The sequence below is a fragment of the Mus pahari genome, chromosome 16 (genome assembly GCF_900095145.1).
Source record: "Mus pahari chromosome 16, PAHARI_EIJ_v1.1, whole genome shotgun sequence".
Taxonomy (NCBI): domain Eukaryota; kingdom Metazoa; phylum Chordata; class Mammalia; order Rodentia; family Muridae; genus Mus; species Mus pahari.
This window is the reverse complement of record NC_034605.1, coordinates 46,041,356-46,112,555: the sequence shown is the minus strand read 5'-3', so window position 1 is coordinate 46,112,555 and position 71,200 is coordinate 46,041,356. Positions and strand designations below refer to the sequence as shown.

Sequence of the window (71,200 nt, the reverse complement as noted above, 5' to 3'; positions counted from 1 at the left end):
ACAACCACAGTATGTTAATGCATGAAATATCATAATTAAAGGTATAAGTTTATAATGTACAATTTTTATAAGGATGTACAAATAACAATGTACACATGAAAGTATTTAAAATGAGGAAGAGGAGGATGGTGAGGAGAAGTGTATACCTTCTCTGTTAGGAATAGCAGAGTAATACTAGAAACTGGGAACAAGGGGAACTTTAGCAACTACAGTTTCCTACCACCCCATTCATAATAAAAGGCCTCCAAAGGGCCAGCGAAATGGCTTGGGAGTTAGGGGCACTGGCTGCTCTTCTAGAGACTTGGGTTCAATTCTCAGCACTGACATGGTGGCTCCAGTCCCGGGGATCTAATGCCCTCTTCTGGTCCCTCTGAGCACTGCATGCATATGGTGCACAGACATACATACAGCCAAAATACTCATATACATAAAAATTTTAAAAAGATTTAAAATGGCTTCAAGAAACTAGAAATAAAAAGAACAAATCTTAACATAATAAAGATCACATATGACAAAGCGATGGCCAACACTAATGGTAAACAGAGCAGGTCTTTTAACGTGGGGGGGGGAACGAGGGGGGTCAGTCTTGCCATTCTTTAAATATAGCACTCAAAGCCTTAGAGTGATGCAAGTGGGAAAACAAGTCAAATTATCCCTATTTGCAGAGCACATGATTCTTTTATTTCAAATATCCTTAACAGATTCTAAAATCAAACTCATGAATATGATAAATGCTTTCAGCCAGATGGTAAGATACAAAAGCAACAGGAGACGAAAGTAGTTTTTCTACCAAAAAAAAAAAGTTGCTGAGAAAGGAATCAGGAAAAAAAAAATCCACTCACAATTGCTAAACTAACAAACGATGACAACAACAACAAATAGAGAAAAGCACAAACCAACCAAACCCACCCAATCCTCTAGAACTAACCTAACCAGAGACATAAGAATCTTTTAAACATGTTTTAAAAAATATTGTGTGTATGGGTGTTTTCTCTGCGTGTGTGTCTGGACACCCTGTGCCTGATGCCTGCAGAGGTCAGAAGAGGGTGTGAGGTGCCTTAGAAGTAGAGTGTCAGATGGCTGTCAGCCACCATGTAGGGCCGGGAATTAAACCCCAGTCCTCTGGAAGTGCTCCCAACTGCTGAGCCAACTCCCAGCCCGGGAGGAGAAAGACTTCTGTATTGAGAACTTACAGACGCTGAAAAAAAAAAAATATCGGAGAAGAGACTAAAAGATGCGAGAAAACCTCACACGCTCATGGATTTGGCAGAAATAATATTGTGAAAATTATTGTATGTCCACAGGTAATCTCCATGAAAATCCTAATGACATTCTTCTCATAAGTAGGAAAAACAAATCCTAAAGTTCACGCGATCCCTGCTGGCCCAAGAAATCCTACGTAGAAAGAACAGTGCTGGAAGCATCGCAATGACTGACCTCAAAATACAGCAGAGTCATAGTGACAAAGCACGGCACTGCCGTAAACACAGACGTGCAGATCAGTGGAACCGAACAGAGTACCCACAAATAAGCTCACAGCACGCCAGCCCATCACATTCTTAGCAAAGCTGTCAACACTGGAGGACCACCAAGCCGGACAACCTGAATTTGATCCCTGCGATCCACGTGGTTGAAGCAGAGAACCAACTAGCTCTCTCCTTCATGTTGTCCTCTGACCTCTGCATGCATGCTGTGGCGTACACACCCGCACACATGCACTCAGAAAATAACTTAATAAAAGTAAACATTCTTACACAACAAAAGGCGTCTCGGAAACAAATGGTGCTAGGAAAATGGGTAGGTCCACGGTCGAAGAATGAAACCAGACGTGTGGTTCATGGGTTTGAACGCTTGGTCATAGGGAGTGGCACTATTAGGAGATGTGGTTTTATTGGAAGAGGTGTGGCTTTGTTGGAGGAAGTGCGTCACTTGGAAGGGGGGCTTTGAGGTCATATTTGCTCAATCTATGTCCAGTGAGACAGTCACCTGCTAGGTGCAGATCAAAATGTGGAACTCTCGGCTTCTCCAGCACTCTGCCTGCCTGGACATTGTTATGCTTCCCACCATGACGGTAATGGACTGAACCTCTGAACCTGTAAGCCAGCCCCAATTAAATGTTCTCCTTTATACGAGTTGCCGTGGTCACGGTGTCTGTTCACAGCAATGAAACCCTAACTAAGACACATGGATCTCTCACCTTGCACACAAGTCCATTCACAACTGATCAAAGGCCTTAATGTAAGACCCAGGAAGTTGAAAATAGCTAGAGGAATAAGAATGGGAAATACTTAAATGGGAAATACTTAAATGGGAAATACTTAAATGGGAAATACTTAAAGACAGAGGCGATGGCCGGGATGGCCTGAAAGGGACTCTATAGGAAAGGAAGCAGGGCCAACAGTTAACAGACGGTATTTATGAGACTACAAGGATTTTGCATAGTAAAGGAAACTTCCAGGAGAGAGAGCCCGCAGAATGGGAGAAAACCTATTCCAACTACGCATTGGACAAGGAATTAATATCTGGGGTACGTAAAAAAGCTGTAAAAATGAAACAGAACCATCTGGTCAATAAATGAACCAGTGAGCTAAGGAGACAGCTCTCAAGAGAAGAATGAGCAATGGGCAATAGATACTTTTTAAAGTGTCCAGCGCCCTCAGCCATCAGGGAAATGAAAACTGAGCCCGCTCTCAGACTCCATCCCACCCTGGTCAGAATGACTGAAGTATCAAACGGCAACACGTACCGAGGAGGACATGGGGAGGTGGGGCCCTGATTGCCTGCTGGGGGCACGTAAGCTTGCACAGGCATGTGGAGATGGAGATTCCTCCAAAAGCCAAAAACAGAAGGACCATAGGACACATCTGTGCCTGGAGGACTCTAAGTTGGCACAGCTCGGAGATATTTGAACACCCATGTTACCTGCTGGACTGCTCACAATAGTAAGGAAGTGGAACCATCTAGATGCCAGTAAAGAGATGATTGGATAAAGATCGCAGTTCTAATCATAGCATCTAATGGAAAAATGGATGGAAATGAGCATCACTATTTTCAGAAAAGCAAGTCAGCCTCAGGATAGATGGCATTTTCTTTTCTGCATAGACTCTAGATTTACAGTTATGCGTGTTGGTGTTGGTATGTGTGTACGTGTGCATGTTGTACATGGGTGTGAGAGTAAGCATGTGTGTGTATAGAAAGAGGATTACAAAATGAGAGGAAGAGATCTTTTAAAGAGTTGGGGAGTGATGTGAGCTATGTTATATTTTTATGTGCTCGAGTGTTTTGCCTGTGTGTATGTCTCTGCACCACAAGCATGCAGTACTCACGGAGGCCCCATGAAGTGTTGGGTCTCCTTGAGACTGGAGTTCTAGAAGGTTGTGAGTTACCATGTGTGTGCTGGAGATCCAACCCGGGGTCCTCTCAGAGAGCAGTCAGTACTCTTAACTGCTTAAGCTACCTTTCCAGGAAGAGAACTTCAGGGAGGTAAGGACAAGGGATGGCGAGGAAACATGAAATACCTGTGAGAAGAAAGCAGAAAGAGGGGATGGAGAGATGCCTCAGTGGTTAAGACGCTGGCTACTCTTCTAGAGGTCCTGAGTTCAATTCCCAGCAACCACATAGTGGCTCATGACCATCTATAATGGGATCTGATGCCCTCTTCTGGTGTGTCTGAGGACAGCAACAGTGTACTCACAGACATAAAATTAATAAATAAATTTTTTTTTAAAAAAATTAAAGAAAGGAATGAAAGCAGAAGGAGAAACTAATGGGGTAAGAAAGGAAGTCAGCTGTAGTGTGGAGAGGGACACGGGAGTAGGGAACAAAGAACTAAATATAGTGACTCAGACATATGAAGATATTATGATGAAAAGCCATGGTACCATATGCTAACCTAAAAAAATCAGTAAAAAACAAGATGTCCTTGCACTGATGGACTCTAGGCAACTGCTACCAAAATACCACAGAAACAGAAAAAACATTCTTAGAATTTATGTGGAATGACAGAAGATTCAGACCAATCAAAGCAATTCTCAGCAAAGGGAAGAAACCTGGAGGCATCACAGTGTCCATCTTCAAAACAAGCTACAAGTCACACTTCAGCCAAAGGGTCAGGGTAGAGACAGCTCCACACGTCTTCAGCTGAGTTCTGAGCAAATCTGAAGGGACATACATTAGAGGAAGGGAAATCTCTTCAATGAATTGTGCTGGGGAAACGAGTTACCCACACGTAGAAGAAAATAGATGTGCACCTCATTAGAAAACCGATTCAAGCTGAGCGGTGGTGGAACACGCCTTTAATCCCAGAAAAAACAGCAAAAACAAAAGAGCTGAGCAATCCGATTTTAAAAATGGACCAATGACCTGAATAGACATTTATCAACAGATGATGTGTTTATGAAAAGAAAAGGAGACAGGGGATATGTTTTGGCGCATGCAGAGGCATCCCTTCCCCCTGGAGGGACCAGCCACAGGGACTGTATAGTATAGAATAGAGTTTATTCAGGGCATGGGGAGGGGAGTCAAGAGGGTAGTAGAGACAGAGAAGGGGGTGGGAGAGGGAGGAGTAGAGGTCGGCCATGAGCACGAGGAGAGTGGGGGGAGGGGCAGGAGGACAGAGCAGGAGCAAGAAGGCAAGAACAAGAGAGAGTGGAGGGGGCCAGCAGCCCCTTTTATTGTGAGTCAGGCACACCTGGCTGTTGCCAGGTAACTGTGGGGCGGAGCTTAGACAAAATACTAACAGACAATATTTTAAAAGGCCAACAGGTATGTATGTGACAAAATGCTATGTACTGTTCATATCCAGGACAACAAAAACCAAAAAAAAAAAAAAAAACCCACCCTAAGTTATCTCTCTCCACTTAGGATGATCAGAGGTGGTGGTGAGGAAGGTGGTGCGGTGAGGCGAAGGCTTACAGGGTGTGTGTGTGTGTGTGTGTGTGTGTGTGTGTGTGTGTGTAAACTAGTACAGCGACCACAAAGAATGAGCAGGAAAGCAGAGCAGAGTCGCCTGCCTGTTGATCTCTTTGCAGACATCTCAGGCTATGAAATCAGTGCCCTGACTTTCTACAGTTGTGACAAATGCCTGAGGTGGCAAGCTTATAGAGGTGAGCAGTCCCTGGGGAGATGTGGCAGATCCAGACTCTTTCAACGAGGATGTGGAAGAAATAGCTCCACTTATACCCATGGCAGCAGCATTGGCAATAGATGAGACCAGATGAACCTAGGAATGCATCATGGTTGTGTTCTACGGATAAAGATACTGTGTAGCGTTCATACATAACAGTATTCTTCAGCCATAAAAAGGAACAGGATTCTATCATTTAATTCAACATGGGTAGATCTAGAAGGCATTACATGAAACAAGCCAGGCACCAAAGGAGTAGTGGGGCAGAGACAGATAGGTCATGGGTAGAGCAGATGGATAAGAGGGTAGGGTAACCTCTGATGTCAAATGGCACTGTGTGTGTGTGCATGTAATTTGAATATTTCAAAACAGTATTTTTAAAGTTCCAAATACAACAAAATATTAAATATCTGAGATAGTGGCTTTAACTTTACACACTTGTACAATTATGTGTTCATTAAAAATAAAAATACTGGGGCTGGAGAGATGGCTCAGCAGTTAAGAGCACTGATAGCTCTTTCAGAGGTCCTGAGTTCAATTCCCAGTATCCACATTATGGCTCTGTCTTAGTGTTCTATTGCTGTGAAGAGACCCCATGATCCCATAACGCTTACGAGAAGAAAGCATTTAACTGGGGGCTTGCTTACAGTTTCAGAGGTTTAGTCCATTATCTTCATGTGGGGAGCATGGTGGCATGCAGGCAAACAGGAGAGCCGAGAGTTCAACATCAAGGTCTGCAGGCAGCAGGAAGAGAGAGCCATTGGGCCTGGCTTGGGCTTTTGAAACATGGGAACCCTCTCCCAGTGGCACACTTCCTCCAACAAAGCCACACGTTCTAATCCTTCCAAACAGCACCATTTCCTGGTGACTAAGCATTCAAACAGATGAACCTACAAGGGCGGCTCTCATTCAAACCACCACAGGCTCCTAATTGTCTGAACTCCCAGTCCCGTGGGATCCACTGTCCTCTTCTGTCCCCTGAGGAGAGTGCTCTCTTGTGGTGCTTAGACATCTGTGCAGGCAAAACACTCATACACACAAAATAAAAACAATAATAAAATACCGCTGTCCCATGGCAGTCTTAAGTGGGAGCCACCTGCAGGCTTGGATGCACGTTGAAAATTCAGCTTTATGGACTGGAGAGAAGGCTCAGCGGTTAAGAGCACCGGCTGCTCTTCTGGAGGTCATGAGTGTAAATCCCAGCAACCACGTGGTGGCTCACAACCGTCTGTAATGAGAAGCAAGTAAAAAAACCTATGGGCCAGAGCGAGGGGACCCGATCAAACAGGGCCCAGATCGAGCGGGAGAAAGGGAAAGGGGAGGAGGGGAAAGAAAATTCAGTTTTACCTATAACCTAACAGCATAGCCAAGAAAGGCACTGCTGCAACAGATTTGCTAACACTATTTTATGGGAGGATTGGGAGACGGACCTCAGGCATGACGGTTCCTCCAATGTGGAATTCTCAAAGCTGCCAAGCCCACCTCTGTGGGATGAGCCTGTGTATGTCAGTGTGGCCGGTGGGGCTGAGTACTACATCAACCTGCTTAAGGTAGTGACATCAAGAAACTAGGAGGATCCCGACCGCTGCAAAACTGATCTGCAGGTGTAGTAGTTAAGGACCAAGGCAAAGACTCTCAGGTCCAAGTTATTACCAAAGTGCACTTCAAATGCAAAAAAAATTAGCAACAAGAACAGGAAAACAAAACAAACAAAAGAAACCAAAAAACCGCCTCATTCAAAAACAAAGTTTTGAACCTGGCAGCGGTAACCACATGCCTTTAATGCCAGCACTCAGGAGGCAGAGGCAGGTGGATCTCTGGTGAGCTGAGTTCCAGGACAGCCAGGGCTATATACGAGAAACCCTGTCTCAACCAACCAACCAACCCACACACACTCACACACAACCTCATAAAGTTCTGGAGATATTTGAGCCGTGGCTGCACAGTCATACGAATTAGTAAACGTCGCTGAACAATAAACTTAAAAATAATTAAAACTTTTGTTAGGCATATTTTACGGCGCTAAAACAAACACAAACTTGAAAGCATCGCAAGGAGTTGAACCACAGCGCCACCTTCTGGCCTTGGCCAGGAACGCCAGCCTAATACTTGGGAATGGATATTCTCAGTTTGTCTCTTCTGCCACCTTTATGAACCCCTCTTACCCCGGAGAGTCTCAAAGCAAAAGGGGCATTTGTAATTTTTTAGGGCAACAAATCCTCCTTATATGGTGGCTGCTAACACAGGTGGAGTACATGAAAGGCTCCCTCTGAGCCTGGCAGAGGTCTGCAGACGGCTCATTAGCACTGACAGCTAGCGACTCCAGGACAGGACTCTTTCCAGCTCTGAACTGCCTTTCATCCCCCACACTGAAAGCTGCAGAATGAGGCCAGGGCTTGTGGAGCCATTCAAGCCTGGCCGCAGACGCGGGAGTCTGCAGCAGCCCGAGTCTTGTTCCCCTATCTGTGAAGAGCCTCCTTGTGCTTTCTTTAACAGTGATTCAGCATCCTTGACCCAGATAAAGGGGCTTACAAAAAGCCCTTTCACAAGTGATGTGTTCAGATAAGTTAAATCCCCTGTGATGCACTGCTCACAGCTCTGTGCAGTTCAGTGGCGCTCTACTGACCCACAGACTCGGGAGCAGGTCGGGATGGAGGGGAGAGAAGGCTGGTTTACAGCACACCACTGAAACCCACTCCCAGGCAGGTCTTCTCAGCCCAGACCCAGAGAGAAGTGCTGCAGGTATTACCCAGGTTACACAGGCCACTGAGTCACACATTTATTTGCCAAGAGGGCTTTAGTGGCCTGGACAAGTCACGGCAACACCAGATTTCTACCTGTCTGTCAAGGAGCCACTCAGGCTGCACAGGGTCAGTAGGGTCTTGCTGGTGAGATGACTAGCAATCTGCAATCTCCTTCATTGTTTCTGTTCCTCAGAGTGTTGGCTATGCCTCCACACACCCAGCATCTCAGCATTTCAGGGAAGTATTTTGAGGTTTGTTGACAAGGGGCTCTAAGCCATTTAGACTTCACGTTCTCTTTCCTGTGTTTTAGCGTCTACACTAACAGCCACTTCTGTGGACAGTCTCAGCTTATACCAGCGTTATCTGTCCACATATTCATGAGCTATATAGTCCATCATCCCCATTAGAACTTCTTTTCCTTTCCATCCCTCCCTTCTTCTTCCTCTTCCTCCCAAAAGATTCATAGCGCACAGGCTGGCCTCAGATTCACTATGTAACAAAAGATGACCTTAACCTTCCAATCCTCCTGCCTCTACCTCCTGAGTTGCTGGGATTACAGGCACAGGCCAGCACACTCAGTTTGTGTGGTGCCCGGAATTGAACCTACAGCTTTGTGCATACCAGGCAGACGACTGAGCTACACCTCTAGCCCTTCTCTAATTTGCCTATCCATCCATCATTCCTCTGGGCCACTTGGCAGTTCCTGGTCTAGGCAAAGTCCATCTTGGAGAAATGGAAGGCAGTATGGCCAGACCTGGTTGTGATAATCAGAGACCGTGGGCCACCCCATGGCCTACTCTTCCCTTCCGCTGTTCCCTTTGCTCTGAGAGTGGGTTGCTATCCGACCCCATCCTGCGTCTGCAGTCCCAGCATCTGCCCTGCCAGGTAAGAGACAGCATCCGGGCCAACCTCTGCAGAGGTAGAAACAGCTCTGAGCCTCCTGCACATGTGTCTTGGAGAGAAAGGTCTTCCAGCTGCCGCCTGCCAAGCGGCTGATCACAGACCATTTACAGCTGTCTCAGAACTGTTTTCCGTAAGATGGGTCAGTGGGTGCAGGCGCATGCTGCCATGCTTGAGGACCTGATTTTGATCCCCCAGGATCCACATGGTGGAACAGAACTGACTCATGTGCATTGTCCTCTGACTTCTAGTTTCGGATTGTACTTCTCATCCGTCCCACCACCACTCTGCATAGCCACACCCACACTCAGTGATTGATCTGTATATGTACATAAAGAACCTTTTACTTTCAGTGGTGGACATACACATAATCCACGTTTAGGAGCCGGATGGTAGTGGTGCACAACCACCACCACCATTACAAAATTGCCTCATTAAAAAACAAAGCTCTGAAGGCCGGCAGTGGTGGCGCATGTCTTTAATCTTTGCGTTCTGGAGCTCTGAGTTTGAGGCCAGCATGGTCTATGGAGTGAGTTCCAGGAGAGCTAGTCCTATACAGAAAGACCTTATCTTGAAACCAAACCAAAGCAAACCAAACAATCCATGCTCGGTTCTGGCTTTTTCCGTCCTGAGTAACAGGTCAGCCACATACGTGGCCCTGCCTCAGGCAATTAGGACGCAGCACACTCTACCAATATGAGCCGTGTGCTCTGCAAACATTCTACTCAGATGCTTAACCAAAAATACCCTCTTCCCCCACACCCAAGTGTACCTTGTGGCACCAAAGGTCTTTTGGGACCCAGTCAAGTGTAATTTGAGTTTACCTTTAGGCTGACAGTTGTTCCTGTGGCTCCAGGGGCCGCAGAGGCAAACAGCACAGAGTTTGATGGATGTTCAAGCCGAAACCCCTCCGAGCTTCAACAAAGAGAGGCTGAGATAGTGGGTGGGGCCTCAGGCGGCCTCCAGGTGTGTCCAGGGTATTCTTGCTTGCTGCCTGCTCAGCTCCAAGTGAATCTTTGCCCCATCTGTCGCTCATGAAGACTGTTTGCCTTCTAACCTGATCCTGATTAAGAATCCCTATCCTAGAGAAAGGCTGCAACTTAGAATCACCCGCAGAAGATCTCACTCACTAGGCTCCACCCACATTCAGATGGCTTTAATGCCCAGACAGGAGCTTAAGGACGACTCAGAATGAACTCTTCACAGAGTCTAACAGCCCTGATGCCCTGACGCCATCAAGCCGTATTTGACATCAACGGTCACTCCCACCATGTAAGGGAGTGACCTCCAGAAATACCTTTCTTTCTTTCTTTCTTTCTTTCTTTCTTTCTTTCTTCTTTCTTTCTTTCTTTCTTTCTTTCTTTCTTTCTTTCTTTCTTTCTTTCTTTTTTGGTTTTTCGAGACAGGGTTTCTCTGTATAGCCTTGGCTGTCCTGGAACTCACTCTGTAGACCAGGCTGGCCTCGAACTCAGAAATCTGCCTGCCTCTGCCTCCCCAGTGCTGGGATTAAAGGCGTGCACCACCACGCCCGGCCAGGAACACCTTTCTGTGCTACCTTGCTGTGACTCCTTTCTTGACTTCTGTGCCAACTTTCCCATTTCTCCTTGATCTTTTAACACTGTGGTCTCTGGGCCCACTGCCATGGTGACCGTGTGGCCCTAAGTAGGCCTTTTCTGCCGGCAGCCCTCAATTGTCTACATACTTCCTGAATCTCTCGCATCAGTCAGGATCTAACTAGGAGACAGATGCCTCACAGTAATTTGGACAGGGACATTGTCTTATTATTATGGGGGACTGGAATGGTAGAGAGTGGTGGATCAAGACTGATGAATACAGGAATGGCAGCTTGAGGGAGCAGCCATCACCCTAGAGTGGAGATGAACAACCATGGAAGATACACAGCAGGAAGCAGCTTCCTCTCCTTGCACCCCACAGCCGAGCTCCAGGCTGGAATCCATAGGATGCTGGGGCAGTGCCTTGATTGGACTCAGGAAGAACGGTCCCTTTGAGCAATGGCGAAAACCATCTGTTGGTTGATGCTTCACTTAAGAACTTGTACAAAATCACACAAGAGGATTTGATAAAGCTACCCCCAAGAGAGTGCCTTGTGCTGTCATCCTCTGGAGGCACTGGGCACTGCAGACACTATACTACAGGGGTCTACCATGAAACATTGATGGCACATATCCCCCTTTGCTGTGTCTGTCCCTCCAGTGCATTTTGCTAATAAACTAGGAGAGCAGGCCTGAAGGTGAATGAAAGCCTTTCCGGGAGCCAGCTCTGTTACTGTAGGCAGACAATGAAGGCGAGCTCACAGCTGGAAGCGACTGATAAGTTGTATTCTCATGACAAACCAAATCCATAGACCAAGGTAATATTCCAAAACACTCCTCTTCTGCAACATATCTTATTTCTTTCCAGTTGCTCCAGCCCAACTCTAGACAGTGCTGTTGGTTCAAATATTTCACATTTCACAACAGAATGGAAATCCAGCTGATTTGATCTGAAAGTATATCTATGGGCTGGGGACGTGAGGGCCCGAGTTTCATGGCCAGCCCTCAGGCAAAAGCAAGGCAGAGGGGCACAGGCCTGTTCTCCCAGTGTGAGGGAGAGGGAGACAGGAAACCTGTGGTACTTGCTGGCAACTGAGTCTAGCTAAATCAGTGACCTTCAGGATGACTGAGTGGCACTGTCTCAAAGCCTCCAATGGAGTGATTGAGGAAGACACCAGACACCAACCTCTGGCCTCTGCATGCGCATACAAGCACATGAACACGTGCAGACGTACGCATATCCGTGTATGTATACACATGGAGAGAAGTATATCTGTGACTTTACCTCCTGTCCCCCTCTCCGTTGCAATTTCCTTGGTCCAAGTCATTACCATTATCATCCTTTGCCCAACTGTCTAGTCTGCCCCATGTGCTTGTATCCAAGTCCCCTTGAGGTCTGTTCTGCAGTACAGCAACCAATGCCATCTCTCGTACACGAAAGTCAGCTGAAAAGAGTTCCCATTTCACTCAAGGAATGGCCACGCTCTCACAGGGACTTCCCACAAACTTCTGACAACTCCGACAGCTCTGCAGTCTCTATCCCAAGCACGCTAGCCTCCCTGCCCTTTTTCTTTTCTTTTCTTTTTTTTATGATTTATTTTATGTGTATGAGTGTTTTGCCTGTTTGTATGTATGTGCACTTCATGCATGTCTGGTGCACACAAAGATCAGAAAAGGGTGTTTGATCCCATAGAACTAGACTTGTGGGTTTTTTTTTTAAAACCACCATGTGGATGATGGGAATCAAATCAGGGTCTTGTACAAGAATAAGTGCTCTGACTGCTGAGCCATCTCTCTGACCCCGCTGTCCTTCTTTAAGTAAGTAGATATGCAATGCTCAATCAAAATTCTCCTTACCTATCTTTTCTTTCTGAAAAAAATAAATGTACTCATTCATTGTGTCTTATTTATTATCTGCTTGCTACAATGCACTGCCAGCTTGCCTGAAGATCTACCCTGAACACAGATGGCACCATTCCATGGAAGCCCAGGAGGAATAAAATGTAAAGGGAGAAAGGAAGAAGCCAGCTGAACGCCAGTATCCATCAACTGCACTTCCTGACTGCCTAAGCAATGTCACTAGCTGCCTCCCACTGCCATGACTTCACCGTGAGCCAGACGAAACACTTCCTCCCGTACGTAAGCCGTTTTGTGTCAGGTACCTAGTCTTAGCAATGAGGGAAAGTCCCTAGAAGAGAGTGGGAGCTAAGGAAACGTTCTTCAATGAGTTGTGAGCCCTCAATAGAAGGTGTTGCCTTGTGCCTATTTCCTGCCAGTTCCCCACACCAACATCAAAAAGAAACTCTTCCATCTTGTCAAAAGCTTGTGTTCGAAGGTTGAGAAGTAGCTCTGTTAGTAGTTGGGAGCACTCCTCAGCACACCGCACATACCATGCACACACTCTCTCTGTCTCTGGTGGTTTAAAGTGGGCATGGCCCTCACTGGCTCAGATACTTGCACATTCATCCCAGCTGGTGAACTGTTTAGGAAGGATTAGGGGGTGTGGCCTTGTTGGAGGAAGAGTGTCACTGGAGGTGGGGTTTGAGGTTTCACAGCCCATGCCTGGTGGCCCAGTCTCTGCTCTCTCTGCCTGATGCCTGCAGATCAGGATGCAAAGCTCTCAGTTACTGCTCCAGCACCATGCCTTATCTGCTCCCTGCCATGATGACAATGGACTAATCCTATAGAACTGTAAGCAACCTAAAGTTAAATGCTCTCTTTCATAAGAGTTGCTTTAGTCTTGGCATCTCTTCACGGCAATGGCACAGTGACTATCCTCATCTCTCTCTCTCATGAGGCGCAACCCTGTGATGTGACTCCCACTTCTTTCTGTGTACTATGCAGGTGCACAGATGCAGATGCCTAACCTCCCCCTGCTAAACCCTCAAGCTCCTCTGCATTGATGACAAAGAGGGCCCTCCCCCTGTGGCCCAGCAAACTCCTGGTGTAGCTGCTGGTGTTCTGTCTGGACTCCACCCCCACAGTTACCTGGCAGCGGACAGGTGGGCCTGGCCCACTATAAAGGGGGCTGCTTGCTCCCTCCCCTTTCTCTTGCCTCTCTTTCCCCCTCGTTCACCCTCTCTCCCCATTCCCTCCCCCCCATGTGGTCATAGCCAGCCTCTACTTCTCTACTCTCTCCTCTCTGCCTTTCTCTGCCTCTACTACCCTCTGAACTCCACTCCCCATGCCCTTAATAAACTCTATCTACACCATCGTGTGCCTGGTCCCTCGGGGGAAGGGATGCCTTGGCATGGGCCCGCTGAGGCACCCCCTTCCCCCACACCTCACCACACCCCCATAGAACATATTCTTATATTACTTTATCTTTTTATGATGACAACAGTAGCTGTTGTGCTTTAGGTATAGAAATAACCGTAAGAGCTTCGTGGGCTTCTTCTCTTCAGTCCCCACGATGAACCAATGTGTCATACAGTTCCCCATCATCTGTTTTATGGGGAAGCCAAATGAGAAGTTCTTTGCCTAACTAGCAGCTTGAGAAGACTCACTGTCTGTGCCCTGCTGTCAGAGAGTTTCATATCGTGAAAATGACAACCAATGATTTGGAGACAGCTAAACCTGACTTGAACTTAAATTTAAAATTGAGTTTGAGCTAAATCACAGAGAGGTGGAAGTCAAAAATGTAATCTCTCTAAAGCAAATGCCCCTTAATTGGGCTTAATAGACTCACAGGGGAACCAAATTGGAATGGCAAGACACCATCCAGGGATACTTGTGCACCACCCTGAGACCCATGCACAGCACTCACATGTCTAGACCAGCAGGAAAATGACATTTTCCCTCAGTGGCTTCACATTGCCCTTAAAACATACTCCTCATGTACACAGGAGTAAATTAACTCCTTCATTTCCTGGGACCCCACCAGAAAGTATTCTCTGACCTGGCAGTCCCACCTGTTACATTTGGTGTTAGTCCATTCCCTGTGGGGGTAGCTGACTACCATGGAGGGAGAAATCCACAAGGAAAGGCTGACAAACTCAAGGTTCTGAAGCCTTGGAAGCTCAAACTTGGATGGTGGCTTGGCGGCTGGGGGGGGGGGTTATTTCCTTGTTTCTGGGGGCTCCTTGCTGCAGGGCTCTGAGGTGCTTTGGGGTCTCACGTGGTGAAAGGATTGAGTGTTCTTGCTTGAGACTTCCCTTTTATAAAGCCACGGTCCCATTAGGTCGGTGTGCCCACCTCCACCCCCACCTTTACAGCCTCATTTAACCCTAATTTTTCCCCCAAAGGTCCCACCTGTAAAAAATACTTTACTTGATCCATCCCCACCCTCAGAGAAGTGATGAAACTTGAAAATGAATTTTCTGAGGGCATCCAAACCATAGCAAATGGGGTTTCTGTGAGCATGCTCTAAGCTCTCAAAGGTAAGGGTGTGCATCTCCGTCTGGTACTTGACACATAACACGAGCTCATTTTGTTGAAGAGGGAATGGATATTTGCAGCCCCCTCCAGCCAAACCTACTCTTCCCATCAGGTCATGTTATCTGAGGGGGATCTGATGAACCCCTATAGATGGTCAAAATGGCTGAACGCACTGATCTTTCCAGGTCCTCTTGCTTTTCATTGCAGAGTCTTGTGTTAAGGAAATGGCACTGCATACAGCTGAGCAGCAGAGAAGGGGAGGAGCTGGGACTGAGGAACATCTCCCGGTGAAGGGTATTATGTGGCTGGATACCTAGGCTCTCGTGAAAACCACAACGGCTGCTTACTTTCCAGCTCATTTCCCGCCAAGAAAATCAAGAGCACTGTATCTTTCCTCCTCTGTTCTGTGTCTCCCTTGAAAAAAATTCAGCCCATGTCCTCTTCATAAATGCAATTTTATAAATCTCCATTCCATATCCCTAAATAACATCTATAAAAAAACCAAAAACAGTCTTACCTGAACTCCCTATGTGACATAGACTGCCCTTAACCTTTGACGACTCTGTTGCTTGCCTCCTGAGTGCTAATATCTGATTGCCTTTTAATTTTGATGATCCTGAGAGTCAACTGAGCTGCTCTTCCATGTTCACGAGACTGTGCCGGGTTGCAGGTGGTCTCTGTGGTAGAGCGCTTGGCTAGCATGCACCAGGCCTTGGATTCCAGAACTGAAAACCAGCGTTGTTTTTTGAGACAGGTTTTTTTTGCATAGCCTTTACTGTCTTGGAACTTGCATATATTATATACATGTATACTGTACATGCATGTTATATATTATATATTTGCAAGCAGTGAAATATATATGTAATATAATTATATATTATATTTATGTATACATATTATATATGTCTGTATATGTGCCTGTATGTATCCCCTATGAATTTTTACTTCTCTATACACTCGCAGCAACAGAGCTTTTTGTCTGTTTCTGTGATCACTGGATGAGCCATCACCTATTAGAAAACTGAAATAATAAAGAGACACACAAAACATAAACTCCCAATTTTGGTTACTGTGTGTCAATAGACATCAAATAATTGTCAAACTGCTATAAAGGGCCTCCACGCCTACTCTAAAAGGCCGTACTTGCTCCACAGACTGGTTCATGGACCACTCTTTAAATACCACTGAACTGGGTTGTCAACAGTAATGCATACATGCTAGGTCCACATGGAGAGCACACAGGACCACAGTCCTGTAAGATTATATGTGTGGTCTGCATGCTCATAATCCTGGTGTTTGGAAGGCTGAGATAGGACAATCTCAAGTTTGAGGCCAGCCTGGTCTACAGAGTAAGGTACGTAGAAAAACAGACTATGTGGCCCAGTTACATCTTACCTTGTTTTGTTCAGTATGCTCTATATTTTCCCAGCTTCAAAATGTCTACTGAGGCATTCCTCAGAATGTATTTCAGCTAGTCATCACGAACTGTATCTTACAGTATTTCAGTTGAAAAGATCTAACACCCGTCTCTACCCTATCTCCAATCTCAAAAATCCCCTCTGCGCCAAAGGCTCCACCTTTCCAGGTCTGAAACCTCCCCTAGACCGTATCTCCAACTGTGGGGTAAACATCCACATACATGAGCCTCTCTGTGTGTGTCCTTTCTGCTTGGTGAACAGAGGTCCTTTCTGCTTTGTTCAGGAATTTATACCTGCAAGGTGAGGACCGACCTGTGGCCTACTGGGCACATGTCTGGTCTCTCCCTCAGCACCTGGAATCGTCCCATCCACTGCGGGCTGGTGGAGACAAAATCCCCAGCCTGCCTTGGCAGTTTGGTTTTCCCTTTACAGGACAACGTGCTGCCTATCTGAACTCACGGCTGTTGCTGCCCTCTGCTGTTTCTATTGAGAAGTACAAGGAGCTGAATTCCTGGGGCTGCCAGGCTGACAAAATCCCAGTTTGTGGCAGGGATCCCTGATGTGCACTCTGCTTAAGATTTGATTAAGCATCCCAGGATTCAGTTTTGAGGCACCCTCACACCTTCTCCCTTCGCTTTGACGTGGACATACAATCCGAAGCAGCTTCTGCATGCTGCTTGCAACGCTATCACGTAGAGCCGGCCTTCCCACAGCTGAACTTAACGTCAATTCTCAAACCATTTTACTTGGTTCTTTTGTTTTTGCCCCATGAAATGCCTAGACTGGAGTGGAGTCTCAAATATGCTATGTCTTCCATTTCATACACACATGTCCAGGTTGTCATTTCCTGCCTTTATGATTTAGTGAGTACTTTAAAAAGTGGCACTTGGCTTGAACCCAGGCCGTTTTGTATGCTATCTGAGGGTTTCTATTGCTGGGAGGAAACAGCCTGACCAAAAGGCAAGTTGGGGAGGAAAGGGTTCATTTGGCTTGCACTTCAACAGACCTGTTCATCACTGGAGGAAGTCAGGACAGGAACTCAGATAGGGCAGGAACCCAGAGGCAGGAACTGGTGCAGAGGCCATGGAGGGGTGCTGCTCACTGCCTTGCTCCCCATGATGTGCTCAGCCTGCTTTCTTATGGAGCCCAGGGCCACCAGTGCAGGCATAACACTCCCCACAGTGTGCTGCCCCCCCCAATCAATCACTAATTAAGAAAATGTGAGACGGCTGGATCTCATGGAGATCTTCTCATTGAGGATCCTCCTTTCAGTCACTCTAGCTTGTGTCAGGTTGACATAAGATTAGCCAGCACAGCATGTGACTTCACCACTAGCTGCACTCACTCACGGCCTTAGAAATTCCTTACTCCCCAGCCCAGTTACTGCTTTCTCTGCAGTACTTTCCCAACACTCAGGGAGACAGCGTCTCACTGCGGCTGTGTTAGCTCCCTGGCTTGTTACTGTGATAAAAATACCTGACTTTGGGAGGAAGGGCTTACTCTGAGCTTACAATGTGAGTGAAGACAGAGCCCATCATGTTAGGACAGCATGGTGGCAGGAGAGGCTGCTGGTCACATAGATCCATTAGTTGGGGACCAAGTATTCAAATACAGGAAGTGGGGAGGGGCATTTCCCGTTTAAACCACTGTGTCAGTCTGGAACACTGGTCCACGGGATGGGCTTTACGTTTGGATAAGTCTTCCTGCCTCAAACGTAGACACTCTTACAGACAGGGCAGGGGCTAGTCTCCTAGATGATCTAGATCCTGTCGAGGTGACAATATTAGCCATCACGATGAAGTGTAAAATCTATAGGTTGAGCCAGGCACACAGGATCTGCAAGCACTCTGAGTAACGGTCCTGTGGAAGAACACTGGCTCCGTGCCCACAAGAATTTCCGTATTTGTGGAGACAGGCTGGCTCTGCCTATTTGGCTGAGTTAAGCCAGATCCACAGATCCAACTTTCTGGCAAACGACATAAATGAAGGGTGAAAATGAGCCTTTGTGACCATCCAGGACCAAGTGTCTTCAGATGGTGGAGATGGAGCTTGACTTACAAATGATCTGAATTTACACAGTCACCGAGTGTGTATTGGTAGCTTTCTGTTAGTGCAAAGAGGACACGAGATAAGTGAACTTTTTGAAAGAGGAAAGGCTTATTTTAGCCAAGTTTGGTTCAGTTACTTTTGGGGCACAGTTACCATGGAGGAGATACCTTCAGTAACCTAAAACCTCCTGCTAGGTCCAGCCTTTAAAAGTTTCCAGCACCTTCCAATAGCATCAAGAGGAGAACCAAGACTTTACCACACCCATCTCCAGAGAACAGCCTTTATTTAAACTATAATAGCAACCCTCATATTTTGATAATATTTTATTAATTTTAGTTGCTACTCAGAAACACATTTTTTTTAATTCCAGTTAAGTTCTACAAAATGTCTGTCTGCTTGGTCACAACATTAAAGGTAGCCTGTCCCTTTTGTGATGCTCACCACTCTACGGCTTTCCTAATGTCATCTAAATCATAAACTTGGGTTTCGATGAGTAAAGAGAGCTAAAGTGAGCAGTCTCTAAAGGACTGCTTAAGCCTGTGTTGTAATAGGAGTAAGACTGCAATTACTTCTAACAGCTTATGGCCCAAATATACGACTTTAATAAAGAGTGACCTCCCATTCATTGTGTGGGATCCCTTTCCGTCACTGAGCATCCACAGTAAACACTTACAGTGTGCCAGGCCCTGTTCGCAGGATGCCTTGTTAGGCAAGCACACATTCCTGACCGTGTGGGGCTGTTACTGGGGTGGGAGGAGACAGACTAATAAATTACACAGTGTTAGAAGATGATGAGAGCTGTGGGAGAAAAAATCAGACCTGGGTACAAGAGGACTCGGATGAAGGTAGCAGGTTTAGGGAGCACATCAGGGCGGGGACATCCAAACAAGACTGAGTAATGAGACAGTGACACACCTACTCCAACAAGGCCACACCGTCTAATAGTGCTCCTCTCTGGGTCAAGCATATACAAACCCTCACAACCAGCTCATCACAAATGACAGTGATAGGCGCTTCCTTTGCTGCCACCACACATGTCCCCTTGGACTACGTCTCCCACCAATCCTTCCAACACTTTTTATGGTGACTGCATCGCTAAGAGCTCTGTGTCAGAGGTAAGAAGGAGACTGCCTAAGTTACAGCTTGCCCTAGGTTTGGATGAAGTTAATACAGCTTGAGAAGCCACCTACAGGACTGCTTAAGCAAGACTGCGAACCCCAGTACGGAGGAAGTGAGGGTGGTGGTGGCGGTGGGCAAGGTTGGGAGTGACATGCCTGTGTGATCCAATCACCGCATGTTCCTCTATTTAAAAATTCTACACCCATCTTACCCACAATGCACCTCACTCGTCTCGCTGATAGTGATTTCTAACTCTTCTGTAACCTTTAATGTCATGACAAGTAAAGCAGACAGGGAATAATACATTTTGTGGAGTTCAACTGGAATAAAAAGTACTTTTTTTGAGGAGCAACTAAAGTTAATATAATAAAATGTCATCAAAGCAGGAGTCTGATAGCCTGTTAAGTTTTGGGCTCTTACGGAGTCAGAGCACATTCCTGAACCACCTCTTCTCAGATTGCTTTTTAAACCACAGTGGCTTAAACCTCCTCAGGCACTGTTACACTCTTGAGACCATACACCTGTGAAATAAAGAGAGTATTAATTTTAATGTTTAAAGAGTAGTCTATCTGTTAAGTCCACCGATGAGCTCATTTGTAGTCAATGTATTACCTCATTTTCCTCTTATATACATATATATTCACATTAAGATGTATTTTATTTGTACGGGCGTTTTGCTTGCACATGCGTTTGTGGACCACACATGTGCCTGGTGTCTAAGGAAGCTAAAGGGCATCCCATCCTCTGTCACTAGGTTCTTAGAATTGAGCCCAAGGACTCTGGAAGAGCAACCAGTGCTCTTAACCACCTAGTCATTTCTTCAGCTCTTATTTTTATATTTTAACTGAGAAGCTGACTACACAAAGACAATGGCCTGGCCATACATATGATAGAATGTGACTCACCACTTGTACAGAAAAATAACTCCTTAAAAAAAACAAATTTCCAGGAAGCCAGATTGGGACTAACAATCCAAGAAGCGAATCAGCAGTCTGTCCTAGACAGCTACATCTTCCTAATTTAGTCCTTGCTTCCAACTCAGTGCCACCTGGGGATGGACAAAGAACATGCTCTCCATGACAAATCACACAGGATGCCCCAGTTCTGTCCAGCGGCTCGCGGCTTCCCCAAGCAAGCAGCCTTAACTCACCGCGCGCTTGGCATTCTAGGTCTGACTGAGTAGCTGCCGAAAGTCAAATGGCAGCAACTGCCCCCTTGCATAGTAAACGATGAACAAACGGTTTTGCTTCTCTTTCCTTGATCATTGAGGGACCACTAAGTTTTTGTTTTTAAGTATTAAATATTGGTGTATAAAGGTTTTGTCGGCGTGCACGAGCACCATGCGCGTGCTCCTTACTGGCAGAAACCAGAAGGGGGATTTTGGATTTCCTGTAACTGGAGTTATTGATGGTTGTGAGCCACCACGTGAGTGCTGGGATTTGAACCCGAGTTCTGTACAAAAGCCGCAAGTGCTCTTAACTGCCGAGCCACCTCTCCTGGCCATCACTCAATTTTTAACAGCTGAGGACTTAACTGATTTGCTTTCTCATGGTCACTTTGGACGTTTGGGAGAAGCGGTGCAGCCCAATCGATTAGCAAAGGCTCGTTCCCGATTTTCCACCCAGCGAGGTGGAAGAAACACCGCCGGAGGGATCCCGGTTTCCACGGGGCAGAAGAGTGCCCTAAGCAGGGACGCCTGAACGAAGCGGGGACGATCACCAGGGTCTCCGGATCGAGGAGAGAGGGGCAGACGTTGATACTCGAGGACGCCCTGACCCTCAGCTCGCAACCACCGCCCGAGGCTTCAGTTTCGCCGCGTCGCCATCCGCGTGTGGGTGTGGCTTCCGGCAGCTCTCCTCTGCGCACGCGCACCCAGGGCGACGTCACGTCCGGCGGCGGAAGTTAGAGGCGGAGAGGGCCTGGCCGAGTGTCCCGCGGCATCGCTCCCCTCGCTCGCTCGGCCCTGACGCTTCTGGTTCCGCCGGCCCGCCGGTAGCACAGCGTTCCCGGGCCGGTTCTCCGCCGCCTCCCGGATCTCTGAGTGTGAGCCGGGTGTGTTTGCTCTACTCGAGGTGAAGCGTGCATACCGGGAGAGCGGGGCCTGGGCCTTCACCGGGTTGTGGGCGCCTTTCCCGCTAGGTGGAGTCACCTGGGCAGGATTTTGACAGCGCATCTTCCAGGGCGACGCCTGTGCCATCACAGTGCAGTCCCAGGAATGCTGTGGATAGACAGCAGGGGCAGCGAATGCTTAAAAATTCAAAAACCAAAAGAGCCCTCAAACTACAGATTGCATTTTAATCTTTGGGATTTTTTTTAGTAGCTATGAAGAGGCCGTGGAACTCTTTAAAGGCGTTTCTAGATTCTAAATCGCTTATTTCAAAAATGAATAACAATCTCTCCCATAACAGAAACTGTTCAGATATCTAACTCCCAACAAGAAGTCCAAACTCCCCTGGTTATTTGGGGACGTCTCAGGGTCTTTTAGTAGCTGAGGGCTTTATTCTTTGGATGAATGTTTGCATCTCTAGTGCCTAGTCACTAAACCTAATTTGATCTTTTCTTTTGGTTTACCATTAACATCACAAAGACTGTTCTGAAAGAACTATGTATTGGGTCTCTGAGATGATTTGAGTGCTCTTGCCAGATTTTAGCTGTCTTCTGGTTATACTTTAATGCTGTTTCTCTGTTGGAGTTTTGTATTTTGATAATTACATTTGGTAGAATTGTGTTTACAGGAAGAAAAATAAGGGCAGAACTTAGGGCTCCCCCCCACCCCACGCCCCTTCTAACTTCTCCAAATGCCCATTTTCGAGAGGACAGCTAAGCAAAACAAAGGGAATTAAGGTCATCTAGAATTTTACTAATTGAATAACTTGTTAATATTTCGGATGTCTCCTCTTATTTAAAAAATCAAAAAACAAACAAACAAACAAACAAACAAACAAAAATACCTATCTTGGACCAGGCACCATAGTCCACACCTTTTATCCCAGCACCTAGGAGGCAGAGGTGAAGATCTCTGAGTTTGAGGCTAGCCTGGGCTACTTAGTGAGACCTTAGTTATAAAACTAGAAGCAGAATTAGTATACACCACTGGTTAGCCCTATTTATATAACATAACCTGCCAGCTTTTCTAATCCATCTTATTTGTTCATTTGTATTTTGTTCATTCATGAGTACAAGGTATTTCACTGTGCGAGGGGTTCTTATAAGTAAAGAATGAACCCCAGAGGCTCCCTTCTGTGCCACCTATTTTAGTAGCTTGGAGGGCAGCTGACCTATATCTTCATATCTATATCTTTGGCCAAGTTGCATTAGGAAGGTGGCATAGGGTTGTGTGGATTCAAAGATTTAATCCTCCTTGCTTAGGGACAGGCAACTTATCATATCTGACTTATTGAAAAGGCCAAGAAAAATCACTTAATGTCTTCGCAATTCTTTGGTTTTAGGCTCACCTAAAAAAAAAAAAAAAAAATCCCTCCAAGGATGAAACATGACTGACGACTCTCAGAGGAACTTTCGATCAGTCTACTATGAGAAAGTCGGGTTTCGTGGAGTTGAAGAAAAGAAATCACTGGAAATCCTTCTGAAAGATGACCGTTTGGGTGAGTCTCATCTGCTTAAGCTCATTAGTTCAAAGTTACCAGGTAAATATTTCTGCAAAGGACTCAAAGTAGTACTTATTGTGTGTGTGTGTGTGTGTGTGTGTGTGTGTATGTATGTGTGTAATCAGAGTGGTGTAGTTTAAGAGAAGCTGAAGATTTTTTCAGATTCATTGAGAGGCAGAAGGTTTTTATAAAACTTCTTAAAAACTGGACACTGCTTAGTGTAGCGGTGGAAAACATTGACCCTGGCAGTCTGGAGGCAGAGGCAGGGGGATCTTTGAGTCCAAGGACAGCCTGGTCTACATGGAGAGTTCTAGGAAAGCCAGGGGATAAATAATAAGACACCTTCACCTTTAAAAAGAAATCGATTCTATTTTTTTCATTAAGCTTATATATTTCATCTCAATTTCTAGACATGGCACTGTGGTTTCTAGGTAAACTGTGCAAGACCCCAGGTTATGATTTTCTTTTGTGGAAGATAATCCTTCAGTACAGATTTATATTTATCTTAAGCCAACAATAATAAAGTCCATTTTTTTTTTTGCAGTAAACCAGAACCATAGTATAAAAACAAACTTCAGGGCTTCTTGTTGTTGGAAGAGCTGGGACTAGAACCCAGGGTCTAGCCCATGCTGAGGCATGCTCTACCACTGAGCCGCACTGTGTCCCCACCCAATTCTGTAAGTAATGCCCATGTTAGAGGGGATGTAGTCGTAGATGCAGAATCCATCCCTGTGCTGCAACAGTGCTGCAGAGATAGCTTGGTTGGTAGGAGAGGTGGATTAGAAGTGAGGCCACTATGGCTTTTCCGACATTGGCTGCCGATCACACGGTGGATTTCTCCTGCAGGCACGTGTGAGCTAGGCAGTTTTAAGAAGTGAAATTGCACAGTTCAGGTGCTGGGATGCCACGGGACATTTCTAACTGTTCTTTTCCTTCCTCTAGACATCGAGAAGCTTTGCACATTCAGCCAGAGGTTCCCTCTCCCATCCATGTACCGCGCGTTGGTATGGAAGGCGCTTCTAGGTATGAGACCCAGGAGGCGGGGCCGGGGGGAGTGTCGGGATTTGATTTCAGATGTATTGGATGGGATCCTTTGTCATCTTACAGACACCAAAGAGCATTTGCTTAGGACGATTGGGTCTGCCCCAGGAGGCCCAGTTACTGCTCACTGTAAAAGCCTTTTGGATGGTGACTTCAGCAGAGATACATTAACCATTCCTCTTGGACTGTCCGCTTATTCATGGCAGTAGAGAAGATAGCATTTGCTCCTGAAGTAAAGCCCTTGTACACTCAGGTCTCTGTGCTCACCATCTACGAAAGCCGTGACCGCTTTTTGACTTTTTCCCCTGTAACATTTTTCTGTCTTAAATCTTATAGGAAGATTTTTGTAGCCATTGAAATCAGTTCCACCCAGGCGTGCGCTTTAGGTGGCCCCCTCGGCAGGCATGGAACACTGGGGTGGGAGAAAGGAGAACTGGCCGTCATTGCTGTCAGCTGGGAGGCCAGGAGGAAGGCCATGCTGGCCTCCAGTTTTGCATCTGTCCAGAGACATCTTGAGCTAAATTACTTGTCGGTTTCAGTCTTTAGTGCATCGTGTTCTGCGACTCTCGGTGGTAGAGGATATGTTCTGATGCTAAGGGAGGGACATTAAGTGTCCCTTTATCCTTTGAAGTAAAAATGACAGGACAGATTTCAAAACCAAAACAAATGAACAGAAAGTGGAATCAGAGTTTTTGTTTTTTTTTTTTTTTTCTGCCTACAAGTGCGAGTAAATTTCAGAGCTGGGTGGTCAAGTAAGAAGGAAAGCTGGCTTGGCGTCTGCCACAGGCAGCTGGCAGCATCCCTTTGAGCCCTGGATTTTCCCTGTCACTGCTGAGCCTGCTGGAGCATCTAATCCCCGTTCATTATCATCCTCCATTTCTCTCTTAAACAGCTGGGGTTTACTCACCGTGAATCGGGGTGAGGATGGAGCTTTATGAGGAATATGGACTACCTCTGTGTACTGGGCATCGGTGGGTCCCATTGCCATCTTAAGTAGTTTACTTAAATTATGTACAGTAGTTCTAGAATGGTCCTGAGGGAAGTCTTCCTATCCTAGATGGACACAGACTCTGGGGGGCCTAATACACTTTTCTAAGTCCTGTGACAGGCAAAGAATTAAAGCTCATATTTGTAGAACTCACTTGAAGGGCTCCGATGAGGGGTGGGGCCAGGTAATAGACCTCATGCTCTGTGTGTAGTGTATTTCAGAACCTGAGAAATCTGCAGCCCTCAGGGTGGTCATGCAGTATGGTGGCCACAGGGGAGTGCAAGCCATTCAAGAAAGCACGTCATGAGGGCTTTTTTTGGTTGTTGTTGAGCATCTTGGTGCACTCATCAAAATAAATTCCTTCTGAGGGTACATTTTAGGCAGTTAGCACCAGTGTCCATTCCTTATAGTACCCTGTGTGTCTTACTAATGGGAGATTATGCTGTGCCTCTGACACCTCCTGAGCGCAAAGGCCCAACTATTGGATTTTTGTTTTGTTTTTATCTCGGTTTTTCTTACCTTCTTTATTATCTAAGCCACTGTTGTCTTCCTGCCACAGTTGGAGGCACTGGAAATACAGAGATCTCCCAGGATAAAGTGCCCTTTGTGGTCCGGGTTTGGTTGCTCTGGGCTCTGCAGGTACTGCCTCTCTGGTACCATTTTAGGTAAATGTCAGAGAGAGCTTTCGGGATGAGCTCTTAGACACGGGTTTAATACTTGACATTCTGCTGCCTGTGGTTGGCTCAACTATAGCTCTTCAGTCTGTACCAGCCCCGATGTGGAGGACATGTAAGTGTGCTCCCTCGACTTCCCTGAGAACATGGTGCAGAACCCCTCAGCTACACTGAGTTTATGTCAGGAAAGGTCGCTTAAGCATGTTTATGCGTGGAAAGTGTTGAACTTAACTAACTGCTATTTACCAGAATGTTCTTTAGAATAATTGGTCTGTGGGGTTTTACAACAAAGGGGAAATCACAGTCTGAACTGCCTGACACACATGTGCTGGACACACATGTGCCAGAACACTCTATTGAGTGTTTTATGGATTTGCCTCTTCATCACAACAGCTTGTAGATTTGGACATCATTACCTCTGACTTTCAGATGGGGAGAAGTCAGGGCACAGGGAACAGAACGAACAGCTGAGGATGTTCAAGTTAGTGAACTGAAGTTAGGTCTCACACCCCAGAGTCTCTGACTCTGCACAGCCTCATTACATTAATGGGGCTGGGATAAAGGGAAAAATTTGTGTATATCAAAACTGAGCCTTTACAATGCACTGTTACCGTTCTACAATCCATTTCCTATGCCAGTACCCGGGGCTCTGATTCTTTGGGGGAACATTTGGTGTTGGGCTCGTCTGCCCCATTTCCTGCCTCTGCTGTGTGAGGGCACAGATGCCCACATTTGCAATAGACACACTGGTGGGGCCCTGGTCTTAGCTGACCTGGGATGGAGCCAGTCTTCTGCCCATTGTTTTCATGATACCACTTACTTATAAACAACCTAGAGGGTGGCTGTGAGATGAGGCCCTGAGTGGAAGTGTGTGCTGCACAAGTGTGGCAACCTGAGTTCACAGCCCAGACCCGACATGAAGGTGGAAGGAGAGAACCAACTCCACAGAGTCGTCCTCTTCACACTTGCATGTGTGCACGCGTATGCACACAGACACACACACACAGACACACACACAGAGTTTTATGCTAAAGCCTAATGAGCAGACAGCATAGTTAAGTAACAACCACAAAGGGTCATGGAAGTACAATGTGCGCTGGCCTTATTGATGAGGGCCGCGGACTTTCGACCCAGTGACAGGCCGTTCTGTAGATAAGCTTTGACTACTGAGGATAAACTGAGGAAAGGATTCAACATAGTGTCCTGAGATACAGAAGGCCAAGGGCCCCAGGAGCTAAAGGAGCCCTCAGCACTAGCCAGGAACCCAGTTAAACCGTCATTACAGCTCATGTGCTTATTGCCTTGAGACTGCGTCACACATTTGTTCAAAGGCTTTTGCGGTGCTAACCCATTTCTAACCGCGATCCACCATCTTGCATGTCTTCACATTTAAGATTGCTGGAGTGAGAATGTCTAAGAGGAATCTATGTGGCCATTGTTTGTGTGACTCTAAACTGTGTGGGCTGTTTCTCACAGAATGGGCGTCTCAGCGTTTGCCCTTTCCTGTCTCTTCTCTCTGTAGGCATCTTACCTCCGCACCATGACACTCACGCCCAGGTGATGGCCTACCGAAAAGACCAGTACCATGACATCCTCCATGCCCTGACGGTCGTCCGCTTCATCAGTGATGCCACGCCGCAGGCTGAAGTGTATCTTCGCATGTATCAGCTTGAGTTGGGGAAGCTACCTCGAAGGCCTTCTTTTCCTCTGGTGAGTGACCATTCTCACTTGACATTCAACTCCATCCCTTTCCTAAGAATTACTCTTTATTTTGTCTATTAATGTGTTTGCAGAGGCGTGTGTGGCTCAACCCTAGGTCTTCATGATTGCTAGGCAAGTGTTCTACCACTGAGCCACACCACTAACACTTCATTTTTTTCTGACTACTACTACTACTACTACTACTACTTCTTCTTCTTCTTCTTCTTCTTCTTCTTCTTCTTCTTCTTCTTCTTCTTCTTCTTCTTCTTCTTCTTCTTCTTCTTCTTCTTCTTCTTTTCTTCTTCTACTACTACTACTGCTACTACTATTATTATTACTTTAGTTGTTTACAGTCCAATCATTGCCCTTATCCCACAGTTTCTTATCCCATTTCTCCTCCCCCAAATCTTAGTAAATTGTTATTTATGAGTGAATTATTGCTAACTTTTAAAAAAAAGATGTATTTATATAATAAGTAAATATATGTTGAGTACACTGTCACTGTTTTCAGACATACCAGAAGAGGGCATCTGATCTCATTACAGATGGTTGTCAACCACCATGTGGTTGTTGGGAATTGAACTCAGGACCTCTGGAAGAGCAGTCAGTGCTCTTAACCTCTGAGCCATCTCTAGCCCCTGGCTTGCATTTGGTAATGTTTTGCCTTAGAAACTTTCAGTGGTTTCCCATTGCTGGAAGGATGAAAAGTGAAAGCAGCAACTTTACGTGGGATTCATGGTCACGTGTGGTCAGTGTTAGTTATTTTAAAGCACGCTTAGCTTTTGGCACAGTCATTCTTAGTGATGTCTATGTGTTCTGAGAAACGTGTCATTAGACATTTGTTTATCTGTAAACATCAGGTTTTTATGTTTGCTCAAATGCAGATGACTGCGACATTACTAGATACTTTTCATCATAGAGATTCACTAGCTTCTATTAGGTCACCGGCTGACTACCGCTTTATTATGTGATGCACGGCTGTAATCTCAAGTGCGAAGAAAGGGCACAGACATACTAACCCAGAATGTCTGCATCTTTTTACTGGAATTTCCCGCTGTTAACATTTAATGACGTCTGTCTTGCTGTTCTCGCCTATGTATGCACCTTTCCTCTCTCCCTCCCTCTCTTTGTTTAAAATTTTTAAAAAATTGTAGGTGTATGTGGGTGTTTTGCCTACACGTTTGTCTGTGCAGCACTTAACACGCCCTCTGCTTTCCTGGAACTGGAGTTACACAGGGTTGTGAGCTACCATGTGTCTGCGGGAACCAAACCGAACCCTCTTCTCCTGAAAGAGCAGCCAGAGCTGTCTGTCCATCCCCAGTTCTTCTTCCTTTTGAGATGAAGCCTCCCTATGTATGTAGTACAGGCCAGCTTCCAACTCAATATCCTCCTGCCTCTGTCTCCTGAGTGCTGGGATCATAAGCGTGCAGCCCCATTTCAGGCTGTGCACACATACTTCTTTGTATAAGCCATAGGAGAGCAAGATTCAGTCGTGATGCTGTTCCTCTGCCTCCTTGTGTGCTCCTGTGGAGACAAGGCACCTCTGTAGGTGAGCGCAACACAGTTCTGAAGTCAGCACAGTGACACTCCTCAGTCTCACCTACAGCCTCCTTCCTTATGTGCCCAGGCGTTGTAGGGGTGCCCTTCATCACAAGTAAACAAACAGGCTGGCTGAAGACTCAATTTTGGGCTGTGGATTACCCTGCGTTCCTGTGTTGCTGTGGACACCTGTGATTTGGGCTGCGTTCTTTGTCTTTCGCTTCCGTGCCTTGGACACTTTTGACAGATGTTGGTCAGTAACTTTACAGACGGCCCCTTAGTTCATGCCCGCTGTCTCTTTGGCAAGGATACCCGTGGGTGCTGTGCCCTCAGTGTACTGTCAGGAGGCCCAGTGTGGCTTCGTCTCAGGAGACATCCATTAACTTTGATCCTTTGGTAAAGTGCTGCCTGCCGGGTTTGCACTGGGAAGTTATTCTTTCTCCCCTTGGAATCACTATTTTTAAATGGGGGAGACACTTAAAACTACTTTGTAATTATCCTCTTCCTTATTAAAGCTCATCTCATACATCTGAACAATCATTGACTTAAATTTTTTATAAGTATTAGTCTTTCATCTTTAAGTAATTTTGGACATAGAAGGAAGTTATAAAGTTGTACACCACCCCATACACCCCCGTTATCCTCATGTGCTGGGTCTCTCATAACCACAGTGTGATGATCAGAGCTTACACATCAGTGTTGACACAGGGCTGGGAGCTAAGCTAAGCTTTTTTTGAGATCTGGTTACTTGTCCCGGATGCTCCTCTGACCCCAGGTCCAGTCCTGTTACCAACATTGTCCTTAGTTGCCATCCTTGGTCCTGAAGCGCTGAACTTCAGGCTCCCTGGCTCTGTGACCGTGACAGTTCTGAGTGTCTTAGGGATTTCTCCATTTGTCTGGTATTTACTGGTAACTAGAACCTGGTTATGCACTGTTGGCAAGGATAGTGAAGAAGTACTGGTAATGGATCACTCGGTACAGGGACTGTCAGCCGGGTTTTTCCCCTGTAAGTGTATGCTTTGTCATTAATGAGTAACTCATGGAAAAGAGCTCTGAGGCTTCTCATATATATTTAACAATACATCTGAAGAAATAAAATGATATATTATATATACTATTTACATATAATATTCATTTATACTTATTTTATACATATAAAATATAAATATATAATATATACACTTAAGTATAAATATTTATACAATTAAGTATAAATATCACCATAATATATAAATATAAAACATAAATATATAAAATATGTATTTATATACTTATATATTTATTACTTATATATAAGGTATTTATTATATGTAATATATAAATTATATATTAAATATATATCATATAATTTAATTATTTAATTCTTTTTGAGACAAGATCTCAATATGTAACCCTGGCTGGCCCAGAACTTGTGACAGAGAGCAGGTTGGTCTGGTGTTGAACTCACATAGCTCCATCTGCCTCTGCCTCCTGAGTGCTGAGATTAAAGGTATGTGCTACCTGCATGGAATTTGGGGGCTTATAATTCTTCATCTTTCCTAAAATGTTGCCACTGCCCTGATTGCCAGTGGTGCTTCTCTCATTTCTGAAGTCTCCCTGCGTCTGTTGTTTGGCTTCATCTGTGTTTCCTTTGCATTTACTTGTTGATGTCAGTGTGGATGTACTGAGCCCTTTTTAAGTTAACGGCCTATAATCTTTTACTGCCATTTTTTTCTTTTGATGTTCAAAATGCTCCAGCTGCAGCCAGCAGGAGTCCCTTACATCTGATACGTTCACTGTTTTGGGAATTTCCTGACACTTGGGCACAAAAAGATGCCCAGGATCAGCTTCTGCTTCCTGGGCTGCAGCTCTGGTGTAAGCCTTTATTTCTGCTCTCCTGGGCTCCTCCCTTTTAGGCTCTCTTAGTAGACAGATGTAAGAGATATAGATGAGTGTGTGTGTGTGTGTGTGTGTGTATCCATCTATTCATCCATCTATATTCATACATGCCAATTTCTCTCTCTCTCTCCCCCCCCCCCCACACACACGTATAAAATATAGAAGTTGTGCTGCTGGGCCTTGAACCCAGAGCATACCTGCCAGACAAGTGCTCAGCTGCTGAGCTATACCCCAGCCTTTATATATTAGTGTATATCTCTGTATATTATAATAAATTTAATTCCAATCCAATGATGTTGCAAGTTCATTTTAGCCTTCCCTGTGACAGTTGCAGATATTAAAAAGCTCCCATTTGTGTAAAGGCATTTGCTTCTGGCTTGTTTTCCTGTATGTTATAATGTTGCCAGCTACTCCTGGCTACTTTATTGCTGTTGTTTAGATATTTTAATGAAGCTTTTATTTATCTGGCGAAAACAGAATGAATTTTTCAAGCAAGGGTTTGCATGCCATCTTTGATTATCTACAAAATTTGTTTTTACCGAAGCCTGGGCTTTGAGCCAGACATGGCCTTACCCACTTCTAATCTCAGGACTCGGGCAGGGCTGAGAAAGGGGATCTTGAGTTTGAGAGCGGCTACATAGTGACATCTTGCCTCAAAAATTGACTTATTTTACATATGACTTATTATAACCAATTACAGATGTAGGGAGTTAGTGATAGAGTGACAAATTAGCAGGGATAAAGGCTATCACTTGTATCATTACATTTATGAAGAGGGATAAGAGCCCCAAATGTTAAGTGGCACTTAGGACAGTCTTGTTTTCCTGTCACTCAGAGACAGCACTGGGGACACTGGTAGTACCACATGAACTCTGTGGTTCAGGGACTGAGTCTGTGGCTTCTCGGTGCTAGGCATGTGCTCTACCACTGAGCTACATCTCTGGCTCCTTCTCAGGTCCTAGGCAAGTTCTCTACCACTGAGCCACATCTCCACCCCTTGTATCCTTTATTTTACCTTTTGCTGAGTGGCCCAGTAGCTGTCCTCCTACCTTAGCTTCCTGAGCAGCTGAGACTATAGGCCCAAGCTCCTAGAAGGGCTCCGAGTTCTTGAATTACATATTGAATAAGGCCAACTATTCTGTTAGTGGAAGAGATCTAAATCTAAACTATAGGCATGGCTTCCACCTCATCCCTACTCACTGGTCCGTGCGAGTCCAAACACTTTCCCTGCGGCCTCCAGCGTGCTTGCTGACTGAACATGGGAACAGGGTTCTGTCTCCCTACCGTTCCCTACATGCACAGCCCCACCTGTGCTCTTATAAGGTAGGAAGAACTTGTGAGGGCTCAGCTGGGGCACAGCTGGGAGAAGCATGCTAGTCTTCCTCACCTGGCCAGAGTGACCAGGAGCAGCAGTGACATGCCACCTGCAGGATCACCCAGACCAGGCCGTGGCCTGTGTAGAATCCCTAGAGAGTAAGATTTCCTCTGCTTCTTGCTCCTTTTGTGTCCTCCAATACTGTAATAAAATGTTTAGAAAACTACATTTCTTATGATTCTTACATTCTCTGGATAGTAACAAGCTGAAAGAAAGCCTAAGAGTGAAGTGCTTGTTATTAAAACAGGAATTGTCATTTAAATTTGAGCTTCTCAGAGGAATAGAAAGGTATTTCTTAATGTCCTTTTACATATATTTATATGAGTTCACTGTTGCTGTCTTCAGACACACCAGAAGAGGGCATCAGATCCCAGTACAGATGGTTGTGAGCCACCATTGTTGGGAATTGATCTCAGGACCTCTGGAAGAGCAGTTAGTGCTCTTAACCACTGAGCCATCTCTCCAGTCCTCTTAATGTCCTTTTAATCTTAAAACTTTCAAACTATGAAAGCCTAGATGAAAATGTAAGTTGTTTGTGATTTGTTTGTTTTTAGGGTTAGGGTTAGGGTTAACCCTAACCCCCAAAACAAACAACATAACTTTCCTAATAGGATTTCGGTTTTATAAGATTTCTTGAGGATTTATTTCATTTCTGAATATCTGAGAAATGTCATTTTTTTGGCTTCCTAAAATTCTGGTTTTAGGGTGTTTAAACCTTTAAGTAGAACAGCATTCTAAAGGAGTGTATGGAAGTGTTGATATAAATCAGGTGTTTTGCGAGCTCATTTGGGGTCCCTCGGTATTCATCATAAGTTATGTCCTGACACATTCCTAAGTGGCTTGTGTCATCACATCCCTCTGAAGGAACCCTGGTCTGGCCTGGGGACTGGCTGGGTGGAGAGAGACCCTGCCTGGCCTGCGCCTGGAGCCAACTCCACACAAAAGCCAGCTATCGCTGAGCTCTGCTGACTCCCACGCATCTCTGGGGCTGCCCATCATTCCTTTCCCCTGTTCCTCCCTACTGACACACTGTGCCTTCTGATCCCTCTTTGATTTATTAATGTGGCCTCTTCAAGATGCAGAGGCCAGGGTTAGGTTTTCAGAAAAGAAATATATCTTCCCTTCTGCCGCTTCCCTCTTGAGATTTATTATTAATCTTTCAGGAGCCGGAGGATGAAGCCTTTCTTGCCATTGCCAGAGCCATGGAAGAGATGGTGGAAGACAGCGTGGACTGTTATTGGATCACCCGATGCTTCATGAAGCAGTTAAATAACAAGTACCGGGACGCTTTACCTCAGCTGGTGAGGAAATTGTTGTTGTTGTTGTTTTGTTTTGATGGGAGTGTTATTGGGAAATAAGCAGTGTCAGAGAAAACTCTTTCCGCCTGGTTGCCGCTGCTGTGATGAGTGGACCCTCTACAGTGGTCCTGGGAGATATTCTCTGCAAAAGGCGAGAAGTATTTCCCGTGGAATGGGTCCTATGTCTCCATTGCAGCCACTCAGGTCGGCTGTTGGAGGACAGAGGAAGCCCGGGACTGCGGGGTCTCCATAGGGTGAACTCACCTGCAGGCCCCTCCATGGGATGGACTCACCTGCAGGCCCCCCTGCTCTGGAGGATTCCTGATGCTGGTCCAGACCCACTGGCTTATCTAGAATGTTCCCTCTGTGTTAGGGGTTCTGTCTGCCCACCTGTATGGAAGGCCTGGTGACAGGAACTTGTCTCTCTCTCTCTCTCTCTCTCACACACACAGCCTCCAGGCCAGAGTCGGGGAGGGGACTTGACTCCTGTCATCTTGTTCCAGCATGCACATATGAACACACATGCACATATGAATACATGAAGAACATTACTCTACACATGGGCCCTACCATTGTTGTATGTTTGTCTGCAGCTCCGCACTTGGAGACTTCCTAGTTCATTCAGATAATCCATTGCTTCCAGTTCTGACTTCCTGTTAGTACTCAGAGGGTTGAAAATTTCTCATTACCTTTCCTCAATTAAATCTCACGGTGTGGGGCCTAGAATCGGAATGTTTGAAAGCCTTAGGCAGTTGTGATTGTAGCTGAGACTGACAGCCTCTCATTTAGAATCACTTTTCCTACCTGATTTACTCAGTGTTTCTTCCTAGATTGGCTGTAATTAAGTCTAATAGCCCCACACCGGCAATAAACAGGCCTTGCTCTTTCTACAGGCGCATGCGTGAGCAGCTTCCCGCTGGAGGTACTGGAAGAAAATGCTTGAGCAGGATCTGGGGTGTTGTACTTGAAGTCTACTTACTTAGTTTGGGCAGATTTACATTTTTTTTTTCTTTATTTACATTTCAAATGCTATCCCGAAAGTTTCCCATACCCCTCCCCCCACCTCTGTTCCCCTACCCACCCACTCCCACTACTTGGCCCAGGCCTTGCCTTGTGCTAGGTCATATAGAGTTTGGAAGACCAAGGAGCCTCTATTCCCACTGATGGCCGATTAGGTCAAGATTTACATTTTAACCTGGCAAGCAGGTCCAGAGTTTGCCTGCTTCCAGCCCTGCTGCTTAGGTGTCAGGCTCCCAGCCTTGTCCCGCAGGCAGTGGCCACGCCCTCTCATTCCTCTGACAACTCTGAGGGCCAGAGAAGCTGGTCAGCTTCGCAGATCTCTATTGTTCTCTCTCTCTCTCTCTCTCTCTCTCTCTCTCTCTCTCTCTCTCTCTCTCTCTCTCTGTGTGTATGTGTGTGGTTTGAAGCAGGGTTACATGTAGCCCAGGCTAGCCTTGAACTTGTTCTGCAGCTGAGGAGGACCCTCCCAGCATGCACTGCCATATCTGACCTTTTTCTTTGTAATAGTCATCAATATACCTTGCATATTGTCCTTAGTGTGTTAATATGCTGAACACGCTTTCCCCCTGTTGTTGTTTAAAGGTTGTAAGCTTCATACGCGGGGTCTGTCAGTGTTTTCTTTTCTCATGCTTATGTTTTCTGTATCCCTTACGACTCCACAATTGATAAAACATATTTCTCTATTTGGATGTGGTGACATTTACCCACAATCCCAGCAGCCAGGAAACTGAGGCAGAAGGTCAGGAATACAAGGCCAGCCTGGGCCATATGCAACCCTTTCTGAAAGAAAAAACAAAACAAACAAAACAAAACAAAACAAAAAAACAAAAAAAAAAACCTCTCCACCATGTTTTTTTTCCCTTGACTTTTAAAAATGCTCTAGCTATTTAAGCTTAGCTCTGACCTGTCTGCCTTGCTCTTTGACTGGTGCCAGACACGGTGGGTTTCCTACCTGGGTGGCATGTGTCTGTAACAGCGTGGCTCCTCCTAGCAGCCAGCTCTCCTCTGCATCTAGCTGAGTGCATCAGGACCGTTGTGCATTCCACACAGTCTGACTTGTAGTGAGTTTAAGCACATTACCTCCATGTTTGCAGAGGAGGGCACTGCACCTCAGAGAAGTCCCTTGCTGAAGGTGACACAATGGCTGCTCTAACTCCCTTTCCTGTCATTCACTATCAGTAAGATTAAGAGTTTATTTGCTGGTTCACCTCCCCCACCCCACCCCCACGCCCTCCCCCACCTGGAATCTTGGGCTTCACGCATCTTAGGCAAGAGCTCTACTACTGAGCTGTGTTCTAGCCCTTTGTTTTTGTTCGTTGAGAGCAGGAATGGTAAGCATGGGAGAGAGAGGCGTTGGGAATCAAGTCCAGGGCTTGGCTATGACCTTAGCTCCTTTTCTTTACTTTTTATTTTGAGACAAAGTCCTGCTAAGTTGCCCAGACTGGCTTTGAACTTGCCATCTTCTTTGCCTCAGCCTCTATCACAAAGCAAAGAACCTAGGTTCTTGTTGCAGCCAAGGTTTTATAACCTTGGTCTGACATTTTTTTTTAATACTTTTGTGACTTCCCTTTACAGTCTGTCCCCATAAAGTATAGGCTGCTGCTGCAGAGATGTAAGGAAGAATGCAGATAACAGTACTGGGGGCTGGGGCGGAAGCCAGCAGTAGAGGGCCTGCCTGCAGACCCTGCACAGACTGCCCTCTCCAGCTCAGCCATGAAAAGGGGGCGGGGCTAGAGAGATGGCTCAGCAGTTAGGAGTGCTTGTTCTGGCACAAGGTAGGGATTTGATTCCCTGTTCCCGCATGGCTACTCAAGGAATCTGATGCCCGCTTTTGACATACCAAACATGCAGGCAAAACACTCACACACATAAAATAAAATACTTAAACCTCAGGGCTGGAGAGATGGCTCAGCGGTTAAGAGCACTGACTGCTATTCCAGAGGTCCTGAGTTCAGTTCCCAGCAACCACATGGTGGCTCCCAACCATCTGTAAGAGGATTTGGTGCCCTCTTCTGGTGCGTCTGAAGATAGCTACAGTGTACTCACACATAATAAATAAATAAATCTTTAAAAAAAAAAAAGAATGTAGAGTTTGGGCTGGATGGAGAGATGGCTCAGTGGTTAAGAACAGTATGGTCAGTGTATGATCATACGTGTGTGTGTGTGTGTGTGTGTGTGTGTGTGTGTGCGCGCGGGCATGTGTGGAGGGGGTTAGGTGTCCTTTATTGTTTTCTCCTCTCCCTTGACGTGCCTTTCTCCCTGGACCTGGACTTGTGTTTTCCTGGCTCAGCTGGAAGCCAGCAAGCCACTGAGATCCTCCTATCTCTGCCTCTCTGGGGGCTGGGGTTACAGGGATGCAGGATGCCCGGTTGGTTACATGGGTGCTGGGATCTGGACTCCAGTCACCATGATTTCATAGCAAGTACTCTTAACCCCAGAGGGGCAGTTTCTCTAGCCCGTCCTTTTGAGATGGGCTCTCCTATGTAGCCCAGGCTGGCCTCAGACACCATTGCTGTACCTCAGTATCTTGGATGCTGAGGTGAGAGGTCTGTGGCTTTCCCTTCTCATCTCCAGATCACCCAGCATTACCATGGACCTTTCATAGCTGTCGATAATAACTGACTCTTGCTTTGGATTCTGCTGTAGCTGTTGGTTCTGGTTAGAGCAGTATCAGGGTGACAGCCATTCCATTTTGCCTGTATCCTGTCCTGTGTGTTGAGCACAGAGAGTCCCGCATCCTGAGGACTCGCTCAGTTCCAGTGTGGTCACCCCTGTCAGTGCTGACCAGAAATGTGTGTTAGGACTGACTTGATGCTTCTCACTTTTTCTAGCTCTTTCTCTCACTCGGCGTGTGCCCCTCTCCATCATAAGCTGCAGTGTGAAGTGACATTATATCACAGGAAATGAGTACTCACTCTTGTGTGTAATCTCTAGCCCAAGGCTTTCGAGCACTACTTGAATCTGGAAGACAGTAGGCTGCTGAGTCACCTGAAGACGTGTTCTGCGGTGTCCAAACTTCCATACGATCTCTGGTTCAAAAGGTGCTTCGCGGGATGCCTACCCGAGTCCAGTTTACAGAGGTACATGTCCCCCACTGCACACCGGGAGCTTGGAGTCAGAGAGACTCTGGCCCTCAGGTGATCATCCCCCAGAACTTGACTTTGCTCCAGAGCAAGGTGATTCAAAGCTACCTTCCCTAGCAGTTTCTGTAATTGTAGCCTGGGTCTCCTTATTGTTGACTATATACCTAGGAAGATTGTGAGCCTCTGTGTGGATACCATGAGGCAGTCGTAGCTGAAGCTGGGCAGCAGCCGGAGTGCTTCTCTCATAGACAGGTGGTGGATGCTGGCAGACCCAGAACCTTGTGTTTCTTAGGTGGTTCATGACATCCTCAGAAGAGCTGAAGGCTGTCAGAGACAAGCTTTGCCTCTCTAGTCACTTTGAGACCCACGTTAGGGATGGTTTTCAACCTGTGGGTCACCTAAGACCACTAGAAAACACAGATACTTACATTGTGATTCATAACAGCAGAAAATTATAGTCATGAAGCAGCAATAAAAATGATGTTATGGTTGTGAGTCACCAGAGCACGAGGAAGTGTATTAAAGGGGCCCAGCAATAGGAAGGCTGAGCACCACTGGGTTAAAGGTGTTTCTTAGTCTCAGCCCCACTACTCCAGGTCTTTGTCATGTTGTTTTGAAGAATAAAAGTCAGCACATAGAAAGCGCTCAAGGCATATGGGCAACTTAGCATAAAGGTTCTACTACTAACTTCAACGGTTACAGCAATTACCAAACGATTACTTTAGGGTAATAGTAGGTCAAGAAGTGGCTTCTGGGTCCTGGAGGTGCCTCAGTGGGTACAGTTACTCCCTGTATAAACATGTTGACTGGAGTTTGGATCCCAGAACCCCGTGAAAGGCCAGTTGTGCTGGCGTGTAAACCTAGCACTGGCTGGGGTGTGTGTAGAGACAGGCAGGTCCCTGGAGCTCACTAGACAGCCAGTCCAGGCAACTGGTAACCCTGAGGTGAACTGATGAACTGTGAGACTCTGTCTTGAAAAAGAAAGTGAAACACAGTAGACGAAAACATCATCCATCAGCCTTCACATTTACACATATGTGCATGTTCACCTGTACACAGGCATGCATACATGCATGTTCATAAAGAGCCCTTGGAGGCGTTTAGAGAACTGGTTCCAGGCTCACTGGCAATGAAATTTCTTCACCTGACATTTCGTTTGCTGCTTTGTTGTCCCATGGTGTGCAGTAATCATTTGATGTTCCACGGCAGTAGCAGGACACACTACGGTTTAAGACTTTCTTTTCTTCAATATTGAGTTCCCAGCAGGCATTTGGAGCACCATGGCACAGTAATAACTTTAAGCGAGCTCCCTTTTTCCCTTCTAAAGCTATTCTATCTAGAATCTGCTCAGTGGCTCATCCATCATGTGATTGATACTGATTATTTCACAGTCCTCCTCTGAAGCATGGACTTAAAATGAGTGTAATTTGATTTGATTTTATAATCTGCGATGTCTGGGTAACATCAGCTTTGCAATTTTCTAATTTGGTAATCTCTCTGTTTTGTAGGGTCTGGGATAAAGTCGTAAGTGGATCCTGTAAGATCCTAGTTTTTGTAGCGGTAGAAATATTATTGACCTTTAAAATAAAGGTCATGGCATTGAGCAGCGCAGAGAAGATCACGACGTTCTTGGAGAACGTGAGTGTTTTGTCTCCTCGGGTTTGGAATCTGGAAATGAAGGCAGCCTGGCAAACCGGACTTTCTTACTGTGTTTCAGTATTTCAGAGAAATAATATAGTTTACTCTGCTAAAGGATTTTGTTGGTGGTGGTTTGAACTGGTGACCTGTGCTATAACTCGTGCTGGTCTCCAGTTTTTGCTAATCCTCCTGCCTCAGCCTCCTGAGCGCTAGGATTATAGTCAAGCGCCCCACTCCTGGCAAGGTGAAATAGTCCCCCTCTTCTCTTTTGGGGATCTTGGTCTGCATGCAAGCCCATTGCTCACGTGTGCCTCCTGGGAGTGGAGCAAATTTCCAGCGAGTGAAGCAGGAACCAGAAGCAGCAGAAACAGCACTGCCAGGGGTTCTTCTGGCTTTTCTTGCCTTAACTTCTCTGGTGGAACCCCAGCTGGGTCGGTTAATGTGCCTAAGGATCATGTTAGTGGTGTATCAGCTCCTCCCTCTTAGAGCATTTCTCTCCCGGGTAATCAGTAAAGAGGCTGTGCCTGCATAGAGCACATCATGGAGCAGACTCAGAACCCCACCCATTCCCTTTGTAATTAGTCCTCGTTAACACGTGAAGTGCGGCCTGGTCAATAGAGCTAATCGAGTGTGTATGTGTTTGTTTTAAGTGAATCACCATTCATATACTAATCAGTGACCAACAGAGCCAGGCGTGTGTCAAGCAAGGGCTGGCTTCTATCATCCTGTGAACAGCTCTGTGAATTGAGGATGCTGTTCCCCTGTTTAGATGTCAGTGCTGAACTGTAGGCAGCTGAGCACTTGTCCCGAGCTAAGTGGTGAGTGGTAATGAAGATTGCCTGGCACCAGAGCTTCTCAGTGTCCCCAGGAGTGTTAGAGCATTCCACATCTGCTCTCACCCTCCAAAACCAGAGAACGCTCCCATGGCAACAGGTCTACCACAGAAGAGGAGGGAAGATCCTGCCATAGCAAGCACAGAGATTTCACTTGGACTCCTTTGTTCTCCACAGATTCCCCAGGACAGCTCAGATGCCATTGTGAGCAAGGCCATCGACTTGTGGCACAAACACTGTGGGACCCCAGTGCATTCAGCCTGACAGCTCGTGACTTCACAGGCAGTCTGCAGGCCCTCCCTGAGCACATTGTTCACATCGCCTGCTCTACCAACTATGGTTAGAAACAATAGTCTCGCTGTGGTGCTCAAAATGCAACTACCACCAGTCAGTAAAATAATTTAATCAAAATGCCTGGCGTGGCCATGATGTGAAGCTGCATCTCTTGGTGACATTGACATGCAACTAACTCTGGGACAGTGTTAAAAGGGTGCTTAGGGAACTGCTCCTGGTCTTAGGCAGCGTAGCTTAGGGGCAGCCCCGGCACTCTTGTGAACGGTAAGAGCAGAGCCCTGCCTCCCTCTGAGCACCAACACACATTAGTTAGGAAGGACCAGTTCTGGAAGAAGAGCAGCTTTCTTTTCCTGGCCTCTCTGACTTGGCTTTTGCCTTCTGTTTCCCTAGAACGTGTATAAGTGTGAGCCGACCACCATCTCATGCTCTGGCTAAACTGGCTTGTAAGCAGTCCCTGCATTTCCTTGCGTGTTCCCTCCCTTTGTGCCGGCAGGAATGGAGCCTTGTCTTTTCTTTCTTGAGACAAGGCCTCATTCCATACCTCACTTTCTGGAACTCTATGTAGCTGGCCTTGAACTCCTAGCGGTCCTCCTGCCTCAGCCTCCTGAGTGCTGGGATTTTATTAAATAAATCACCACAAAATTTACCTTCTAGGAGAAGGAGAGAGCATTTGCTTGGTCTTTGTGGGTCTCTTGGTGTTTTCTAACAAATCAGTAAATGTCAGGTGGGCTTTCCACAGCCCTGTGCTACTGCAGGATGGGGAGGGGTGGAGCTTAGGTTAACAGCTGATGATCCTCCGGCCATGTTCTGTCACACAATGGTCACCCTTCATGAAGCATTTGATGACTTTGAGACTGAAATGGGGCCCTTGTTTCAGGCCTCCTCAGCTCACAGTCCTGAAAGAATGTGGAGACTAAGTTAAGACTTTTTTGAGCCATCTCCCCCACCCCCCAGCACAGTGCAGGGAGATGCTGAAGTGGAGTTAAGCTTCTGAGAACCCAGCCCCTCCTCAGTGTGTGAAGTAGCTGGCCACAAAGGGCAGAGAAGAAACAGAGCTACTGAGCCCAGCTGTTCAGTCTGCAGAGTACCAGACAAAGGGAGTCTTTAAAAATGAACTAGGAACTCCATTCAGAGGAAAGCCCTCTTAAAACAAATTGCCACCTGCAACTAATATTTTAAAAAAAGTGATTCTCTGCCAACCATTTATTTAGTAACTACTCCAGTAACCTGAAAAACTTTGAGGACATAGGGAAAACACGCATGCAAAGGAAACTATCTCAGCGGGGTCTGTCCTAGTGATCATAGAAAATATGTGAAATCCACAGAGACATGATAAAGAATGTGTGTTCCTTCTCCGTGTGTGCGTGTGTCCATGTGTGCAGGGATGAATGTACTTGGGTACATGTGTAGAGGCCAAAGTCCACCTCTGGTGTTTCTCAGGAAGGTCATCCACCTTGTTCTGTGAGACAGGGTCTTTGAGACCTGGGACTTGCCTGTTAGTTTAGCTAGGCTAGATGGATTGTGAGCCTCAGGGATCCTGCTGTCGTCTTCACCAGCTTGGAGATCACAGCACATGCCACCGTGTTCTGCTTTTTATCTGGGTGCTGGGGGTGGGGCTCGGGTCATCAGGCTTGCAGAGTAAAAGTTGTATGGGCTGAGCTATCTCCCCAACACTGGTTCCTTTGATTTACCATATATGTATTATTTGAACATCTTTATTTAGTGAAATTGATGTGTTGAAATCCATTGGTATTCGCGATCGTCAATCCCAGAAGATATAAAAGAACTAGCAACCCTGCCCTAGATGCTGGGGAGGTGGGCTGCCCTGAGTGTGCATGGGGGAGCAGACAGGAGGCCTGCAGCTGCTCTCCTTGCTGTTCTTCCAAGGTCAGAAGGTCTCATGTGGTGGGCTCCTGCTGTACCGCCGTGGGCCCAGACAACACCTTGCATGTGCGCACTGTCAAACCCAGTCTGATGAAACCTGTCCATAAAGTGACTCAGAGTGACACCATGCATATTTTTCTTATTAGGAACTAAGCAGCCAAGGGCTCTTTGAGAACTCTATGAGAACTCCAGCACACAGGGACCCACTAGTTCATGGCAGAGCTATCTGGAGAGAGCTCAGCGTTTAGCTTCTGCCTCCCTCCCCCCCAACACCTCTAATAAAAGCGCCTGTGTTCTGTTTCCCCAGAACATTGTCAAGATGTAGGGAAGTGTTGACTACATAAAGCCCAGAGTGTTAGTCACAGCCAGGGCTGGAGTTGTAATGTGGATTCTTCTGCTTTGTAAAGCTGGGACTTACCATGATAAACTTAGTTCTGGTCTGTCTCTTCTAGAGTCTTTAAGCACCAATGACAGAAGCTCAAAATCTACTGGGACTAGAGACACAAAGGAAAGGGGATGTGTGGGTGTGTATATATGTGGAGGGGGCTAATATATATGTGGTATTTGTGGGTATATATATGTATATGGGATATACATATGTATATATACACATATATGTGGTGTATGTAGAATGGGAGAATATGTATGTGGTATGTGTGTGGGTAGGTATATATGTAGAAGGACTGGTATATATGTGGTGTGGGGGGTGGGTGTGTATGTGGAATGTGTATTTGTGAGTATATATGTCAAAGGGGGCTGGGATCTATGAGGTGAGAGTGTGTGAATAGGTAGGTGTACATGTAGATTATGGAGAGAGTCAGTGTGTGGCATGTGTATGTATGTTGGGTATATGTATATATGTGGAATGTATGGTAGTTGTGTGTTTGTTGTGTGTAAGTATGCCTTGTGTATATGGGGGTCTGCCTGTGTGTCAGAATATGTGTGGCTTTGCCCTCATGGCAGATGACATTTTTGAGGGAGGCAGTATGGAGAAGAGACTTTGAATGACCTGCTTCTAAATGCTGCCCCTGCCTCTCTGTACCCTGGCCACTTGGTGTCTGGCTCCTTAGTTTCCCTTCCTCCCGACTTAAATATGAGCACACTCCTGCTTGTGAGTCAGCACTGAATGGCGTGCTGGGTTGCTGGAGAGGGCCCCTGGGGCCTACCCTCTGGGAGCTGATTGCTAACGGAACATAAGCAGTAAGTGTCTGTTTCCTCCTAGCTGAGAGCACCTTTCACCGCCCGAGCCGGATGCAAGGGAAAGATACGTGACTCTGGGAGGCCAGGTATCAGGTGGAGAGGTGTCAGGATAGCCTTTGGATAAGGGAGCAGGGCGCTGTGGCTTTCTCTGGTTCTGTGCTCCAAGCCCACCGCTCAGCTTTCCTTCCCTCGGCCTCGCACTTGGACTCTGACCCACGTCCTATTGCATACATGGTGCGCATCCCAAGTGGTCTCTGGGAACACCTGGTCACAGCAAAATGTGGTGGGTCTCAGCTATACTCCTAGCTCTCTGGAGGTGAGGATAATGAGTTCAGGGCCAACCTGGGCTATGTGAGACCCTGACTCATAACAAACAAAAGTGAAGTAAAACTCCAAAGAAAAGCACCCCCCCCAGCACTCTGGAATGGGAATGCCTGTATCCCTATGGTTAGTTAGAGAGGGTGTGGCTGAATCCTGCCCGTTGAGCCATTTTATCCTTCAAGATCTACTATCTCAGCCTGTCCTGCTTGGAACTCTGAGCTGAAAGCACACTTCATTTCCTCCCTGCCTCTAGCGTTTAAGAAATCATCCAGTTTGCAGGACTGGTTTGGGCTGTCTGAGACTTTGGTTCCTTCCTTCCTTCCTTCCTTCCTTCCTTCCTTCCTTCCTTCCTTCCTTCCTTCCTTCCTTCCTTCCTTCCTTCCTTCCTTCCTCCCTTCCTTCCTTCCTTCCTTTCCTTCCTTCCTTCCTTCCTTCCTTCCTTCCTTCCTTCCTTCCTTCTCTCCCTACCCCCCTCTTTCTTCTTAACTTTTTGATGTCTTGGGATGGAACCCAGGGCCTTGTACACTCTGAGCAAGTGATGGCACGAATCCCCACCCTAGTACACAAAGAAATGTGTGTCCTTTGTGGACGAATGATGTGTTCGTGGTTTTGGAGGTGGATGTGTGCACACAGGTGGAGGTCAGAGAACAACCTCAGGGGTAGTCCTTTCCTCACACCTTGTCTGAGACGGGCAAACTGAACTCAGGTCTTCATGCTTGCTAGTCCCACCATGCTACTATGTTGCACTCGTGCATGTTTGTGGGACATGAGAACATTTCAGTGTGTGCGTACACTGTGCGGGGACTATGAGGCTATGGGCGTAGTTATGACCTTAGGCGCTTATGTGTTGGGAACATTCTAAATCCTCTCTACTGCTTAACTGTGGGTTACAGTTATCTTGTTGTGCCGTAGAACATCAGAAGCTATCCCTTTTGCCCAGTGACACCCTGGTACCTACCAGGCACCTCTCCACTAACTTTCCACAGCATCACCAAGACCGAGGATTGGTAATGGCTATGCCTGGTGCTCTTTCATCCAGCGTAGTTCCCTGTGCTCTCTCCCTGATGCCCACCCTTGGACATAATGGTCTTTGCCTAAAGACATACCCCTTCTACCCCAGGGTGGGCACTATCTTTCTATCTCTAAGGCTCAGTTCAGATGTTGGATGGGTGAGCTGAATGCCTCTGTCTCTGGTACTCAGAGACACTACATTTCTGTGGCGCATATACAGTCTCTGGAGTCAATCTCTTGACTTGGTTCTTAAATCTGTGGGTCTGGTTCAGCCATGGAACGACCAGTAGCCCCAGGACCACTGGTGAGCATGCATCGGCACAAGAGAGCGTGCTCCTTGCGGCAAAGAGGACACCCTGGAAGCCTTGCACTCCATTCAGCCTGTGTGCTCATCAGAAACCTGTTCTGCAGGGCTGAGGGGTTGGGACACCTGCTCAGCTGTGTCTGAGTGGCTTGCTCTGCACCATTTACTTGTGATTTCTGCTAACTGCTGTAGCTGGACAGCCTGCCCTTTCATGGGGTGGGAGGTGATGGGAGGGTACATAGAAAGGGATGTACCACACAGATACCCTTGGCAAACCATTTCCATGGCTGGGTCTTCCCAGTGGACATTCATAACAAGTCTGATTCAAGTCTACTGAAAGCTGGCTTTATCTGGCTTCCTCCTGGGAGGTGGAAGACTAGAGGCCAATGGCAGGCAGCAGCTGTGTTTATCTCCGATTGCATTGGCGGAGTGGGGAGTGGGGGTTAGGGTGCTTAACATCTGGTCTCTAAACATGACCTGAGGTTGCCAGACCATGTGACGGTTGAGTGAACCCAAGTTCAGAGCAATTAGGGTTTATGGCTGCTAAGGCTGACCGATCACAGGATCACAGGGAAGGCATGCCTGGGCCTGAGGAATGTCAGAACCCAAGGGAGCCTGCAAAGGGAGCGTGCTGGTCAGCCAGCTGGGAGATAAGAGACAGGAAGTTCCGGGTGTGCAGCAGGTGAAAGAGGTCACCACCATTAGATGAGTAAGCCAGACCCTGCTGCCTGGCTAGAAGGCGCTCACTCTCTTCTGAGCCTAAAAGCTCTATGTGGTTGGGGGATGGAGTCCAGCAATAGATACCTAGGACATACAAGCCCTGGCCTAATACATAGCACCATAAGGAGCAGGAAGAGGACCTGAGGAGATGGCTCAGTTGGTAAAGTGCTTGATCTACAAGCACAAAGACCTGAGTTTTGTTTTTGCAGAACCCACATTTAAAAAATACTTGGGTATGGTGGTAGGATGTACTTGTAATCCCAGAGCTGTGGGCTCAGTGGGCTCGTCAGCCTAGTCTACTTGGGGAGTTTGAGGCTAGTGAAAGACAGGTCTCAAAAAACAAGGTGGACTTTGAACTCACAGACACAGGGCCTGTATGGGTTCCAGTCAGATGGGGTCCCACGGCTGAGAGGGGGAAATAGAGGAGATGTGGGCTCCCACTCCTGACCAAGAAACTATCTGCAATTGGCACCTACTTGCAAAGGAAAACTTAGTTTTTTCCACTGGAATCTCACAGGGTATAATAACTGTATCTAAGGGCAGATTCCATACCCCATCAGTAGATGATGGATACTTAATGGTATTGTAGAGTTATTGTCTCATATTGCTTTTTGAGGGTGTTTGTTTGTTTTGTCTTATTGGTCTTTTGCTTGTATTTTATGGTTTCTGATTTTGTGTGTGTGTGTTGTTTTTTTTTTTTAAAGTATTATTTATTTATTTATTTTTGGTTTTTTGAGACAGGGTTTCTCTATGTAGCCCTAGCTGTCCTGGAACTCACTCTGTAGACCAGACTGGCCTTGAACTCAGAAATCCGCCTGCCTCTGCCTCCCAAGTGCTGGGTTTATAGGTGTGTGCCACCATTGCCCAGTTGATTCTGTGTTTTTGTGTGTTCGTGTTTCTTGGGTGTTTTCTAAAGAGAGAGAGAAAGGATGGGAGGATCTTGGAGGAGTTAGGGCAGGAGAAAGTGTGGTCAGAATATTTTATATGAGAAAAAATTCCAGTTAAGAATAAAAGATCAACCCCTCTACCCCTCAAGAACAAAAAATCAAGATGGATAATGCCTGAGACATGATACTGGAGGTATCTAGCATTCACATGCATGTACATGCACGCACATACACACATACACACACACACACACACACACACACACACACTAGGCATCTCCCCTACCCCCTTGTACACCAAAAAAAAAAAAAAAAAAAATTACAGGTGATCTACTTTCTGTCTGGTAGCTGGACACGATGTCTTCATTTGTTCAGCGGGGGAGCAGATGGCTCCCTGAGAAGTGTGTTTAGGCGAACAGATATCTATCCTGCATTCTGTAAGATGCTACAGTGAAACAGGTGTTAGGAACCGCCCACATCCCAGAACCAGGAGCTCCCCAGCCTGCCTTCAGCAACTCAGTGACTGCTGCCGTGTTGTCACCAGCTGCCAAATGCAACCCTGCTTGCTCTCTCTGCTCTCATCTCTGTCCCTCTCTGCCTGGACTCGTGTACGTGTTGCACGGTTTGACTTTGTGGCATTCCTCAGTTCTGACCTACAGAGGTACTCCTCCTGCCACCCAGACCCTAACAGCGGGGCTTCTGGCTTGTGCATGGAATCTCCTGGGTACAGGTATGGGTGGGGCCCAGGGGCTGATCTGTGTTTCCCCCAGGAGTCCTGCCAAGGCTCCACTGTTTGCCAGGACAGAGTTCAGAGGGCATGCAGATTTTAGCTAAGGCAAGACTTAACTCTGCTGGCTGAAGGATTTATTACAGAGAAGCAACCTGCCAGAGCTGTTTTCTCACTTTAAATGGTGAGGCTAGGTGTGGTGGTTCATGCCTCAAATCCTAGCCTAGTGGGAGACTGAAGCAGGAGGATCAGGAATTTAAGGACATCATCAGCTACATAGAGAGATTAAAGGCTAGCCTGGTCTATAGGAGATCCTGTCAGACAGACAGACAAACAGACATATGATAGATAGATAGATAGATAGATAGATAGATAGATAGATAGATAGATAGATAGATGGATGAATGGGTGGGTCAGTGGGATGGACAGATGACAGATGTGTGTATACACACACACACACACACACACACACACACACACACATACATCAGTGGATGACTAGCCTGAGCTTATTCCTAAAGCATTGCTGAAAGCATATGAAGGACTTCAAACTAGTTCAGCACAAGGAGCCATGTTCTCTTTAGACTTCTTTCTCTCTGCTAGATCACAGGAAATGGTTTTATGACAATAAATAACCTGTCACAGATCTCAACACCAAGGACTGCTATTGGGAGCTCACCCATGACCTGATGGCCCTTTAACCAGTACCCGCCTTCTCCTTCTTTCTTAATAAACAGATCTGTTTACAAGACTTTCCCAGGGTCTTTTGTTGGAGAGGATAGAAGGTGACGGCAGGCCTTTCAGAATAATTTGTAGAAGAAGACTTACTAAGTAGAGGAGATGGAGCAGTTGGTAAAGCGCTTGTCTCCCAAGAGCGAGGACCTGAGTTTGGGTCCCTAGAACCCATGGAAAAACTGGGGCATAGTGGTGTGTGTCTGTGATCTCAGGGAAGGCAAAATGGGTGCTCCCATGGGAATCTGCAGACCAGGCCAGTGACAGAGTTCCAGGCCCAGTGAGAGACCTGTTTCAAAGGATGGATGGCATGACCCTCTGACCCTAAAATGGACCTTGCACGCATGCATCCCTGTCCTCTCTCACAGACACATAGAGGATTTACTCAGGTGGCAGATGATCTCGCCTCTCACTTCCAGGCTAGAACCCATAAATAATGGCTGGAACTTTCCAAATCATCTTGGACCAGGAGGTAACCTTATGGATAAAAGTCATGTTACAAAAGTTAGGTAGGGCAGAAAAATGGATCCGCGATGCATAGTGTCATGGAAGCATTATACAAGCCCTTCCCAGCCCGACTTCTTTGACATGGAAAACAGATCTTGGTTTGCCTTGGTGTTGGTTGAGCTTCCAGCTACTGCTGTGGTGACCCTAGTAGAGCAGATGCAGTATATCAGGTAGACAGTTGAAAGAAGTCTAAGCCAGGCACGGTGTCACAGGCTGAGGCTGAGGTAGCAGAGCTGCAAGTCTGAGACCTGCCTGTGCTATAGAGTGAGTTCAGGGCAGCTTGGGTTACTGAGCTCCTGTCTTTGTCTTGCTTTCAGACAGGGTTTCTTGTGGAGCCCTAGCTGTCCTGGAACTCACTCTGTTAGACCTGCCTCTGCCTCCCAAGTGCTAGAATCAAAGGTGTGCTCCAGCAGTGCCTAGCCTTAGCTCTTATCTTAAACAGTAAGAAGGGCCAGTTTTGTGGCTCAGAGGTAGATAACTTCCCTAGGATCAACCTCGGCTCAATACCCAGTCAGCATTCAACCCTCAATACTGAGTAAAAGGCCGTAAGTTCAACCCCCAGTACTGAAGGAAAGGATCTAGGTCCAGCCCTCAACACTGATTAAAGGGACCTGGGTTCATGCCCTAACACCGAATGAAGAAAAGGTGTCTCCAGCCGCCACCTTCCCGGTTGTCACTGTAGGTTACTAGAAATCCAGAAGACAGGAGCTGGACTGGGTGAAGAGGGTGGAGTTCAGGTAGCTCTGCTGTTCTGTGTCCTGTCAGCTTCTGTCCCCTGGCCTGTGAAATGGGGACCAAGGATAGAGGTGACTAGCACAGTGTCCCAGCACAGAGCTTCGTGCAGGGCTGCACGAGACTCTCTCTCATGGGGGAAACAAAAAGAGCTGCACCTCCTTCCCAAACAGGGCCGGGGAGGCTAAACCAGGCCCAGATGGGAAAAAATGTCATAGTGCCTGGTCCAGTGGCTACCTGCTTAGAACAGTGGCTGTGTGGCCTGAAGCCTGCTTGCTTTTCCTTGTTGTGGTCTGGGCTTGAATTTTAATTTGTGATATGATTGAAGTCGTGCCAGTATGGGCACCAAGACCTCCAAGTCAGCTGTCCTAAACATGGAAACTAGTGTGCTGCTGGGTTTTGTTTGTTTGTTTGGTTTTTGGTAGAACTAAAGATGGAACCCAGAGCCTCTCACGTGTTAGGCAAAGCCCACTGCACACTATCCTTTCATTTTGGGAACAGGGTCTCAGTAAGTTACACAGGCTAGCCTTGAACTCACTCTGTAGTCCAGGCGGGCTTTGAACTCGTGGTCCTTTTCCTTCAGGCTCTCACTAGCTGTGGTTTTCCTCCTGTGTTCTTAATGGAAAGAGGTATGTTCATATTGGGGAGAAAAGGCCCCCAGTATAGGGGGTCTGGCAATGGTGGGTTGGCTCTTCCCCACACTTTGTCCTCGTTCCCCTCTTCAGATCCAACTTCTATTGTCACAAAGTAAGTACTATATTGAGTATGCTTTTCTACAGAAAAAGAAGGTGTCTGTCCTGCTGGCTCTGTGCCTGTCACTGAGTCAGGGAGACAGAGGTGAGGAGTGCCCACAATAGCTAGACAAACACAAGGGACACTTGTCCCTATGAGAGTAGGGATGAGGAGCCGTGCGTGGGCTGAGGGCGGGGCCTGGAGCTGGCAAAAGTGCCGGCTGGTATTTTAAGAGTGCCTTGGTGTCAGGTGTGTTGGCACACAGCTTTAATTCTAGCACCCAGAGGCAGAGACAAGTGGATCTCTATGCGTTCGAGGCTAGCCTGCTCTGCATAGTAAGTTCTAGGTCAGCCAAGTATATGTAAAAAGATCCTGTGTCAAAAAATGAAACAAAACAAAACGAAACAACAAAAAACACTGAGTGGTTTGGAAAGGGGGTCCCTACCCCTCAGCACCGAAGGCAGCACACAGTTGGCACAGGGCTAGCTTCCTGCTCTGGCCTGTACTGCTTGAATCCCAAAGCTGTACAGAGCCAGTGCACTGGGGCGTCTGTGAGCCTCTGAGCCTTCTGGAAGGTTCTGGTGCAGCGTAGAAGGGCCCAGGTGTGCGCTCATGGCCGGCACAACTGGCCTCCCAGAGTTGTTCTGAGAACCGGCTGTGGGGCTCCTGAGGGGGAAGGATGCCCTTGCCCTGATTGTGCCCACGATGGCTACTTCTGCCCGCCCAGCTGCCTTGATTATAACTTCCTGCAGTCTTCCCGCCGTTGTCAGGACTCTCAGTCAGACTCATGCAACACCGGGACCTTGTTCGGCGTTATTCTCTTTCCAGGTCATAAGGATCACCTGGCTGTCCAATCCTGTGAGGTATCTCCATGGATAAGAACCTCATCTCAATTTCAGCCAGGCAGAGCACTGGGGGTCGGGGGGAATAGGAGGGCTGAGAGACGTATATTTCCTGGTCCCTGGTGTTTAACTATAGCCGCACAGAGGGACACCGCTGAAGCCAGCATGAAGATTACTGGGCATTGGCAGACACCAAGCCAGGAGGTGTGACGGTCTGGATGAACAGCTGGGTTGAAGCTGCCTCTTTACTGCAAGGGTGGGGTTTGTTTTAGGCACTACAAGAGCAACACCCTACAAGGGTAGCTCTCCATACCCATTCCTTGGCAGTTGGAGGAAGAAGACCCATTGATTGATGCTGGTTCTTGCAAGTGGCCCGAGAGATGAGCCCCCCGAGGGACCTGGTAAAAGTTTTCTTTTCTCAGGACTCAGTTAAAGGGTTTAAAAAACTGGCACATTGCTGGACATGGTGGTTCATGTCTATAATCCCAGGACTCGGGAGGACAAAGTGAGGATTAGCCAGGGTCCACAGTGAGTTCGAGGCCATCCAGGATTACAGAAGACCATGTCTCAAACCAAACATCTTTCAAAACCTAAAACTACCCCTGTTTCAAGGACCTGACATGTGCAGCAGCCAACAACAAAAGACCCTATCTCCAGAAAGGTGACGCTTGAGGACAGACACCCAAGGTTGACCTCTGACCTCCACTCATGCTCGCTGTGTGCACATGCAAGCGTCCTCATGGGCACATGATTAAAGAAAAAAAGAACATGTAAGTCAAAGACCTCACTTTGAAGATGAGGAAACAGAGGCATGGAGAAATCGGGTGACATGGGCCAGAGCTGATACCACGTAGGGGAATGGAAACAGATACAGGAATGGCAGCACCAAGCTGCTTCTGCTTGGCGAGAACATATAATCAGACCCTTCATTCTTGTCCTGACCATTTTTTTTTCTTCTCTCCTGCCAGGAACAATTTCCTTGGAACTCTTTAAAAATATTTACTTCCCACCCCTTTATGCCCATAGAAAAGTGCAGTCAGGTAAGATTTATCGAAAGCCAGAGAACTCCGGGAAAGGAGTTGATCAGCACAGAGAAACAATAATTTAAATACCACGCAGTGTCTGTACGTAGTCATTTGAGTAGAAGGGAGCCTCCCCCCGCCCAACCCCGTAAACCACTCACGGTGCTGCCTGCCTGTAGCCACTCCTACTGCGTGGTTCTCTGCCTTCCTGGGGAGACACCGGAGACTGAAGACTGCTCATGCCAGGGGTCCCAGACATGGCAAGTGGCCTGTTTTCTGAAGCCTGTGCTGTAAGTGTGGTGCCTAGCCCAGCTGTAGCACAGGTCCTGAGAGATTGCCCAACGCAGGACTCCAGCTGCATCCGGACTTACTGAGTGCTCGTGAGTCAAGAAGGCTCACAGGTGATTCCTTGACAAAGCTCAATGAAGGCAGCCCCTTGCTGCGCCTTCCCCCTAGAGCCTCCTTCTCATATCACTGGGTCAAGAACAGGAGACCCATCCATCAGCTTCGCCCAGGTAAACAGCGGCTTCTCTGTTCCCCTAGCACCTTCTGGTAAAACCAGAAGAATGTGAGAGAATGCTTGCTCTTTTGGACAGATGACCAAGTCCTCAAGAACCAGGTGCATATATACAGTTGTCTGTCTGTGGAATTCTAGGGTCATTCCCATCTCAAATCTGGGGATGCTCAAGTCCCTGGTATCAAATGGTTGCATTATTTACCTGTGATTTTTGGACACTGTCTTAGTTAGGGTTTTACTGTTGTGAACAGACACCATGACCCACGCCAGTCTTACTAAGGACAATATTTAATTGGGGCTGGTTTACTGGTTCAGAGGTTCAGTCCATTAACACTGAAGTGGGAGCATGGCAGCATCTAGACAGGCATGGTGCAGGAGGAGCTGAGAGTTCTACTTCTTCATCCAAAGGCTTCGTGAAAGACTGACTTCCATGAAGCTAGGATGAGGGTCTTAAGCCCATGCCCACAGTGACACACCTACTCCAACAAGGCCACACCTCCTAATAATGTCACCCCCGGGCCAAGCATGTACAAACCATCACAGACATCCTGTCTTATGGGTGATGCAATCTATTTGTGGGGTCAGTAGGCACCATACCATATAATACGTACATATGATAAGAGAAATATGCATGCAGTATAGATGGGATCTCCCCCATATTTTTTGATCCAAAGGTGGTTGAATCTTCAGATATAGAGGGTCCACAGTTTGCAAAAGGCAAAGAAATATACAGCTTTTTGTTCAGATATAGAGGTACCCCAAAGACCACCCCCCAGGCTATAAAGTTGTCTAATATCTGTACTGCCAAGCTCCCTGAGTGACTTACCTAAAGGCTAATTTATATTCACTCTCTCCAGACTGTTCAGGGACAGCGGTTTGGGAGATTTTTGAAATGTCAAAAATGGCTGAAGATATAAACATTCTAGAAAGTTCATCAATGTGCGACAATGCCACCCCCCATCCCGAATACATCAGAAACATGAGCTTGCTGGTCTCCCCAGAATCTGGTGACCATCCTCCTCCCTCCCCCTTTGCCAATCCTTCCCCAGCCCAACTATTTTTGGTGGTCCCTGCTGCTGGGTGATAAAACAACACAGGAGTCAAAGCCGTTTTTTTTTTTTTTTTAACTTTTTTTTTTTTTTTTTGGTTTGTTTTTAAAGAAACTGCATACATCATCAGAGAGAAACAATAATTTAAATACCATGCAGTTTCTGTATATACAAAACCTAGGCCACAGAGATCCAGTTTCATTTATAGTCTATGTACAGTATCTTCCTCATACGGCCGTCATCTGTTGCGTTAGAACCCGGGAGGGCACGGGAGCGACGGTCACCACAATCACTCCTATACAAAGACGAACTATGTACAGACATCAGGAAGCAACTGGAGAAAGCAACCTACTTAGGGATTCATGGGAGGACGAAGTCACCAAAGGTGACACCTGCCCACTGGCCGTGCGCAGGGAGAACCTGGGATCCCATTCACCGGAGCGACATACCACGATGCTCATTCCAAAAGTACGCATACGTGTTCATAAGCAGGAGAAAAAGAAACTCGGAGCATCTCCTCACACTGACCATGGAGTGGTTCAGTTTCTCTACTGGCAGAAAGGCTCACGTTGTAAAAACCTGGCAGGGCCTTGAAGGGGTCTGGGGAGTGAAGTGATCAGGATTTTGGAAGAGCCAGTTTATTTATGGCAGGCTCTTCTGTTGGGAAAATGGACTGGGATGGGGGGTGGGGTGGGCTTCAGCAGTGCCTGATTTTGAGAGAAAAAACGTAAGGTCTGACACATTTCGTTTTCTCCATTCTTGCTAACCCGAACTCCATGGTACTCAGATGGGACTGTAAGGCTCAAGATGAACTCACTTGAGAACTGCAGCTTTTCCGGAAAGGGATGTTTTAAGCCATCTCCCTTGCCTTTTATTTCCCCCCCCCTAATTAATGTCAAATTGTCAACTTTGGAAACAACTGAAGTCACTTCAGTTGTCCTCACAAAGTGGGGAAAACGTGTGGTTACAGCTCCCTGAAGACTGAGCCCAGGATTTCAGGAGGAGAGTTGGAAGTACCATCCTACAGCTGGGGAGGCTGCTGAGCCTGGCTAAGAGCCACTTATCGTGGCCTTGAATTAGCTCATCCCCAAAGGTGGTGACGTTTTAGGAGCATGCGAGGCACACCCCTAACTCTGAGCAAGTGACTTCTGCAAAAGGGTACCCAGAAGGAAGCCATGTGGGCATCCTGCCCAGTTTCTTCCATATGTAAAGAGAGACAGAGGTAAGTTTGGGATTTCTGTTCCCAGGCAATCAGAAGGGCCCTAGAACCAAGGCCGGCGGGGAAGCCATGGGCCTTTGTGGGAGCAGTTCCTTAGGACTCTTCCTGGTTGGGGAAGGGCCTGTCAGGCCAGGCCACCTCAGCAGCCTGAAGCATAGCTGCTAATTAGAGGAAGGACAGACCTCAGGCCTGCAGGGCAGGGACCTGCACCTAGAACGTGTGCCTATCCTTCACCCTAGGGAAGTTCAAGGAAAGACTTCTGCATCTCTCCTCCTATCATGTACACATTCAAAAGTCAGTAAGCCTTTTGGGAAGACTGTGTTTACAGCCATGTTAAAATCCCCACCACATTTCCCCTGAATACCTCTCTGGACATTCAAATGATGAGGATGATGATGATGATGATGATGATGATGATGATGATGATGGCAGCGGCGGCAATGACAGAAAGACCCAGTCATGGTGTTGTCTTTGGTCTGGACAGAGGTGTGCCCCATCCAGACAGTACCAGGATAGCAGCAGCTGCATGGCGCTACCTGTAGGGCTGATCTAAGCTTTCCTGTAACTCTGGTTCCTGGGTTAGCAACTGGCCATGGAGCCATTAAGGTTCCAGAGAATTGAATAGCCTTGCTTAGGCTGTATCCTAAACGTACCATGGTCCTAACCGGTTTGACAAGGGGATAATTCCTTCGTGGTTGGCCAGGCTGGCCAGCTGGCATCTTTCTAAATGCTAGGTGTGTCACCTAGTGACACCGTAGTGACTCTGAAAGCTGGGCATACCATGGGGGTTGTGGCAGAAACTTTACACCCAAGGGTCTGTGAGCTTGGTTAGGGAGGAAAACATCCCTACAGAAGACCTCCTTAGGGTCTAGGGAGCCCTTCCCTCAGTATGCACCCAACCCTTGGGGGTCCCTGTTAACAGGGTGGCTAGAGGCATATTCTGAGAGACAGAGAGAGGACAGGGTCTCTCTAGGTAAGTGGGGCAGTAAGGGACATCACAGATAGTCATGGCTGGCAAAGTTTGGCCCAGTGCTAGCCCTGCTGAGATGTGCCTCTCTCTGCAGAAACGCTTCAGTGCCGAGACAGAAGAGCGGAAGGCTCTGGAATGGCAGTGGGATATTGGTCCCCTGCACTGGCCTCCATACACTGGTACTCAGAAGCTATCAACTGCCAAGCCACACCACCACTGTCCCAGGGGTGTTACAGGGTCAAAGAAAACCATGGGCCGTGGAGTTTATGACCCTAGCTCCCTGGTCAGTTCGTACTCATGAATATCACAGGGAACCTTGACAAGGGCATTTAAAGCATTAGGTCACCTATGGTCCTGGGCTTCTCGAACATAAACTGGTCAATGAACATGAACTGAGCTGACGGCCACTATCCCTACCAGAGTCTTCAGTTTGGGACGGGGGTCAAAGTGGATGCTCAGGTTTAGCCTCCTATGCCCACAGCACACATGGGTATGACTGAAGTGTCAACACAGGCTCCCCCAGGACAAAGCTGAAGAGAAAGCATGTGTGTTTGTGTGTGCACATGTTCGTGCATGGGCGTGCCTGTGTGTGTGTGTGTGTGTGTGTGGAGGAGACTGAGAGGTCGTCACCCCCTGCCCAAGGGCCCCCCAAGCAGATGCCCCATCTGGAGCCCATGTGGCTGACCGCGACTAGAAAGGCAGTTGGATTATGATTTTCACCCTAGCCATTCCCACACCAAGCCCCGGGCTTCTTTGGACTCAGGCAACAGTCCCTTGTGAGGAAGGGGTTCACTGAAGACTGAACCAATGTGGTGCTTGCTGGGTCTGGATGGAAGGGATGAGGCAGTTTCAGGTCAATCCTCAGGTAGGTCCCTGTCTCAGGGGGCCGGATCACCTTTCTGTAGCAGAAGTAGTGCCAGCAATGCTGAGGAGTGCTCACCATGGCGTTCCTGCACACAGAATCCCGACTGGGTTTCCTTTCGTTTCTTCTTCTTCTTTTTTCTTTCCTTTCCTTTCTTTCTTTCTCTTTCTTTCTTTCTTTCTTTCTTTCTTTCTTTCTTTCTTTCTTTCTTTCTTTCTTTCTTTCTTTCTTAAAAAAAAAGGCAGTTCGGATTTACATGGTAACAGGGAAGTGGACAGACGCCAGCACTTAAGGTTCTTAGAAATTTATGTTTTGAAGACAGCAGAGCACTCAGGAGTAATCCCACTGTTAAGGTCGATGAAACCTGGGAAACAAGAAACGTTGTCAAGGCTCAGGGGATGTCAGAGGCCCAGACCCTACAACAGTGTTTTCCATCCTCAGATTCCCCGGGCTGCGACAGTGATGCTGGTGTCACCTCCCGCCCATGACACAAACACAGAGGGGTATCCCGAGGACTCAAACCCCACAGAACTCATCTAGAGACCTAAGAGGGTTTAGTTTGGAGTCTTTGGAGGTCCAACCTGGGTGGCTGCACTGGGACTCCCAAACGGCAGCAAGATGGAGTTCCTACCCATGTGTCTGAGTTGGACAGTAGGTACATTGATAAGCTGTTTCTGCATATGTTCTCCAAAGGAGTGATTAGAAAAGCTATGCACACTTGCCATGTAGCTGTCGTGACATTAGAGGGGACTGCTTGGGTGGCCAAGTGCTCTTTAGTGGCTCCGTGGCTACTTTGGCCTTCTGCACAGGCTTGGTCTCTGCCGATTGGATGTTGGCAGCACCCTTATCTCTCCGGCTTCAGTTTTTATAAAAAACTCACTTTGCGGTTGCCCAACACTTGTCAGAGTTGACTTTTGAGTGAACTAAGAAGCAGAGGGTGACTTTCGGCTTGGACCCTTAACGTTCTTAACATTCTTTGCCTGGGGCTTTGGTTTTTTTTTTTTTCCCCCAAACCTCTTTTGTTTGGTTTTTGTTATGTTGCAGTCTCACTGTGGAGCCCTGGCTGGCTTCCAATTCACTCTGTAGACCAGGCTGGCTACAAACTTGGCCAAACCTCTTCCTCCCCATTGCTGGAACTAACAGTGTGTGCCCCCCNCCCCCCCCCCCAGGCTCATCGCTCTTACTTTATTAACTTAAAAAGTAGACCTTGAATGTCCATCTCTGTCTTATCTTCTCCCATCTTAGCCACAAAACCACTTGGTAATCCAGGACAAAAGATCATTTACTTGAAAGTAAATATTGACATAGCTGTGGGCATGATGCCACACACCTGCAAGGCTAGCACCCCAGGAGGCTGAGACAGGAGGATTGCTGTAAGTTCCTGGCCAGTCTGAGCTATGTAGTGAGAGACCAGGTTAGCTGTGTCTCAAACAAAGCATAAAGTTAGGTCAAAAACGGCAAAACAGACATCGTCATGTGGTCCTAGGACATACGAGCCGGACGTCGTCGGTACTGACCTGGTTAAGTGTCTACTTAACTCGTGGACTTCCATTTCAGTACTTTTAAACTCATTGAGTTCCTTCCGAATGGCAGCCTGGAAGAATAGCAGCTGGTCAGAAGAGGTGGGAGGGTCTCCCTGTTTGTCATGTCTAACAGTATTATTTTTGTTCTTCCACACGACTACATAGTGGATACAAAAAGCTTCCAGGACGTCCCTTCTTTGGGGACAGTGTGAGGGTCATGCTTTATGAGAGTCTCCAGTACTACAGATGGCCCACACAGTGACTTTGATGTCACCTCCCTTTTGCAATTCTCCCACTGGGTGCCTGGGAAGATGTTGTGTCACAGAGAGCCAGTGATAAGACTGTAGGCTCATGTTAAGAATGGCTCTGTGCCTAGTCCTGTGTCATTTTGTCTTTCTGGGCACAGTCCCCCGACATGCTATGGGGCTGAACTGAAGAATCTTGGGTCAAACCTGTATTTCTCAATGCCACTGTGTGGAGTGGGGGTGGAGCCTATCGGGAGTAATTGGTTGTTAAGAGGGACCCTGCTTGTATCAGAGGACAGGATCAGTTAAAGGAGGATCAGATAGCTACAAAAGTAAGACTACTTGCTATGTTTTCTTTCTGTCATGTGTCCTTCCCCCTGATTTATGTCCCATTATGTAGCAGAGTTAGCTTCTCCCCAGGCAAGGCTGCCTGACTTCAGGTTTTTTGGATTCCAGAAAAAATTATGAGGCCTCAAATGTTCTGTTACAGCACTAGCAAATGGACCAAGATACCATCCTTCCTCCTCATGGGAAGTAGGCACACTTACTGTGTCTGTTCTGTGTTCTCCACATGAAGAATAGACTGGGAAATTTTGCAATCGGTCACCTGCATTGCTCCTATGAGCAGCTTAAAGGATGCAACGCTTTTAGGGTGGGGCTGAGGCAGGGCTCCTGCTTTCCTTACAGATAACGCCTGTCTCCCTTTCTCACGGCCTCTCTACTTACTTTGTCTGCAGCGGTGAGGCGGGTCCATGGCTTGTCTGCCCTCCGGTCATAGTCTTGGGCATCTGCCACTTCCACGTAGTCACTGAAGCGGATAAGGATCTTCCTCTCCCGGAGTTCTTCCACCGTGGGCCTTTGGCTGAGCTGCAGGGAGGGAGAAAAGTGGGGCCCAGTCAATAGAGGACTTTATTAGACCATGGTTCTGTGTGTGAACTTAGAGTGTGGAAAATGAGTCCAGGAGAACAACTGAGGTGTTATACAGCAAGATGGAGTCAGAGCAGAACCCAGAGTTCCCAGCTCTGGGATCCTGGGAGCGTTATTATCTCTTTCAAATACCCAACAGCCTGTCCTTTATTGGTCTGCTGTCTTGGTCTGATAAGAAGCCTGGCTGTCTGTGTAGTTTTGGTGCCTGCTGTGGGGTTTTCTCTGTCCATCCTTCACCCACTGGGAGACAGGCATCTTAAGCAAAGATTCTGTCTAAACTTGGATCAGTGAGCCCACATCTCTGCCTTAAGTGCAGCCTGCAGAATGGGTTTATAACACATTCTATGTGTGTACACATGTACACATTATGTAGACACACATAGACACGTGTGTCTATATGTATAGATGTGTATATATGCCTGTGTAATTTGTGGCACACAGACAAGCATTTGCAAATAGTAGCAGCCTCTGGGATGTGGGGATGGAATATGTCAATTTAGGAGTTTTGAGGGTTTCTTCTGGAAGGCCAGCTGTAAGGTTGGTGAGTCAACACAGGGCTGAGCGATGCCACATTTATGCCATGGAGAACGAACTTTGTGAGGAAGGAGGGACGAAATCATTTTTATATAGCTGTCTCCTGATGGTCCCCTCTGAGCACCCTTCCTCCATCCTTTAACAACAGAAAGCTGACATTTCTATTATCTTTCCCTGTCACAGGCTTATTTTTTTTTCTGGAGCCACACGGTCAAACCGCTCCCTTTACGGCGCTGTCAACTGACGTTCGACCAATATTATTTAAAAACAATTTTTTTTCCTTCTAGTCCTAGACTGTTGGCTGCTATTAATAGAAGAGGCAGTCAGGTAAAGTCTTATGGCTCTGGTCTATAAAACAAATAACAAATCGTCGCTCTCTGCCTTATGCCCTCGGCTGGAGCTGGAATGTTATGGCCTGCTGCTGCCCTGGCCCAGTGAGAAGACGACCTGCTGCCATTAACCAGAGAGATGCCTGGTGGTTAGAGCAAGGGTAGGGCTGAGCAGGCCTGTGGCTGTCTCTTGGCTAGAGGAGGACACTCCTGGGAGGCCCCGTGAAGATGGAGCTGGCTCATGTCTAGACCCTGGTAGCGTTTGCAGTCTCTCCTGAAGCACCAGGGGTTTTCTGAGGGCTTCACACTTCGGCACGCATGTTGCTTGTCATGGGAAAAAACAGTTTCCTAAGCTGTGTGGCCAAGATTGCTAGAAATTAAAATGATGCTGTCTTGGCATCAACATGTTCTCTTTGAAATATGAGAGCTGACAGAATTTGTACTGAAGTTAAACAACAACAACAACAATAAACAACAACAACAACAACCACACACTGGGCTAGCTGGGTACAGTGCTTCACACCTTCAGTCTCAGCACTCAGGAGCTTAAGGCAAGAGGATCTAGCAGTCAAGGCCAGCCTGGGCTACATGGTGAATTCAGGGCTAGTTTGTGCTATCCTAGCAAGGGTCTATCTGACACCTCCTCCTCCAACCACCACCTCAAAAATAGTAAATGAATAAATAAACTGATCTGGATTTTACCAGAGCCTGTCTATCAGAAGAATCTGAGAGACAGGGGACATGCTGATAGAAGTTCCCAAGGATCAGGTGCTTTCTGTGCCACCATCGCGGTCTATCAACTAAGCATGGTATCAGGCTTATGTTCTGGGTATGGACAGCACAGATTGTCGTCCTAGGGGTCTTGGGAGAAATATGAATCCAACCCTAGCTAGACTCTTCAGGAACTCCCTTCAGTGAGCATGTAGCCCTCTACACCCAAAGCCCGAGGTCCTTCCAAGATAGTGAGGAGACAGTCTTTGGGACCAAAGTCCATTTTTCTGAGGAAGTTGGATTGGGAGAAGGGAGAAGAAGTGGCATTTGTGTAAATGGTGCCAGCAGCATCACATGCAACCACAAAGTATGGGGAAAAAAAAAAGCCAATTAACTGAGACCCAAGATCCACAGAAACACAACTCAAACCCAAGTGTACACTTCCCCTTCCCCAACCCATCATGCATACATGCATGCTTTCCCTGAAGGAGCTGCCCTTTCTTGGGTTGTGGTGGGATGAACCCCAGGGTTTGCTCATGGTAGGTGGACACTCTGTCATTGTGCCCTATCTACAGCTCAATTCTATTTTTGAGGGGCAGGGAGACAGGCATTTATTTTTAGCATATATTTTGTGTTTTCAATTTAGTTACAGAAAATGACTTGGTCTGTTGGTATCAACACCAGCCCCTGGGTTTTATTTTATTTTTCACCAGTGTATTAAAACTTAATAGAATTTTATTAAAGAAGTCTGAGGTCCGATCACCAGCTCCGGCATCTGGTTTTGGTACGATAAAGGCTCAAGGGAAGAGCCTTTGCCCAGAGCAGGGTAAGCTATGTATTTTCCCGCTGCAGGTGGGCACAACATTCGCAGACCCAGAGAAATATGAAACCAACTTCCGGATTTCCTCTGTCTCCTGGAACATTCATTCCTGCCCTCAAGGTCACTAGTTTTGACTCTCCGTGGAAGCCTTTAAGAACTGGAAATGCTGGAATTACGAGGCAATTGCCCTTGTGGGAGTGGGGGGTGACATAGGTGGGTGGGGAGACAATGATGGTAATTGCAAACTCTACAGGCTGTTAGTGGGTAAAGTTGCAGGTGTCACCATCCTGGGGCAGATATGTGGGAAGCGAAACCCTTGCCCCCTCCATTGCTGTGCTATGTGGTTATAGTCAAAGTCCTGTCTGCGATAATGTACAACCCTTTCTTAAGAGATAAGAATTAGAGCTGGAGAGATGGCTCAGTGGTTAAGAGCACTGCCTGCTCTTCCAGAGGTCCTGAGTTCAAATCCCAGCAACCACATGGTGGCTCACAACCATCTGTAATGGGATCTGATTCCCTCTTCTGGTGTGTCTGAAGACAGCTATTAATAAATAAATCTTAAAAAAATTAGATTGCTGTCTAAATAATAATAATCTTTCCTTTTCTGTTTTTTTTCTTTTCTCTCTCTCTCTTCCTTTTCCTTTTTCTTTCTTTCTTTCTTTCTTTCTTTCTTTCTTTCTTTCTTTCTTTCTTTCTTTCTTTTTTTTTTTTTTTTGAGACAAGGTCTTACTGTGTAACCCAGGTTGGCCTGAAACCTGTTACTGTGCCCCGGGCTGACCTTAAACTTACAGCAATGCCCTTGCCTCAGACTTCCAGAGTGGGAGAAAAGGCACGAGCTGCCATGCCCACCTGATGTCTGAATAATTTGTCACAAACACCTTTTTGCAAGCAATCTTACATTTTGGGAAAATCTAGAGGTTTGGTTTCCTCGATCAGTTCCAATGAACTCACTGAAAACCGAATCTGAGCTGTTTACGCATGTCTTTGTCTTTGACTTTCTGTCTCAGAAACGAGGGCTTCGTCTTTTTTTTTTTTTTTTCCATTTGCTATCATTTCAAGGACACACTTAGAACAAATGAGTATATCCCCTCCCCCACCCCCTACTCCTTACCCAGGCTCCCCAGTGAATGCACCTTTCCACCAAAGTCTTGGGGGGTGGGGGGTGTGGGGGTGTGGGAGGTGGAGGGGGTAAAACAACTGGCCAGAGTGAGGCCACTCAGCTCCTATTCTCGTCCCCTTAGGGTGGTGGCTCATCCCCAGGCAGCCACCCCACCCCCAGCACCTTGTTTCTCTCACTTCCTGTAATTAGTTTGGCATTTGGCTGGCCACCAGTGTTTGGGATGGTTTTGGGGGAGAGAGGATGTTGAGAAACCCAAATTACCTCCTAAATAAGTGGCATGGCCTCTCAGGACCTCCGATTCTCAGCCCTTTCAGTGATGTTTTCAGGGAAGAGAAGTCACTAATAAGCATCTTTAGAATTCATTTTAAAGGGCCTCTTCACCATCTTTAAGACCGAATACCCTCTTTTTCAAGATGGCCACCGCAGGGGGCTGATTGAAAACACTTCGGGCAGACGGAGGGAGCGTTATATCCTGTGTGCTATCAAGTAATTCAACTTCCAACAGGACCCAAGAAGAGTTTAACGTTTATTATTCAAGTTTCTTTTTTTTTTCTCAAAAGGTTACTCATGTTTCAAGAGATCTGTGGGTTTGTACAGCATGGCAATAGCCTCTATTTAGGGGGTTAAAAATGTCACAAAAACCCCAGCAGTAAGGAGTTTTAAGTGTTTTCCAAACATCTTAACTAAATGGACCAGTACTTTGTGTATTTTCCTGAGCCAGTGATTCCAAATGAATTTAGCAGAAGAAGGTCAAATAGTTTTCCAACTTCAACAGGTAGTATTGGGGGAATGAAGAAAGTCACAGTGTCCCTAAAACCATAGCAAAGGCAGTATTGTATTTAAGCTACCATTTTAAACATTTGGGGGGGGCACAAAATAGCCTACAACTCATTATTATCATCATCATTATTATTAGCTCAGGCTAGCCAATCACAGACTTTTGAATGCTGAGATTATAGGCGTGAGTCGTCATGTCCATATTGTACTACCAAATCTCTCTCTCTTCTCTTCTCTTCTCTTCTCTTCTCTTCTCTTCTCTTCTCTTCTCTTCTCTTCTCTTCTCTTCTCTTCTCTTCTCTTCTCTTCTTTCTTTCTTNTCTCTTCTCTTCTCTTCTCTTCTCTTCTCTTCTCTTCTCTTCTCTTCTCTTCTCTTCTCTTCTCTTCTCTTCTCTTCTTTCTTTCTTGAGACAGGGCTGCACTATGTAGCTCTCGCTACCCTAGAACTCTGGCTGGCCTCAAACTCACAGAAACCTTTCTGCTTCTGCCTCCCAAGTGCTGGGACTAAAGGCGTGTCTGTGCCATTGTTCCTTGCCAATCTTATATTTGGTTGAATACTAATTTTTATAATGAGTTTCCAACAGTGTGGTGGAGTTAAAATACACAAATCTGTTTTTTAAGACCATTTTTTTAAAAAACTCATTTACTTCTATGTATATGGGTGTATTATATACAGGCGTGTCTGTATATCATATGTGTTCCTAGTGCCCACTGGTGCCTAAAGAGTTGGATACCCTGGGACTGAGTTATAGGTGAGTTGACCATTATCTCCAAGAAAGGTGTGAGACTCTGAGTCTGAGAGCTGTGGTCAAGGGCCTTCAAAGTCCTCAAGGCTGCTAGAAGCCAAGGCATGGTGGGCGAGTGGCTCCGGGGAAGGGGGACCGCCTTACCTTGCGAGTCAGCCTCCTCTTGATTTCCCGCTTCTCCTCCTGTTCTTCTTGTTCATTCCGAGCTGAAAATAAATGGAAGATACTTCTGACTGTAGTGCATGAAGCAGCCCACACCCAGGCTCTGGTCCAAACATTCTGATCCCATCCCCTAGTTATCCCTTATGCCTGAAGGGGCCTGGCTCCATCTTCCTGTATCCTTTTAGGTTGGTGAGGACTGAATGGAGCGACTCTTATTCTTTTTTTAAAAAACATTATTCTTCTTTTTTTGTCTCCAGGGGCTTGGGGCCCAGGCAGGGATGCTGGGATGAGCACTGCGACTATAAGCCAAGGAGGTATGCTTGAGAAATGTGAGAACACTATTGGCAGTGACAGACATTTGGGGAGGATCAAGGCTGCCTTCCTTGAAAAAGGTGTAGACCTCTCACCTGCCCTTTAGAGCTTCTAAGAGGCTGAAAGGGCTCGTTGTGTGTGGCCCTAGAGTCTGGAGCCCTGTAGGGCAGGAGAGAAGACATGCCTGGACCTGCTTGCTGCAGGAAGGACACGGGGCAGAGGCAAGCACAACCCGAAAGGCTGCTTGTCCTGACTTCAGAACTCTTTACCTTTCACAAGCCTTGATTCCATTAATTCTTTAACTCTTCCAAGAAGTCCACAGAACCTGTGTGAGGCCAGAGTGTGGTCTGTCCTTGCCTGCATTTGGACTTGGAAGCAGTATCTTAGGAGCACACTTCAGAGACTAAACGTTCCCAGATTAATATGTGGGCAACTGGTCTGTTTGAGTTGAAAGAGTTTGTAGTAAGGATCCAGGGAAGAGAGTAGGAAGAAGGGCAGAGACCTTAGGTCCTTTCTCTGAGCTAACTGAGTGATGATAACCAGACCACCATTTACCTTCTGGGATTTGGAAGGGTCCCTCGGTCTCAGTGGAGACAGAGTCATCAATATGGTACCATCTGATTTGAAAAATACCCATGAGCACCAGCTAGTGTCACAGCAGGCGTGAGCTCCTCACCCGTGGGGGCTTAGGAGAGCATCAGCAAAGGTAAACTATGCGTTGATTTGGGCACAGTGTCCATTCAGCTTGTGTGGGATGCCTGCATTACCCATTTTGTAACCGTGGCTGTCAAGTAATGTTTCTGCAACTTCATTGTTTTGTTAGAATCCTGTTGTGGCTTCTAAAGCTCTCAGTATAGCGTGGGTCTTTCAAAGAAAAACATCTTAGTGCATAGAAATTTAGGTGGGGAGTGTATGACTGATAGCCCCACGTGCCTCTGTGACCACCCTAGGAAGTCGACAACAGACAGATATAGCCAGCTGTAACCAAGGTGGCCATAGCTTTTCTGGCAACAAATGGTGGCAATTCAGAACAGGACTAGGGGCTATGAGTGAACTCCCCAGGGTATATGATCTTGTGTCCCCACTTGCCTGTGGGGATCAGGACCTTGCATGGACAGCACAGGAAGTACCCACTCCTCCTGTGGAGTAGGCCTTGAGAGCCCCTACATTGCCCGGACCTACCACGAATGTCCCTTTCTCTGGATTTAACCACCCTATTTTCTTCCCAGAGTTTCCTTAAAAAGACATGCACACATTTCTCTCAGCTAAAAACCTATAATAGCCATTACTATCTTTGTATGAAATAACCTATCACAGATAAATTGGGAAGCAGATAGCAAGACCCAGAAGAAGGGAAACCCAAAAACTGACATTTTTATATATATATAAAAAAGTAAATGACTCTGTGTTAAAATCTGGGAAACTAGCCAGCATTAACATCTTAGCATGAATCAATCTATCAAAGACTTGATTTGGAGGCAGATTTCAGGCAACTAGCTATACTTATATGGGGGGGGGGGTGGTGAAGAGGGGTGGGAAGGAACGACAGAAGAGAGGTAGCCCTTGTACTCTGTCCTTGAGGAAGCTTGGGTGCCATTTTGAAACTTAGAGACCACACAGGCTACCATTCTGGATTTCCAAATGAAGTCATGAAAGCACCAGGGAGTGAAGCCACCTGCCACGCGTGGCACGGCTCACCAGTCAAATAGTTCAGACCTTTGGTTTTTCCTGCTGTCACCAGTTGCTTCAGGCTGTTCCTCCTTCTCATTACTGGGTCTGACCTCACTCCTGACCTACAGGCCCCTTCCGAGCCATGGGGGTGGGTGTTCTGTGCCAGAGATGACACAGAGTGGGGGCCTTCATCTCTTAAGTAGGTTCTTAGACCCTCAGAAGGTCGGGTCATAAACTATCACCTATGGTGTCCATATCATTAGCTCAAAGCCATTTACAAACCCAGTGTCATGAATTCTCAGGCAGATTACCAAGGTAATCCCACAAGGCAACTGAGAAGAGAGGCCAGGGAAGTCCAGTGATGTCATCGTCATGGTGCCCATTCCCAGAATTCATTATGTGCTCAGATACACATGGGGCCCCATTGGCTACTGAACGGAGAGGGCTTGCTTAGGAGGCTGGGCAGGGTGGGGCTGCAGACCAAGCCTGGCCTCTGTCCAGCTCCTCTTCCAGTTCAAAGCCCAGAAGATAAGTTTTAGAATTTATTATTAGGGGATATTTGCAAATAACCTCTTGACATTTCTTATGTAAGAATTAAGTAGGTGCAGGGTGTGGTGACATATGCGATCCCAGCACCTGGAGGTAGAAAGCAGGGGATGGGGGCTCAAAGTCATCCTTGAATGTATACCAAGGTTAAGGCCAAGCCTGGGCTACAGGAGACAGACAGAAAACCAAAACTAGAACCGAGAAGACAAAAAACCTCTAAATAAGAACAAGACGAATAAAACCCAACTCAAGGAGGTTAAATAATAAACCCAGAAAACAAATCTAGAAAGAAAAAGGGCCAGTATGCAGGGAAAACGGGTGCATCTCTAAAAGGTTTTGAAATCGAGAGAGAGACACAGTCAATCTGTTTTAATTTGGTTAAGCAGTGCCTGAATTTGTCACCGGGAAGGGCAGAGAAATTTGCTAAAACACGGTAACAGTCACACACATTCCCCCCCCCCCCCATTAGTCTCCCTAGGCTGGTCAAGGAGTCCACAATAAAAGGAAGGGAGCCAGATGTGAATGGGGTGGGATGGGGGGGCAGGGGGATCCTCTCTCCCTAAGCCTCACTGCGTGGAGGGAAACTATTTACAGAAACCCAAGCCCGGCTCAGCGCTCAGGTGTCAGAGCTCAGAACAGCTGGGAGGGTTGGCGGAAGCGCTCAGCTCAGCACATCAGGAGGGTGGAGGGTGGAGGAAACAGGATTATCTGATATCTGATTTGAGAAATCAGATTTCCCTGCCCTCCTTTTCTCTTCCCATCAACAATAGAAACTTTATAATGGGCCAGATGTCTGCATGGGGCAAGAGGAAACACTCCGAAGACCAGGACGTCCTCATCTGTAGCAATCCCTGACAGGAGAGTGTATGCTCTTTATTGGATAGCAAATATACATTTAGAAACGTTTGCTTCGAGACAGGGTCTTGCTATATAGGCTGACTAGAACTCCTTCTGCCAGCTTTCCACACAGTCTTCGAGTACTGGGATTAGCGTGGCACCATGCTTGGGCAAACTTGGAAACTTTGAAGGGCACTCACAGGTTTTAAAAATAAATTAGGGCTGGTGAGACGACTCAGAGCGTAAAGGTGCTTGTCACTAAGCCTAACAACCCAGGTTTGATCCCCTGGACACACTTGGCGGAGGGAGAGACTGACCCCTGTAAGTTGTCCTCTGACTTTCCCATGAGTGCTAGGGCCATACACCCTCCCTACCAATGAATTAAATAAATGCAAGAGAAAAAACAAAACAAAAAACAAAACAAAACTCGACACACAGAGCCCTAGATACCTCGCTGTTCTGTAAGGATTGCTCCAAACCTCAGAAACCTGTTAACGGTTGCCTTGAAGAAAGGAAAAAGGCAGGCAAGAAAATGGGTACCCACAGGGGCTGCAGAGCCTGTGACAGCCTTCCCAGGCAAAATGCAAATATCCTCCTGCAGCAAATCACTGAATGCTGGCCCGGTCACAAGACCGTTGGAAGGAGGGGGTAGAAGGTGCGATCAGGAACGAAATCATTTAAGTGGCGATTTTACCCAGTCACCTAGAGCAACCTCTCACGGGATTGCGTGCATGTGCCTGCACACGCGTTTGCAAGATACTTTCTAATATCTAATTTTCTTCTGGACAGAAATCAGAATGGCTTTTGGGGGGGGGCTAGGAAAATTAAAGTAAACGTATTATTTGTTGGTTGTGATGAGAAAACTCTGGCTAGGGACGGCAGCAAGGATCTGGTGGGTGTGGTTTTGATTGATGAAAATTGAATATCCCCGGCTAAGCTGAGGCATACTGGGGTCCGGGGAAGGCCGGTTTCTTTCATGACTTTGTATTTTTAAATAGTTTTAGTACCAAGAAGATTCTCTGTACAAACTCAGATATGCTCGGAGTCCTGGGCTGAACCAGGGGCCTGCTTTCCCCCTGTCCACAGCCAGCTTTCCCCTGACTGAGAGCATCATGTAAGCATGCCACGGGTCAGGCCAGTCTCAGGAGGACCACATGAATGTTCGCTCAGCAATGCTTTCTCCCACAGTGAAGCTGGGGCTCAGGGGACTGAGGGGGGTTCCACCAACAGCAGCCCCTTGTTTTCTGGCTCTTAGATTTTTAAAGTTCCTTTACACTAGACATCAAAGCCAAGTCACCGTTTTAAAGCCAGTTTGGGTATAAAGGTGATGCTGGTTATATCAATTATCCTTTTCTGGCAAGTGCCTCAGTTTGATTATTAGCTTTTCTCTAAGCTCAGGGTGGGCTCTGGCTTCAGCCCGGGGAGTTCCTAACCCACAATGGGGAAGCCAGTCGTGTGTGTGTGTGTGTGTGTGTGTGTGTGTGTGTGTGTGTGTATGTATAGGTCATCCCTAGCTATGGAGAGGGTTCACCCTTGGTGTCTATGAGATCTCCTGTAGGAGAGGTTATTTCAGAGCTTCCATGGACCCTGGGAGAGACCCGATGAGCCACTACACACCCAGGAAGGCTGCCCCAAGGGTCTGGTCACCCTGGGCTTCACCGACTTACGCTTCAGAATGTTCCTTTGCTCCAGTTCCTCTGCAGTTGGTCTCTGGCTCAGCCGCCTACGGAAAAAATCCAAGAAAAGTTTTTGGACCATGTCATATCCTCCCGGGGCCGGTGAGCTCCACGGCCCTAGCAGATACATCAGGCAGGGTCAGCAGCTGGAGCCCTCTGTCCATTCTGTGTTCTCAGACACTGACTCGCTGCTGTGGCCTCCTCAGTTCCTCAATTTCAAGGCCCAGGTCACGCAAAGCTGCCCTCCTTCCCTCTGCAGGCCCCTCCCCAGCCCTGTTCCTCCAGTGCCCCCGGGGCCAGGAGACCGAAACTTAGCCCAGGCTTTTCCTCTTCACAGAAGTCCCTTTCTTTCCTTGTAGCCTATTGACTGCTGGGACTGCCGGGCTGCGCGGCCTCTCGCCTTTCCCTCTCTGCCTCTGGGCTACCGCTTGCTTCTTGCTACCTTTGTGCACACCCAGAGCACAGAGGCGAGTGGCCTGGAGGACACGCAAGAGAGGGTAGGGTGTCTGCCTACAGAGAACAATGGCTACTCTTCTTCCTGTCTCCACCCATCCCCACCAGAGCCTTATTAGACATTGGAATGCCAGATGAACAGGCACAGAAATGACTCTTATTACCGGGCGCGTAATTAAGTCATAGAGAATGCAGCATCATAGCAGGGGCAGGAAGTTCTGGTGGTGCCAATGTGGAGAAACAGGGACAGGCACAGGTGACAAGTAGTGCCAGAAGTTACTTAGAGAAGGGGAATGGCTCCCAAGGAGAGAGCCACTTTGGAGGGAAGATGCCATACAGCGTGGATGCTGGTGGGGAAAGGAACATTTGTGTTTCCCAACCTTTTGGCAGTCCCTGATCAACCCTGCAGTTGCTCAGCATCTGGGTTTTGCCCACTAGGTACTGACAAGGTGTGTGCGGGATGAGTGTAGTGGAAGGGATTTCTGGGCCCCTCCGAGTCCTCTCTTGGGACACGACGGGTGGAAAGGCACATTTATCAAACAGCCGGACTCACTCCCCAAACTTCTGAAGCTGAGGTCTGTAGTGGGCAAGATGTTGACTGCATGAAGTCGAGAGAGAGATCCGGGATGCGAGAAAGTCATAAGGATTAAGATGGAGTTGTTTTGGCCATGCCCTATCAACAAGTCTCAACCGATTAAATCAAGTCTGGCTTCCCCGGAGACTGCAAAAATCACGACCACCTATAAAGGTACCACAGATATATGTAAGGACGTCTGCGCAACTGTAGATTCCATATTAGGCCAGACAGGCGTGCTGTTTATTTTTATATCAGCTAGAGCTTATTTGTTTAAAGCATATCAAGGAACGCTCCCTTTTGCCTCTGATCTTTCCCCTCTCTTGAGTTTCTGGAATGCTCAGAACTTAACATGCGTGCTCTCACTGTAGTGTTCTGCTCTTCCCAGGTAAATAAATATATCATTGTTTGGTGACTGTGATTGTTATCCCGATTGAAAAGTAAAACTATAAAGTCCATGGAGCCTCCAAGTTTAACTATTTTCAAATTCTTGTTATTGCGAAGCTGACGGCACCTTGAAACTGTCGGAAACTGAATTCCAAAGTGTTCTCAAGTTTGTAAGAAAAATCCCACTATTCCCTTTTCTCTGTAAAACATTTCTGTAACACACTCTGAAAGAGATATGGTCTTTGATTCCCCTTTCCTACCGAGGAGTACCTGAACCCCCTGGGACTTGTGATATTCCTAATGAGCCCCTTCAGATTACATCTGACTTTTTGCTACTGAAATGGGCTAGGGGAGTGC

The 71,200-nt window shown here is 46.9% G+C and overlaps 2 protein-coding genes across 8 annotated transcripts in view; one reads left to right on the top strand and one right to left on the bottom strand.

Annotated features, from left to right (window-relative positions):
• Window positions 1-21,164: 21,164 nt before the first annotated feature.
• On the top strand, window positions 21,165-40,882 carry LOC110333913 (TBC1 domain family member 7). Its single transcript, XM_021215692.2, has 8 exons — window positions 21,165-21,357; window positions 22,735-22,890; window positions 23,836-23,916; window positions 27,119-27,306; window positions 33,253-33,390; window positions 37,342-37,487; window positions 38,999-39,128; window positions 40,139-40,882. Exons 2-8 carry the CDS (start codon window positions 22,779-22,781, stop codon window positions 40,223-40,225), a joined length of 882 nt encoding a protein of 293 aa, XP_021071351.1. The 5' UTR covers window positions 21,165-21,357; window positions 22,735-22,778; the 3' UTR covers window positions 40,226-40,882.
• Window positions 40,883-56,608: 15,726 nt separating this feature from the next.
• Phactr1 (phosphatase and actin regulator 1) overlaps window positions 56,609-71,200 on the bottom strand; it is a 451,087-nt gene continuing 436,495 nt past the window's right edge. For all 7 annotated transcript variants that reach the window (XM_021215339.2, XM_029547344.1, XM_021215336.2 and 4 more), the window contains 5 exons: window positions 69,421-69,476; window positions 64,370-64,431; window positions 58,988-59,128; window positions 58,011-58,087; window positions 56,609-56,857 (listed from right to left, as the gene is read on the bottom strand). In XM_021215339.2, the coding sequence (XP_021070998.1) occupies window positions 56,842-56,857; window positions 58,011-58,087; window positions 58,988-59,128; window positions 64,370-64,431; window positions 69,421-69,476 (352 nt within the window). In that variant the 3' untranslated portion in view covers window positions 56,609-56,841. The remainder of the gene's footprint in view (window positions 56,858-58,010; window positions 58,088-58,987; window positions 59,129-64,369; window positions 64,432-69,420; window positions 69,477-71,200) is intronic.

What these genes read in the sequence shown, in the direction of transcription:
- LOC110333913 (XM_021215692.2), top strand. Translation starts at nt 22,779, where the DNA reads ATGACTGACGACTCTCAGAGGAACTTTCGATCAGTCTACTATGAGAAA. An exon ending in TCTGAAAGATGACCGTTTGG is followed by an intron (nt 22,891 to 23,835) that starts GTGAGTCTCATC and finishes TCCTTCCTCTAG; the next exon opens with ACATCGAGAAGCTTTGCACA. An exon ending in TCACGACGTTCTTGGAGAAC is followed by an intron (nt 39,129 to 40,138) that starts GTGAGTGTTTTG and finishes TGTTCTCCACAG; the next exon opens with ATTCCCCAGGACAGCTCAGA.